We start from the raw sequence: 57,719 nt of genomic DNA, 5'->3' as shown, positions 1-57,719 counted from the left end.
CTCTCCATTCCCATAGGCTAAAGACCTTAAATTCGAAGTAAACATCTCCTTTGGAAATGCATGCGGAGTTTCAAATAGAACAGAAACATCCGTCAGTGTTGTAGGAAAGAGTGTTATAAATGATGCCATCTGAAGAAGGGAGTTTGCATTGGCCATGGAAAAGCTAGTCATTTTATGGAAGACTGTCCAAGGAATCGTGGTGTCACTGATGATGAAAATGTTGATAACAAGCCAAAATACAAGTCAATGACCACCAAAGACATGCATTTATTATACCATACGGAGTTGGGAGTAAAGATGGATTCAAATCGAATTAACTCAAACTCATTGTCAACTCAATACAAACAAGTTTAATATAGAAGAATGTAAATTCAAACTCAAACCTAAAGATTTTATATTATCGAACTCAAGTTTGAGAGGTGTTACATGATAAACAGGAATCTTTGAACCCTTATTATTCAACAATGAATTGAGACAAAATTTTCAAAAAATTTACAAACCAGTGCCAACATCTTTTCTCGTTCTGCACTTCTAAAAGACTAAAACCTACCATGTGCACACTCAAAAACCAAAGAATATTAAACAACCTTCCATAACTCAAAATTCCATCAAGCAGAAGAAATTTGTTTCTCTCTGCCCTCTCCAATAATGTCCTGGAGAAGGCCTTTAGCTTCATTCCCTGGAGAAGCTTTAGCCCTTAAGCTTGTCAAACAAGTGTCACGACTTGTAGAAACACTTGTTTTGGTTGCATTTTCACTGAAAAATATGGTTCCATCATCAAATTTCCAGTCAGTCAAGTAGCCTGGCTTTGAACTTACTGGGCTCACTTCGATGTCTCCACACAGCATTGCGACCACCCTAGACATCGATGGCCTGAGCGAGGGCAGTGTCTGAGTACACAGAAGAGCTACTCCTATCAGACGTCTCACTTCTTCCTCGCTGTATTGTGATAATTTGGAGTCTACCAATTTGAGTTTGCGGTTGTTCTCATACAAGAACCAAGCCTGAGAAGCAAAAAATATCAGAGTTATATGATACAGAATGATATTGAATTGAAAAAGACAATGGTGTGCATAGCAAATCCTGCTTGGGTTTGTCTATTGAGTACACTTAGTATCGCTTTAGTTCTTTAGACGTAGACCTTATGAAAGGGTCACTCCAAGTAAACTGGCAGTATTCAAAACAATCTGAGTAACACTTACAGAAAAAAGGATATGGTCTGATGAGACACACATTATGCCAATCGATACAATGTTTGGTTCAAGTCTGAGTCTCAGGCTTTGCGAAAAAATTTGCAATTTTTATGCCTACATATGTCAACACAGGATCTGGGGCAGTCTGGTTTTTCAAACCATGCCTCAATGCACTAAATCAAGTTCATTTCAGGATTGAAAATCAAAGCCAGAAACCATATAGTGAGCTCAAATATAAGAAAGCATTGATACGAGTTAGAGCAATGAAATGTTGTACATACCCATTCAAGAAGATACATCATCTCTTCGTCCAAGCTTGAATCTGAGTTTGGCCTTCCACTAACAATCTCTAGAGTCACAACTCCGAAGGCAAATACATCAGTCTTCTCTGTTAGATGTCCTCGCATGGCATATTCCGGTGCAAGATATCCTCTACATCATGCAACAGAGCCAAAACTTCATTTCAATAATCCAATGAATGTAAAAGTATGAAAGCCTTAATAAAATTCTGAATCCTGAAGAAAGTATTATTACATTGTTCCTGCAACACGGGTGCTTATGTGCGTCTTCTTGTCATCATAGAGCTTGGCCAAGCCAAAATCTGATATTTTGGGGACGAGATTAGCATCAAGCAAAATGTTACTAGCCTTCACATCTCTGTGAATGATCCGAAGCCTCGACTCCTCATGAAGATAAGCTAGACCTTTTGCTACTCCCAAACAAATATCATAACGTGTTGGCCAGTCAACATTTAAGCTGCTATTTCCTGTTCAAAGAAAGCCATAATAAATATTTGAACTATGATTTCCATGGCAAACAACACTGGAAACCCTTTTGCATGAATGGCATTTTCATACCAAATAATGCTTGATCAAGGCTATTGTTTTCTAGATATTCATAAACAAGGATGCGTTGTGCTCCCTCGTAGCAGCATCCATAAAGTTTGACAAGGTTCCGGTGCTGCACAGCAGATATAGTAGCAATTTCTGCAGCAAACTGGCTCTTCCCTTGGTGGGATGCTACAGATAATTGCTTCACAGCAATTACTCTTCCATCACTTAGTTTTCCCTGAGAAGAAAGTTCAAGTTGAAATGGTGAGAATAGTTAGTGCTTCAAGTTGAATCTGATAAAGAGTGATGCATGCTATCTATGTTTGTAGGGGTCATTTCCAGCCAAGCCGGTTCAAGCTCAAATCCATATTCAATTGAGTTTGAGGGTTTATCAACGATTCACCTCTTCAATGTTACTGTTCACCAACTGGAGTTGGACATTCTTGATCCGAGATGAGCTTGAGTCGGCACTTATTCAAGTTTGGCTCTACTTGAATCCACCCCTATGTGTTTAATTATGGCTAGAAACAACAGTGAATATGTAACAACAAATCAACTAAACCAAATAGAAGAGTAACTTTACCTTAAAAACTGGTCCAAATCCTCCCTCTCCAAGTTTATTTGCAGGACTGAAGCCATCAGTAGCATTCCTTAGTTCAGCATAACTGAAAGTGTATGGTTTCACGTCCATCCCCAGAAGCTCTGAGAAAAAGCCAACAGACATAGTTTACCACTCAAAACCCTAAACACTGGCTCTGCTTCGTTGAATGTAAAAGCATTAATAAAATATTTTGTTTCACCTTCATCATCATTCCGCGGCTTTTTTCTTCTTTTGACAATGAAGAAAACTGCAAGAACTAACAGAAATGCAACCCCAACGCCAACCACAATCCCCACAATCATATCTGTTCTGTTCTTCTCAGTGGTTGGAGCTCTTACAGTAGGTATAAAATCTGCATCAAAACTTATAGTTAATTCGGTAACACCCCAGGCAAATCCTACATCGACAAAACACGGGAGAGATATCGGGTCTATATAAGTATCTCATGTCTCGTTTTAAATTGCAAAAATTAAAAATAAAACTATGATGAAATATTTACATTACATCTCTCAAGTGCTTTTCAATGTGGAATTTATGAAAATCAACCAAACCGATAAAAGGAAATTTTTTATTGTTTTACCTGGGGTGGCGCTGATGGCTGAAATTAAAGGTCCATATGTACCTTGGCTAGGAACACAGCAAGTCCCTTTCCCAGCCCAAAAAAAATGGATTTCCAAGTAGTTTTCCGATACCAGGGCCTTATATTCTCTCTGAAAAACTCTCCTTGGGATCCCACTCGCTAAGCTCTTTATGTTGAAGTCCTTTTCTACACGATTTCCCTGAAGACAAACAGATTCAGGAACTCGAATAAGAACAACTAACACAATTTTGGCCAGTCATCCTTAAAAAATTTTAAAATGTAATGCATACCTGAACATAAATGTCAAAAAGCCGCCTTCCAAGACTTTTCCATCCTGAAGAATCTAAATTAGCTATTTCTGCAAACTGGAGGGTGACAGTGTAGTTCCCATTTTCAAGGCCTAAACCATAGTATCTCAGAGATGAAGCTGAGATCCGAGCTGTCTGGAAAAGCTCTGAATCTAGAGTATTTGTGAATTGAGACTGAGAAAAGATTATATATTGTGGATTATTGCTCCCAGTAAAATATCCAACATTACTAACTCCCCATCTGTTTGAGTCAGTCATATAATACGTAGCTGGGCCAAGAGTCTCATTATCCCTCTCATACACAATATCATCAGAAGATGTAATTTGTGGACCGCCACTCTTCACTGCAAAGCTAGAATCTGCATATCAAACTAAATCATTTCCTTCCCTTCTCTATTATGCTTAGTTATGGTTGACAATCTCACATATGTCAAAAACAAATTGGGTGTGGGTATGTAAGTGCCAAAGAAAGTCTCACCTCTCAGCTAGCATTTATGGAGGTCCTATAATTGGTTAACAGAGTTAAGATTTAAACAATTATGACCCAAATGAGGGAAAGTTTTGTCCATTTACCCCCTAGTTGGCCTAGTTCTGGAAGTGGAGACTCGGACAAGGGGAAGGACTGTAAATCCATGGATTAAACTAGCTTCTAAGGTGAGAGAGACCCAATACCACTGATGGAGATCACTTCAAAACAAAAAAAAAAAAAATGGGGATGTAGCACTTACAAATTGGATAATCTCGATCGCAAGGAAAAGTGCGTTGGAGACAATATAGGCCATACGGCAAAACACTGAGGGAAGAAGAGAAACACAGTTTTATGAGGAGACTGAGTCAGAAAGAAGGGGCAGCCATTCATTTCAGGATTTTTATAGAGAGTTTCAAGCATTTGAATTAAAGAAAGAAACTTGATAATCACCTGCTCTTGAAGTTGTTGGCAACTAGGTTACTGCAAACAGCACCAACCAACAAAATGTGCGTGTAAGTTTCATCATAGCGTAACAAAAGAAAATTTTCAGTGGGATGAATTTATAGACTTACAGTTGTAAATTTTCTTGGTTGATCCAAGAAGGAAAGCTGCCTGATAAATTATTATATGATAGGTCTCTGAAAGCATAGGGGGAGGAGAAGGTTAGCTACGCAATATGACTGCTTTTAAATGTCAAATTCAAGCATTGTACTAATCACATTGATCTTTTACTATAAGCTCTTTGTTCAAGACACTTTTACAGCAAACCAGATTTCCCATAAAAACTTGTCTATATTGGTTGGGAATCAAGTTGGGTGTGAGTATATAAGTGTAAAAGAAATCTTACCCTTTGAGCTAGTTTTTGGGGTGAAAAAGGACTTTTCAATATCCTAATAAATGGTATCAAAGCCCAAGGTTCAAAACAATTTCGCTTCAATTTGAAGTTCCAACCTGGCAAGCTAAAGGCCTTGTTAGAGGGAGGTTACTCCTTACTCGCCGGTTGGCCTACCCTCACCAGTTGACCCGGTTTAGGAGGAGGTTACTCCTTACGGCCCAGTTGGCCTACCTTCACCAATTGGCCTGGTTTCTGAGGCTCAAGCGAAGGGTAGGTTTTATCAGCCTTACTCCCACATTGGCCTACCTGGTTGAGGGTTCCACATTACCAAAGTTCTAGTTGAGGGGGGGTTGATCCTTACACCCCAATCCTCCTTGATTGGCCTGGTTCATGAGGCTCAGGTTAAGGGGAGGTTTCATCAGCCTTACTCCCACATTGGCTTACTCGGCTATGGGTCTCACATTGGCTTGTCTGGTTAAGGGCTCCACATTGCTTAAGAATTAAGATGGGTGTACCAGTGTGGGTACATAAGTGTAAGAAACAATCTCACCTTGAGTTAGCTTTTAGGGTTGGAAAAGAGGAGAGACCCAATAAAACTTTTCAAACCCGCAACAAGATTGAGAAGATGTCAAAAGTACTTACATGTTTAGAAGATCAGTGCTTTTTTCTGCAGGCAGAGTACCATCTAAATTATTGTTTCCAAGAAACCTAAGTACAAACCCAGAAATAATTGTTTCAGTATGATTACTTTTTCAGAGACAAACGATTGTATGATACAACAAGGCAGAGATGATAGATTACAGGTAAGTCAGCAAACTCAAATTGAAAAGCGAGCTTGGAATTTGTCCACTTAAATTATTGAAACTCAGATCCCTGAATAAAAATTATAGCAATTATTCAATCATAAGATCAAGAAGCTTGTTAACAGTTTCACAACTAAGGGAAAGAAAAAGGAATAAACATACAAATTCTGCAGACTCTGGAATTCGCCAATATTGGATGGAATTGTATCAGAAATGTTGTCATTCCTTAGCTCTCTGATGTATATGGAACCAACATAATCAAGATCAATGAAACAAGATGAAGAAATTCAGAAAATAATAATAGAAATTCGGAAGTGTTGCCTTACAAGGTACTTAAAGATTTCATATTCCTTATGAATGCCAAGGACGACGAGCTCCCATTTGACAAATCGCTCATTCTCCTACATTTTCAATTAATATGAGATTTTTTTAGCACAGGATGACAACAGGAGATTATCACCTTTTTTATGTTGAAGGGACTGAGCTTTTTTTTCTATTTAGAAGATTGAACTATCAAATTTTCATATTAAATGAATCAAACTTTCAGATTTTCCTATAGAAGCTTTGATTTCGTCACTTCTCAATGAAAATCTAAAAATTCAATTCATTTAATAAATAAATATAAGATTTTAGTCTATTCAATAGAAAAAAAACTAAGTTTGGTCTCAATATGATAATTTGATACCTTAAAGTGTTGTTATCTCTTTTTTAGCACTGATTATTGCAAAATTCAAATATGATGGGACAAGAACACTCACAACTCTGTCAGTGAAGTCAGAGTGGCAAAGGATGATGGTATTGGCCCAGTAAAAGAGTTTCCTTGTAGCCTCCTGCAATAATGTGTAGAACCAGAAAATTATAAACTAAACTGTACAAATTTCGAAATAGAATGCAGATTTAAGTGTAAAGGAAAAGAAAAATATTAGAGTTTTCTCACAAGACATTAAGCTTTGTCCAATTAGTTCCTATGAAGTCAGGGATCTTTCCTGTAAGTTCAGTGTCTGAAGCCCACCTGAGAACAATAAAAGAACTGTTACGGTTTTGAAATGTGTTATTAGGCCTCTCCCCCTCAACCAGGCAGGTCAACCGGGGAGTAAACTGCCCAAACCTCCCTTCATCTAGCCTCCTGAACCAGGCCCAGTGGGGAGTAATAAAAGGCAACCTCCCGTCAACTGAGCAGGGTCCTTGGTTACCATTTGTTGAGACCTTCAAAAGTATTATTAGGTCTCTCCCACCCCAAAAACTAACTTAATAGGTGAGGTTTTCCTAATAAGAACTTGTTTAGGATGTGATGCTTTTTGTTTTTGGTCAACAAATTAATATAACTGAAAAATTCTTACACTGTAGTCAGGCTTTGTAAATTAGCAAAGCTTGAAGGAATCTCACCACTCACTCCAGAACTGTCAATATATCTGTCAAGGTAAAGAGTATTCGAAAAATCCATCACTGCATACAAACTTTCCTTCAAATTTTGCATTGAAATGAAACTGGAAGTCTATAAGAACTTACAGTTGCTCTAATTTCGTCCAATCACCAAGCTCGGATGGCAGAGGACCGGAGAAATTGTTTGTTCCAATTCCACTGCCAAAATTAAAAGCATAAATGTGTAATGTCAGAAATCTTGGGCCCTCAAATATGGGGTGTGAGATCAACATCTTTATTAATTATATGCTGACTTTAACATGCTTTGGGTTATATTCTAATTGTTAAAATGATTTAAGATAGGATATATAATCTTTTATTTTTATTTTTCGGACTTATAGATTCCAGCACTCATTTTGGCAGTTCGAAATGGGGTGTGACTTTTTTTTGGCTAACCTATCTGAACTTGGTCTGGCTCTCATTGGCTCAACCTAAACGGGGTCCAGCTCTCCTTAACTAAACCTGAAATAGTGTCTTGGCTAGCTCATGGGTACACCTAGGTTTGATCCCTAACATGCTTTGGATTCTAATTACGAAAATGACTTAAACCAATCTAACTTCAATACCAATGACTTAAACCAATCTAACTCTAATAAAATCAAAAAGAAAAACAAGTTGTAAAGTTTAAACTTACAATAAGATTAGTTCAGTAAGCAATCCAAGTTCTTTCGGAAGCTCCCCTGATAATGCATTAATGCCCAGGCTACTGATCATATACGATAAAAACTAAGCATCAGCAAAAGAAAATAAGAATTTAGATGGACTTGCCATCTTCCATATCAATTTAATTAAAAAAAAAAATTCAGAACAGCCTACAGGTATTGCATGGCAGTTAGATTAGCAATTGATGGAGACAATGGACCTGTCAAGAAATTCTGACCCAAGTTCCTGTTTTACAAAAAAAAAAGAGATTACATGGAAAACCCAATACGGGGAAAACCAAGGACAAGCAATGAAGGAAATTTAAGTATGAATGAAGATTACAAGTGTCGAGAGAACACAAAATATACAACAAAAATGATAACAAGAGGTGTCGAATTATCACATGTTCCTATTAAAATGACCAAAAGCAATGAAGAAAATTTTAGTATGAATGAAGATTACAAGTGCGGAGAAAACCACAAAATATATAACAAAAAGGATTAAAAAAGGTATCGAATTATCACATGTTTCCTATTAAAATGATCAAACTTTGTTTTTTGTTTTTTTTAATAGACTTATCTCTTAAATTTTTCTATTGAAGTAATTATACTAATCGTATTATTTTTAAAACAAACAATTTTAATTGTGTTTATTCAGTATTTACTAATAATTTGGTCCCTCTTATAAAAAATTATAAAAATTCAGTTGTTCAATAGAAAATTATAAGATTTAAATCTCTTAAAAAAAGATTAGGGTGATAACTGCACGTGTAGTTATCCCTACATACACACACATACATTATATGCATGCATGCATATGGCGTAAATTGTTGAAATTTTGAAACAAAAGTTTGCAACACACACACACACACACACATATTATATGCATGCATGCATATGGCGTAAATTGTTGAAATTTTGAAACAAACGTTTGTAAATTCCTATCAAGAGTTTATGAAATGAAACATACAGATTGGTGAGGGATGTCAAAGTCCATAGCTCATCTGGGATCGCACCAGAAACGTCCAGTGCGTAAACTTTCCTAAAATTCAAGAAAATGCTCGTAAAAGCGAGCAGCCATCAAAGCAAACAAAGGAAACAAGAAGTCATTTTGTTTGAAATTAAGGATAAAGTTTCATGCTCACAATGCGGTAATGCGGCAGACAGAGTTGTTGTTGAAAGAACAAACACATTTGATAAAAGGGTCGTAAGTCTTGTCATCGATGGTGATGGAATCGTCGATGGCGGCTCCGCTGCACGGCTCTCCACTTATATTCCATTGCTGTTCATTTGCAGATATTCCCCATTTTTCAAATATTGCATTCAATGCGCTCACTGTCACAAAAAATTGTCGACGTTTCTCAGAGAAAATTTATCGTAATTGTCAACATTTTATCAGCTTTTCGACTTTAAGTATCGTGTATTCATTAATGAGTCTGAAATTTCTGCACTACGATAAAATTCTTATTGTTCTCTCTCGGAAAAGAAAAATTGAAAAGGAAAATTGCCTTTCAAGAGTATTAATTCAGTTTGATTTTTCCCACTATATTTTAAGATTAAAGTTTTGAATTAATTAGTATAATGATAATAAAAAATAAGGCCAAACGACTTATTCCCACCAAGTTTTGATGTATTCCTAAACTTTTTTATTTATGAAATTTTAAAAACTCAAACATATACCTATGAACGGTTAAGCTTAACCAAAATCATTATTTATAGAGGAAAAAATTATCATCTTACCACTAAACTTTAAAACTTTAAGAGTTTATATCATTTTCCTCTCGTAGCATGAAAAAGTAACATTTTCTCCTACTCAAAAGTTTAAAATTTTCATTTTTTCTTTAAAGTTTTTTTCTTCATTCTCCAGTGATAGGAATTCTCTTCTTCTCTTCAGTCAAATGAAGACGATTTGTTTTCATTCAATCAATGGATCGGCATTTGATGATCTATAGCTAGACAAAAACGAATCATCTTCGTCCAACAAACCTGCTTTGATGGGAAGGCCAACAGCTAGAGAAAAAAATGTTGGGATAGTCGGCCAACAACGACGGTTAATTCCCATTGCTAGAGAATGAAGAAAAAAAACTTTAGGGGAAAAAGATAAATTTTCAAACTTTTTAGTTGGGGAAAATTGTTTGTTTTTCAAACTATAAAGAAAAAATAATATAAATTCTTATGTTTTAAGGTTTAGTGATAAAATAATAATTTTATTCCTATTTTGGTTAAGGTTAACAACCCATTAATAAATATTTAGATTTTTAAAACCTTATAAATATGATTTTAAAAAACACGTTAAAACTTGAGTGAGATTAAGTCCTCCAGCTTAAATAATAATAATAATAATAATGCACAACAGTTTCCTTGTGTCCTCCGTAAATTTATAATTTGCTATGTTTTTTTTTTACTTTCACTTTGCAGATTAGTTTAGTGATTTAGATTTTTGGACATGATCTTCTAATAGGTTCTTCAAGAAAGCTCAAGACAAATAATTAAGGGGATTTCATCTTATCATTTAAATGGATCTTGAACAAGGTGAGTGAAAAGATAAAAGGGATTTTAGCGCATCGTTCAAGTAATGTTTAAACAAATTGAGTGAAAAATTTAAAATATTATCTCAAATCTTAGCACAACAACTAGGCAATCAGAAAATTAGAAATTTGAGAATTTGTTTTGTAAATAAAGAGTGTTGCTTTATCTGTTTAATTTCTTATACGTAATTGACAATGGATTATATAACTTAGTGATTTGATTTGAGCTAAACTCAAAATTTCTAAAATCTTAGTGTTGTCTTTTCTAATTCTGCATTTTTTTACTAGTTCAATTCGAAAATAAAACGAGCGACTTATTGTCATTCCTCGAACGAACGAATTAATCAAACCCTTGTACAACCTTCAAAGAGGAATTTCATATAGAGTGGTTTTTTTATTAATCTGTGGAAAGTCCTGAGGAAATCCATTTTTTGAGGAGCCCAATAAAAAAACTAAAACTAAAACAGTCAACAAGATTTTAATTTCATTTCTATTGAGAAAAAGGCTTTGTAAAAGTAAAAGAGCAACTTACCTTCATTAGGATCTGTAGCAGCTTGAGTTTGGTTATTCTGAGCTTCACCCACATGAACAAGGCCGAAGAAGCAACAAAATATACACAAACCAATAACAGAAATCGAAGTTGCTCTTGAGGCTGATGGCTTCATCAACATGAGCGAATTCGAATCAAATTCTATATGAACTAAAAAAGCTGTAATATTACACCTGAAAACTGTATGGAATTGAAATGTATGAAGCCTTGACACTATCACGATGAGGATGGCCGAGAGTTGACAGAAAGATGACGGAACTGACAAGAGAGAGAGAGATGGTGACAAGTTCATATAAATATTTTTTAATGGGGTTGAGTCTCATATATATAAAAACTAAATAATGTTATAAACGGTGGATTGTCCACCATGTGAAAGACATTTTGGCCAAAAGATAATGGGAAGACATTAAATGCCTGGGAAAATTGACTTCGAAGATAGACATTTTTGTTGACTGAAGGGCGACATTAAATGCCTTGAAAACTGTATGGAATGAAATGTATGCAGCCTTGAGACTGATCAGGATGAGGGTGGCCGAGAGTTGACAGAAAGATGACGGAACTGACAAGAGAGAGAGAGATGGTGACAAGTTCATATAAATATTTTTTAATGGGGTTGAGTCTCAGATATATAAAAAGTAGATAATGTTATAAATGGCGGATTTTCCACCACGTGAAAGACATTTTGGCCAAAAGATAACGGAAAGCCATTAAATGCCTTGAAAAATTGGTTTTGAAGATAGACATTTTTGTTAATTGAAAGGGCGGCAAAATTCCCCGCCCCTCTCTTCAAGTAAAATGTACACTTTTTCATCCAAGAATTTTTTAGTTTTGCTTCTTGTGTCTTCACTCTTGTTTCTTTCTTCTTCTTTCGTAGCTTTGGTTCAATGAAATTATAATTTTTATTTTACAATTCACTCATTTTGTCATTTATTTTATTATATTTATAATACGTTATCAGTATGATCAACTCAGATATATCATACTCTTTTCATTATGTTGTTATGCTGCTTATATATTATAAATACGAATATCTCAATTATGATATCTCAATTATCTTTTAATTTCTATTATGTTTTTATTTAATGTTTCATTTATAATTGTATCTTATTTATAACCCAAAGTTTGCAAATTGTAAACCTAGACCTGAAGTCTTAAAACTCTTAAATCTAGACATGAAGTCTAGAATATCATAAATCTAGACTCGAAGTCCTGGATATTATTTTAATCTGAAGTTTACAAAATTATGAATCTGGATCTGCAGTCCTGAATATTATGAATCTGGATCTAAAATCTTGAATATCATTTGTACCCCGAAGTTTATAAAATCATAAATTTAAACATGAAATTATAAATATTATTTGTAACCTGAAGTTTACAAAAACTATGAATCTGGACCAGAAATCCTGAATATTATTTGAATATTTATTTTTATTATAGTAATTGTATTCAATTTATTTGAATTTTTATTTTTATTATGATAATTGTATCCGATTTACAACCTGAAATTTGTAAAATTGTAAGAATATATATATATGGGCCGAAATCCCAAGTTTTACGATTTGCAACATAAAGTTTGTAAAATCATAAGAATACATATATTTGGGTCGAAAGTCTCAAGTTTCATCAAAGTCTTTATTTTAGAATAATTATATCACATTTGTAACTTAAAGTTTGCATAAAATGTGAAAAATATGAACTTAAAGTCTAAAATATAATCAGAATACATATTATAATATTCTAAATATTAATTACAAAACTAGAAGTTTTGTAAATATGGGATAATATATGAACCTGAAGTTTCTAAAAATTAGTCTTAATATTTCTCTTACAAAATCATTTATTTTGTAAATATTACAATATTTGAATATGAAGTTCTTAAAATTATATGGATAATATTGAATGGGTTTTTTACACGATTCTCCACCTAGAATTTATGAGCATTAAAAAATTAATTAAATAAAATGTCACAGAAAGACAAATACAAGGCTATTATGTTTCAGTAGCATATCCCTGAAGGATTGTAACCTGAAATATGGATATAATGATAAATCCATTAAATTCGTGGAGAAATTTGAAAGATAGTTTTGAACATCAGATTCAGTAATATTCTCAATGGCTCTGTAATTTAGTATAACTCTGCAATGTTCAGAATCTTTTTTTGAATGTGGAAGATAAAATATTCTCCACATTTTTTTTTTATGCTCCTGTAGTAGCAATATCGGAAAAAAAGATTTTGAATTAATATTTTCTCATTATGTATCGTTCTTTGAAGTAAACGTAACAACCAGAAGTAATTATTATGAGTATGAGTAACTCGCCCCATAAGTATTATATCGTTCCCTGAAGTGAACGCAACTACCAGAAATAGTTATCATGAGTGTGAGAAATAATTTTTAATTCAAATATAGTTATAATAGAAAATATCAGTAATACCACCAAAAGTGGACCAAGACTGAAACGAAATAAATTATAATGCAGAGTAAACCACAAAACAATAAGTGTGGTCATTAAAATCATTGGTGGTGTACCTGTAGTATACACAAATATTGGGTGGATCTATATTAAGCACTCATAAGAATTAAATTTTTGATAAGTTAGATTATGTCGATCTAATAAATTTTGATGTTTCAAATCCTCTTTCAAAAAATAAAAATATGGGTCACTTGAATAGTGACAAGGATGTCCAAGATTTTTATAATTAAAATTCATCATATAATATTTATTATGGAGTCATATTTTGTATTTTATTATCATGTTCCCCTTCCTTTCAATATTTTGTGTATGTTATAACTAACGTAATTTTTAAATAAAAATAAATGGACTCCAAAATTATAGCGTTGACTTCAAAAACTAATGAGAGAGACATGTGTTTGGTGGATAGTGCAACAACGCACACAATTCTCAAGAAAAAAAAAATGTTGGTGAATTTATATCCAAAATTTTTAATGATTATTGCATGTCTATGAGGATTGAGGTTGAACCTTCAGTCCCGCATATCCACATATAAAATGGATTAGTTGAGTCTCTTATCAAATGACTCTAGGTAATTGCACATAATTTACTACTAAAAAGTCAATTACCTACTTTTATGTGGGACATTTTATATTACATATTACAGCGTTAATTCGCTTGCGATCTTCTTCTTATCATCAATATTCTCCCCTACAATTGGTTATTGGTCACCAACTTGATATATCTCATTTGAGAATATTTTGTTGTGTTACATATGTCTCTATTGCATCTCCTCAACACACAAAAATGGGACCCCAACGTCGTTTGAATCGAAGCATAGTAGACCTGTTGAATCGAAGGACATTGTTTCTCAAAAAAGAAAGGCAAATAATCAAACAAATATCATTCCTTAAGTCTCATAGGTTTGATCCTAGAGAAGCTGATCTATTTTCTTATTGAGCGAAGGGTACGAAATCAATCAGATTGATTTTTTAACTGAAAGTACTATATGAAATCTTCAGTTTTTTCCTCTTTCTCTATCTCATAGGTACAACATTTAAATAAATAGATAACCTTCATGATGATCCTAAAATGAATGAAAAATCTACACATTCTAATATTTCTCCAGAAGAAGACATGGTCCATGAAAAGACTCAAACCTCTGAAGTGGTACAAGCCTCTAAAGTGACATAAACCTCTAAAATGGTACAAAATTCTAAAGAATAGGAAAATAAGAATTTTGAAATATCTTTAAATTATGTTCGTACACGAGAAATGTGAAACCTTGAAACAGTTATAATCGATTATATATTCTCATTTACAGTAGCTACTGAAATTCTGAATAATGATAATTTTGAACCACGTACTATAGCTGAGTGCAAACAAAGATATGATTGGTCTAAATAAGAAGAAGTCATTCAAGCAGAATTAGCTTCTCTAACAAAACGTTAAGTGTTTAAATCTGTAGTTCCAACACTTTAAAATGTACAACCCGTTGGATATAAATGGGTATTTATGACAAAAAAATGAGAAAAATAAAATTACAAAATATAAAGTTAGACTTGTAGCCTAAGGTTTTTCTCAAAGGCTCGGTATAGACTTTAATGAAATATATGCACCTATGATGGATATAATCACATTCAAATATTTAATCAATTTAACACTCTCGAAAGGACCAGATATACATTTAATAAATGTAGTTACTGTCTGCTTGTATGAAAACTTGGATACTGAAATTTATATAAAACTCCTTGAAGGATATAAATTGCCTAAAACAGAAATGGTCAATTCAAGAGACATGTACTCAATTAAATTATAAAGATCATTGTATGGATTAAAACAATCCAGACGTATGTGGTACATCACCTCAGTGAATATTTAAAAAAAAAGGATTATGTAAATGACCCTATATGCCTATGTGTCTTTATCAAATTGATAGAATCAAGATTTGTTAATGTAGTAGTTTATGTTGATGACATAAATTTAATGAGAACTCCTTAAGAGCTCTTAAAAACTGTTGAATATCTGAAAAAAGAATTTGAAATGAAGGATTTAGGGAAAACAAAATATTGTCTCAACCTACAGACCGAGCACAATTCAAAATGAATACTTATCCATCAATCAACATATATTGAATAATTATTAAAATGTTTTAATATGGGTAAGACTTATCCTTTGAACAATCCAATGGTTGTTCGATCTCTTGATTTGAAAAATGATCCATTTCGTGTTAAAGAAAAAGATGAAAAGATATTTGGTCCTGAAGTACTGTATCTGAATGTCATTGCAATCTTATTATATTTGACCCAATACACTAGATCGGACATATCCTTCGCAGTTAATTTATTGGCTCGATTTAGTTCTGCACTGATCCGTCGCTACTAGAACGGAATCAAACATATACTCTGTTACCTATATGGAATTAGAGATTTGAGATTATTTTATTCTGTCAAATCCCCTAAAAATCCTAGTTTTGTTGGACATACAGATGTTGGTTATTTTTCTAACCTCCATAAGGCCCGTTCACAAATGGAATATGTTTTCACTTATAATGACACAACAATATCATGGTACTCTACCAAACAGACCTTGGTTACAACTTCTTCAAATCATTCAAAAAATTTAGCTCTTTATAAAGCTAATGAGAATGCATATGATTACAATTTGTCATCCATCATATCTGGAATGCTTGCAATCTTCCTTCTACAATAGACACTTCTTTCATATTATATGAAGATAATGTAACATGTATTATCCAAATTAAAGGTGGATACATCCAAGAAGACAGAACCAAACATATCTCACCGAAGTTCTTTTACATTCATGAGCTCTAGTAGAGTAAAAAGATTGATGTCAAACAAATAAGATCCAGTGAGAATCTTGTAGATTTGTTTACCAAGATACTATCGACATCAATATTTGAGAAGTTAGTGTATAATATCGATATACGACGACTCAACGAGCAACCAAATTAATCTCACTACAAAAAAGGGCAGCATTCATCAGGGAGAGCATTTATCAAGCAAATTTTTGAAGTTTATCACATTTTGGATAAAATGTGCATTGTACTTTTTTTCCTTTATTAGGTTTTGTCCCACTGGGTTTTCCTAATAAGGTTTTTAATGAGATAGTTTAAGCACGTCTACCACCAACTTACAAAACATTAAATAATTATGTTTCTTTGTTTTGGTTTTTATCTCATTAGATTTTTTCTTAACAAAGTTAATGTAACTTTTATTAATTTGACTATACATTGTTTTAATTTTTATTAAATTTATTTTATTTAAGTTTACTAATCAAACCAACTAAGACTTAGATTGATCATTTGAGAAGGCTAATCTCTAATTAAACTTTAAAAGCATTTGACCCATCTTGTATAATCTGTTGTAACTTAACTTAAATCTATTTATATGGTCATCATAATCTGCCATGTGGCCAAACTGGTTTTTCATTGGATTAATCCAGTTTAATATATATATAATTCAAATTTGAAAATATTTTAAGCCTTTCATTAAGTAGTTCTTACCAAGTAAGAGAATAGTTATTCCTAGGCAAAGAATAATGTTGACGATGAAAGGAGTTGACTATGATGGTTCTTTCTAAGGATTCCGATACCATAATTTAATGAGAATAGGTTTCTATTAATTTGGAAATAGAAAATTATTGGGTATTGTAAAGTAACTTGGAGAAGACAAAGGTTTGCATTAATTAAATGTTGACAATGAAAGGAGTTGACTATAATGGCTCTTTCTAAGGATTCAGATACTATTAGGATTGGATTCGAATCGAGTTAAACCGAATCGAGCTCGGCTCGGTTCATATATGGGTGGCTCGAATTCGAGCTCAAACTCGATCGAGCTAGGCTAAGGCTGGCTCGTTTCAGACTCGAATTCGACTCGGTTTGACTCGATTCATTTTTCGTTATCAAAACGACATCGTTTTTAATATATATTGATCAAAACGATGTTATTTTGTATCAAAAATTTTAATTAAAAAATCTGACGAGTAGCTCAAACTCGGCTAAGAGTGACTCGTTTCAGGCTCGATCGAACTGAGCTCAAGCTGGCTCAGCTTGAGTCCAGTCGTAGATACTATAATTTAATGAGAATAGGCTTCTATTAATTTGGAAATAGAAAATTATTAGGTATTGTAAAGTAACTTGGAGAAGACAAAGGTTTGCATTAATCATTAGCTTGGGCCAGTCTAGCAAAGAAATATCGTTTGTTGGGTATGGGAAGTTTATCATCTTGAAGAAATTTTTTCAACTATGACCACTTTTTTTAAAAGTATGCACGGCGGCCCACCCACGGATACCTCAAGTCAAATTTTTAGTTCACTGCCACCCTGCCAATGGTCCATTAATTAAGGGATGAATTCAAGTTAAATTGTTTTAATTTTATTTGTTAACTCAGTTTGAATAAATTTGAAATAAGTTCGTATAAACGAGTTTGAACTCAACATTAATTTACAGTTTAGAGGTGTTAGATTTGTCTAGTTTGCTCATTTACAAAAGTTTAAATCAAATAGATTAAAAAATATTATTTTGATCAATATACGTTAAAATAATATTGATTGATTGATTTTAACATAATTACGAGCTTAAATTAAAACTGTAATCAAATTTGAGTTTAACTTCCTTCAAATTGAGCCAAACTTAACCCTAGAATCGAGCTCAACTTTTTAAACTAAATCAAACTTAAACTGATCTAAATAATTCCTAAGATTATTGAAATGATTTGATATAGAAAAAAAAAAAAACCCTAAAATCAAGTGATTAAACATCTTAAAAGAACATGTATAACACAATACAAGATCACAATTATGATTGATTGAATATTATTGTAATATTTGTTTAATCTATAACTAGTCTAATTGATAGACCGGCCAAGACTCAGACAAAAACTACTCTGAATATGAAAACATTAGTCAAAACATTACTATGAAAATTATTGTTTGTATTCATTCATTTTACAAATTAGTAATTTCATTATTTATTTATACCCTAAGCCAATTCTAGTCTTTTTTAGAAATTCATTATGGATTAAGTGTATTTATCAAAATTTCAAATTTAAAAGGGTATAATTGTAAAGTTTTAAAGGTTGTTGGGATAGATACAAAATATACCCAAAATAAATAAATAAATAAATCAAGGTGGAACAAAAAACTTGGGGCTCGCAAAAAATTGAATTCAAACTCAATCACGTTAGACCAATTCAATAGGTATGACCAATTTAATAGTTGAGATTGTCTTTCACGTATTAGTAATAACTATCATAAAAGTTCATATTCTCAAAACATTCTTGTGACAAGACCTCTACTTATTTGTAGGGTTGGATTCAAGCTCGTTTGAGTTCAAATTCGGTTCGGTTCATATATAGCTGAACTCAAGTTCGAGTTCGAATTCAAACTCGTGAAAGCCAAGTTTGAACTCAGTTTAAATTCAGTTTGACTCGTTTTTCGTTATTAAAACGATGTCATTTTAATATATATTGATCAAAACGATGTCATTTTGGATCAAATTTTTTAATTAAAAAATCTGACAAGTAGCTTGAGCTCGGCCAAAGCTAGCTCGTTTAGGGCTCGTTTGAATCGAGCTTGAATTCGAATTCAAACAAATTCGGTTCAAATCTAACCCTACTTATTTGTTGTAAAGTTTGGTATTTGCTACATTGGCAATGTGAACTAACGTTAAGTTTAATTTTATTTCCACAAATTAGAGAATCAATTTTATTTCATTTACCGTTTATGTTGGATATTGACAGGGTATCATGGATAAAGTTAGATGGTTTAGGGGATTATATTCTATGCATAAGTATAAATAGTTCACGTACGTCTACATGTCTCATACTAAAAATTATGGTATTTTTAGACTCAATGTTGATGGACAAAGAGAAGGTTTTTTTTTTTTTTTTTTTTTAAATCCATGTAAAAAAGATAAAAAGGCCATGCATATGGTTGATGTCAAGAAACAAGACAGATCTATAATATAGAATTTTAGAATAGTTGGAATTACAATTAAGTTCATCATTAACAACTGATTGCATGATGGAATTACAATAAACCAAAGCTTGCATCCAAAATAGTAACTATCTAATCTTCAATGGAGTTTTTTTTTTTTTTTTTTTGGGAAAACTTTTATTAAAAAATTTCTCTATTGTGGACAACCATAAATGAAGTTTGGACTTTGATTGAGATTGAGGCAGCAGCAGCTTAAATGTTCATCTGCATTTTTCAGCCCATAACAAGGACATAGCATAAGATTTTGGCCCATGAATTATTTAACTTCATGGGCTAGGGTTGTTCCCATAGTTTCTTATATTGAATTTATAATATCTCATTGCTAAGTGGATCATAAATTTGCACAATCGAAGATCCTAAAACATGTTTGATATAACTTGTTAAGGTAAGGGCTTGGGGCAGTGTCCCGGCCCGCTCACTCTGGAACAAAACCCTTGTCCATTGATTGAGCAACTAAAAGTAGATACAGATAAAATTGAGTCTAAACATTTATTGGTTTGAGTTTAATTCAAATAAAAAATTTTCTAATTTAAGTTCAATTTGAATTTTTTAAGTTAAAATTAAGAGTGGTTTGAGTTTGATTCAAATAAAAAGTGATTCAATTCGAATAAAAAAATATTTAACTTGAAGCATGATTCATATTTATAACTCAAATTTATAGCTTATTGACAGTAACATTATTTTACCTAATAATAAGTAAAATGACATCATTTTTCTAATAAATCACAAACTTGATTTACAAATTCAAATCAAACTGGAGACAAACCAAGTTAAACTCCCTTTTACATGAATTCAAATCGATTTTAAAAATGAGTTGACCCTTTTGACTCGAACTCAATTTGAATTAGAATTAAGTAAATTCGAATTAAACTGATTTCTAAGACTAAATCATCTCAATTTAGTTCCAACTTTACGAGTAACAAAACTCTATGTGTTGCATCCTATAGATGAAGTGATTGTCAATTTCATTGTAAATTTGTAATTTTCCATTATTAATAAGCAAAATTGCTCTAAAGTCTAAACTATACAACTAAATTATAATAAGTGTTAAGTGATACATAAATAAAATTACAGACGTCTTATATAATAAGATAAGCTATATGTATATAATACATAACACCTAATTAAATTTTCAAAAATATTGTCAAATGTTGAATCACATGTTGTAGAACTTAGACCCAACTTGTCATTTAATTCTAAAAGGACATTGTCACCAAACTATCAAATTCATAAACAAACAATTTCTCTACTTCACTTTCATTCCAACTTCTACTTTTTTTTTTTCTTCCAACCTCACATTCTTTCTACAAAATTTCTACATACTAGAAGATAATTTTGAAAAAAATAAAATTTGTTGACTAGACTTTCTAGAAGATTATAGCTGTAATTTCACCTTTTTTTTTTTTTTTTACCTATAATTTTATATAAGAAATTGAGATATTGTTTAGAAAGTCTATTGATATTATTCATCCAACTGATGAAATAAATCAAAACCAAGAAGTAAAGAGTCCTACCTATTTTGTTGCTGCAACATAAATTGGGCAGCATAGATTGTCTAGAACAAATTCAATGTCACATGGGCTCAACCTTATCAATGATCTTTAAAAATCCAAGTAGCCAACCACGCTCACCAAAATTCAAAGTGTCCATACCCTAAAGTAGAGGGCACCATGCCCAAACTTATTCGGCATTGATGTTGAAAATCGTACCAGCTAGAAGTATACTGGATAGTGAGTATATTTTAATGCAAGTGATTGGAAACAATAAAATTATGATGTATATAGATATTTCGATCCATTATTTAAAAATCTATGTCTATCATTATGTTATTAATAGGGTTGGATTTGAACTGAGTCAGCTCAAACTCGGTTCTGTCGAACCTGAAAAGAGCCAGCCTTAGTGGAGCTCAGTCGAGCTCAAGCTCGAACTGCTCGTCAGATTTTTTAACTAAAATTTTTGATACAAAACGATATCATTTTGACTAATATATATTAAAATGATGTCGTTTTAATAATAAAAAAAGAGCCGAATTAAATTTGAGCTCGAACTCAAATCAAGCATATGTGAACAGAACTGAATTTAAACTCAATTCGATTCAAATCTAACCATAGTTATTAGTTTTTTATTATAATTTTACTATATAATATTATTAATATTACAAATGTCATCTAGATATCTGATATCTTTGTATGATCATTAATATTATGTTATTAGTTTTTAATTTTAATTTTTTAATTTTTCCTTTTACACGTTAGGCTAGAGCCTGAGGCCCCAGCATAGCTCACATAATCAACGAGCTTGACACAATCTGCAAAATCACTTATTTTGTTCCTCGTGAGCCATGCTGTCTTTTTTGGGGGTCAAATCCAGCCATGGGCTTAGCCGACACTCTGAACATGTCTACAACAAAGCAACTGGTCATCTGGACCATATGAATTTGACCAAGTAAAAATCTAACCGCATGACAGGTCGGCATGACAAATGCAAAACCATTCACAATAAATAAATATTTATATTAAAGTCTTGATTTAATACTGAAGGCAACGAACAATTGAACATGTCTTTCCGTAGTGGGGACCTTGCACCTGTACGGTTGGACAATTTTTAATAGGCCAGAAGACTTCTTCCCACCGAAAGGTAGGTAAAAACTCAAAACCCAACCTCCTAAATTTTAAAAATCTAAATTCTCACCTATACACCAAATTTTATTAAAATTTTTAAATAAAATTAAAGATAAAATTATCATTTAATAAAATAATTCTAAAAACTAAAATTTTATCACATTTTTTTCCCTTAGTTTAAAAATTAAATAATTTTTTTTCGTCTAAAGTTTAAAAAGTAATAATTTCCCCCTAAGAATTTAAAATTTGCCATCATCTCCGATCTTATTCGTTCTCCCACTTAGATATCTCTCTCTACTGACTTGTTTCTATCCACCAATTAAAATGATTAACTTCGATAAAAATGAAGTCATCTTTGTCTACGACAAAAACACTTTGATGAAGACAATTTCATCTTCGTCGAAGAAAATCTCCATTGTCCATGGTGGAAAAAAGTGGATAGAAAGAGATAAGTTCAGAGGGAAAGCCAATGCAGAACTTTGCTATCCCTAAAGCTGGTTTTAAAACCTTAAGGGGGCGTTTGGTTTGAGTAATGTTTTATTACCAAAATAGAAAGATTACCTTGAAGATAGATTACTTAAAAGATTATTGGGTATAAATGATTACTATGTTTGATAAAATTTAGTAGGTATAAATAATTATTGTGTTTGGTTAAAGGTAATAAAAGATTACTAGTAAATTATTTTACTTAAATGCACTTGAATATAATTATTTTTAAATATTTTTTATATTATTTGTTATATTAATTAAAAATAAATTTATTTTTATCTCAAAAAATTAATAAATAATAATATAATTATAATAAACTTAAGATTACCTCAGTAATCTTTAAATATCTAAGGTGAAGGTGGTAATCAGATTATCGCTTATATTACTTGTCACGTCAGCATTGGTAATAGAAGATTATTGTAATATTTTATTATTAACAAACCAAACAAGAGAATAAAAAATAGATTACCAAGGTAATCTTAAAAAACTCCAATCAAACGCCCCCTAAGAGTGAAATTGTTATTTTTTAAACTTTGGGTAAAAAAAATTATTTTATTTTTAAACTGAAGGTGAAAATCTAATAAGATTTTAGTTTTTAAAATTTTTTTTTGAATGATGATTTTATTTTTAATATTAACTAAATTTTTAATATAATTTTGTTTATAAATGAGAGTTTGAGTTTTTGAAAGTTAAAAAATAGGAGTTGAAAGTTACACTTAACCCAGGTTGGAACAAGTCTTTTGGACTTTTTATTATCTTCTAATTTTTAATTTTATATTTATTATTCCATCACTTTCATTTCAGTCAAGTTTCTTTGAAATTACGGTAAAATAAATATATAATTATTTTTATATTTAGTTTAAAATTAATAAATAAATGAGGCTTTTTTTTAATTTCCCATAAATTTCCCTACTAATTAGTAAGAAGACAAATATACCCTTGGCTGTGGGTGTGCGAATGGAATTCCAAGTCATGCTTATGTTGTGTCTCGTACGGTCAAGTAAACGGCAAAAACGATGCGGTAGGTCGGTGTTGGTCCCCACCCTTGTAACATTTGACCGTACGGCTAAATCGTAAAGACAATTATACCCTCTTCTCCACCCACCTTTTTCCCTACCTTATTCAGCTGGCTCACCATCTTCGATGCCACCACTAATCTTTTTAGAATATAATCAGATATTATCTTTAGGAATAAAATGATTGGATCTAATTGATAATCGAATTAATTAGTAGATAATCAGATAAGTTAATTTTTCTTAATTTGTGATTAAATATATAGGTTAATTTATTCAATAGTGTGTGTATATATATATATATATATATATGATAAATAATATTTATATTGAAGTTTTTATAATAAGTTTTTAAAAAAATCAATTTTTGTATGTTAATTGACTTAAACCTGATTTTATATGGTTTGATTAACGAATAATAGTTTAATCGATTAAATCAATCAGTCTGATTTGATTTTTAAAATCATGACCACTATTATCATCACCATCGTCTCAACTATTACTATTGTCTCTTCTTTTCATTACATTTGTTAGGTGTTTGTCATTTAAGATATGATTAAATCAATATTTGAATTCAACGCTCTAAAAGTTGGGGAAATTAATAGTGATAAAATTTTTAAGAATAAAATTTAAGTTTAATTCTTTATTATAATTAGTAAAATCTTGATTTATCTGATGTAATCATTATAAATATGATTATTATACTTTATAATTTATTTATCTGGCTAAGAAGGGCAAAGTTTTCCCACTAAAAAAAAGACTGAATCCAATCGAAAATATAGATAATCCTTCAATATACTATCACAGTCGCAAATAGAAACATGATTGATTATCTAATTGCTTAATTAGTGATCAAATTATAAAACTACTGTAAGGTGTTTTATGGGTTCGAACGTGCTATCCTATAGTCGATTAAATAATATTACTTTATATATATATATATATATATATATATATATATATATATATATATATATATATATATATAAAATTAAAATAATAAAATAAATAAGGCAAGATAATTTTAAATGGTCTTATATTCTATTCAAACAATTTTTTAGTTTAAAAAAAATGGTTAGGTAAATATAAGAAAGGAAATATCGCATATTCTCGAAAATTCTACTAATATCCTTATCAAACCTAATGACGTATCTCTTTCAAACTTTTTGAAAGCAGAAGATTACCTCTTTGACCAGGATTTTGGAAATAAGGATCGGAAAGAATATTGTATATAATAAGAGAAATTTGGACATATTCTAAACCTAAATGAAGACTTCATAGTGCAGTTGAGTTGTAAAGAATCTATATACATGCGCGGTCATGGGTTAGTTGGTAGGGATGACAATTCAACCCCCTACTTTGTCTCTTGTTAAATAGCGAGGAAATTTTTTGATAGGAGCGAAAATAGAACAAAAAATATTAAAATCTTTATAATTGGGGATGAGATTGAGATGAAAAGAAATATATCTTGACCCATCCCTTTTTTGGCTCATTTTCTCTCATCTATATTTCTTACACATTTAAATAATAAATTATTCTTAAAAATTTTGAATAATTACAAACATATTTTGATATTTAATAAATATTTTATTATTTTTCTAACGAAAATAAAAAAAAGAAGAAGATGAGAATTTCCCCTGTGAGGATGAGTAAAAAAAGCATAAAGAATTATTTTTTTAAAGAAAGAGGACATAAATTACTCGTTACACCCTTATAAAGGATGGAAAAAGATTTTTCCAACAAGACAATGATGGGAACAAGGATAGAGATTAGATATTTGCCCCTTACGCGACCCATTCTGTTGCCATCCCTATCAAATGGCCCCTTCAAATTTTAATTAACCTCTTTCAATTTATTATTTCTTCGTTAACCTCTACAATTTAAAGTTATTTAAACTTTAATCTATTAAAGTTTTATTTTTGATTTTCTCATTGTCATGTTTTAATCATATTATGTTTGTATCGATATACGACGATAATAAACCTTTATAGACAATTGTATAATCTTGTAAAGATTTTATGAAATATTAAGAGCATAGACTATAAATAAATAAATATATATATATATATATATATATATATATATATATATATATATATATATATATATATATATATATATATATATATATATTTGATCTTGTTACATTGGGTAATAGTATTTTAATTGACATATTTATTTATTTTTCTAGAAATAAATTCTTGACCTAATTGAATTTTTAGTCCTTAGATGGACTTAGAAGCTAATAACATACAAAGGAAAATATGAATTAAAAATAATTTGTATAGTTATATATTCATCGTTATTAGAAAACAAGTTAATTTATTATATTTATCTTGGTTAAGATATTTATTTAGTGTTAGAGTATAAAACTTAAATATGTCTAAAATATATCTTTGTAAGATTGGTAGAGAGTCATTAAAGGGAGATAATGGTTTAGTTGGTAGAAATGACAATTCAATCCTTTAATCTATCTCTTTTTGAACATGGACAAAATTTTTTAATAGAAATGAGGATAAAGATAAAAATAATTAAAGAATGAGATGGTAACGAGGATAAATATATCATGACGCATCCCTTCTCCTGCCCATCCCTTTCATTATATATCCCTTGAACCCATAAATATTGAACTAACTTTTACAAACACACCTTGACAATTAATATATATTTTATTATTTTTCTAGCAGTAACGGGAATAGAAAGGAAAGAAAAAAGAAAATTTATCTACGCGGATGAGATGGGGGAGGGGAGAGAATAGAGATTCCCCACTATCCCCCAATACGAAAATGTTTTTCCTGTAGAGATGAGAACATGAATTAGGGTATCATCCTTTACCCAACCATTGCATTACCATCCCAATTAAGTGGCCTTATTATTGACCTATTTTAATTTATTATTTCTTCATTAACCTCTATATTTTACAGTTATTCATACTATAATCTCTTTTAAGTTTTATTTTTTGTTTTCGAAATGTTAATACATATTTAATTTTTTTAATTAAAAACTTAATAATTAATCATATTGTGTTTGTATTGATTTATGATGATTATAGACCTTTATAAACAGATACATAATTTTATGAAATATTAATATTATATATATATATAATATTTTAATATTATTGATAATATTTGATCCTGTTACATTGGATAGTATTATTTTAATTGACATAGTTATTTATTTATTTGAAAATAAATTCTAGACGTAATTGAATTTTAGTCCTCCTATGGACTTAGAAGCAGTACATACAAAGGAAAATATGAACTAAAAATATCATAGTCATTAGAGAATGAGTCAATTTATCTAGGTTAAGATGTCTATTTAGTAGTAGAATGTAAGATTTGAATATGTCTAAAGTATATTTTTGTAAAATCGGTAGAGAGTTATTAAATTTGAATATGTCAAAAATAAAAATTCCAATGTAAATTAAATTTTGAAAATAACTCTTTATCTACTCCTTAATTTGTATTTAATATGAAACCCTTCCCTTTTAACTTTATTCTAATTATAACTTATTATATATATTTAAAAAAAAAAATGATATAGAGATAGTAAAAACTACCCAACATGATTTTCTCGAGCATAAATTCGACGATAAGTCAAATTTCTCGTTAGACTCAAGTTTTAAACTAAATTTTCAAAATGATGTTGAAAGATTTTTGAATTATAAAAAATAATATCACACTGAGACTTTTTATGTATAAATATAAGATAATAAAAAAGCTAGTAATTATTATTATTATTTAATTATAATAAATTAATTTTGATTTAATTTAAGGCTTACAAGGAAGAAACTCAAGTTGCTTCCATAAATAACCTAACCCTAAATTTTCATTAATTGAAATTATTCATTATTTCTTTTAGGGTAAGCAAGCATGAGCAAACAGCCTCATCCACTAATTAATTATTATAAATATGACCCATTTGAAATTAACCCTATTAAAATCCAAAATTAGCACTTGAAATTGCATTAGAATCCAAACAAGTAATTGATACTTCTTTGAAATTTTAAGCTCTTTCAAGATTAGGTTAGAAATTCTTGAGTCACCAAACTTTTAAACAAATTTAAATGCTTAGTTATACTTAAGTAATACTATATATACCAATATTCTTTTGTTAACGGTAAGAATAGCTTGACTTTTTATTACATAATTAGATAATCTAATTTTGTATTTTCTCTTTAATTTAAAATCATTCAGTCGTATCATAATACGTCGATTTGTTTATACTTATTATTAAGAGAATTTTTGTATATAAAATCTTATTCATTATGATTTGTGCAAAACTACTAAGAATCGTATGATTAATATTTTTAATATTAAATATATAATTAATAAGATATTTTGTACTTTTAAATTATTAAATAAACATAAACACGGCCAATTTTCGAAATCGGTTGTGTAATGGGTACATTTATAAACAAAATTTTAGTCTAATATATTTATTATAAAATTGACAAAAAAAAAGTGTTGAAATATATAAAAATAAAAGTAAAATAAATATTTTAAATGATGTTATACAATAAAAATATAAAAAATGTGCTACATTTATCTAATATAACGTTTTTATTCATTGAAAACTATATTAGTGTAGACGTAGACCTAATTTTATTCAATAAACATGAAAATAATATTATATATATTTCACCTAAAACTTTGTCGTCAAAAAAGGCTCACTCTTAAGAAAATGAATACGATCGATACTCTATCTAAAACATTATTATTATACAGTATTTTACTCGATAAATATGTAAAACATCTATCCCACTAAAGACTTTAGCAATAAATACTCATAATTTTGTATGAGTTGTATTCGTCCACGTAACATGTTTTTCTCTCGATACGGTCGTCTCATCAAAGCTTTTATCAAAATTTATCCATTGTTTGCTTGAAAGCAAATTAATTTGAAAAGAAAAAAATCATGCACGTTCAAGAGGTGCAAAATGTGAAGGGGTAAATTCAGATTGAAAATGGCTTCCACAACATTATTGTTTCTGAATTTAATTCAATTTACCCCCTCATATTTGACTTAATAACAATTCACCCCCTTAAGCATCTAAAATAGTAACTTATCCTTTATTGTCACCACTTCGTTAGGGTTTTCATCACAAAATCTTGACGAACATCTACAGGCTGAAAGGGTGCAATTTTTTATATTCTAAAACTATGAGTAATTATGTTCACATTTTATTGAGGTGTCACCATGATATGTTGTTTGCTAATTTTAATTAATTAATAAATTAAATTCTCACTTGGGATAATGAAATCTATCATTTGTAGAGCATATAATAAAATTGTAATAATGTTTAATCATTTTCTTGTGGACTATATATATATATATATATATAATGGAATATTATTATTGCATAAATGTGATGTAAAGATGATGAGCACAAAAACAATTAAATTCATTTTTCTATCCAAAAAAGTATTTAAAATCCCTAAAGTACTTTAACTTATAATAAATTTTAAAAAAATGACTTGACGTTTTATGATTAAATGACCATTAAATATAAAAAAATTACAATCATATTATTAATTTATATGTTATCTTGTTAGTTTTTACGATCAAATTAATAAAAAATATTTATAGATATAATTTTATTCAATTTTATTATCAATTAAAGTAATTTTATAAAAGGGTTCGGTTTTACACTCGTTTTTGGAAAACTATTTTGAAGAATGTTAAGAATAATTACAAGTATATTAAAAGTAATTAGTTTAATATTGTATATTATGTATCTAAAAATATTATAATTATATTGATAAAAGTAGGGGTAGATTGAAGTTGAGTTTATTCATACTTAAATTTATGTTCAAATCAAATAATTCAAACTTGAGTTTACGTTATAACTTGAAAGCTCGAATAAAGTTTAAAGGCCTTTGAATAATTTTAATTTTTTTTCTCACTCGTCATTTCTTTTAATATTATTATATATCATCTAAATCAATTTAAACTCAAATTAAATTTATTATTTTAAATTTAAATTAACTTTTATTTAAATTTAAATGGATTCCGTTTAGTTAAAATATACTATTAAGAAGGGGGGTTTTTCAAGATGATAGGAGTAGATTCAAGACTTCTAGGCAAGTTAGGGATGACACCAAAGTAGAAACTTTACACGAAACTAAAAAAGGTGAAAGCAAAAGGCCAAAGCCAAATTTCTTGCCAAAAACAAGACGCCGAAAATGGGAAATGGCGTGGGCTTCATTAAAACGACCAGTTGCAGCACAAAGATTCCTTACCTCAAAAATGAGAGGCTTTAAACAACGCAGCGTACTTTTCTTTTTATCCTTCTTTTGCAAAAGAATATACCGCCCCTCACCGCCTCTTCTGGAGCGTGACGAGGATTCCGAGGAATAATATTCCCTAAAAGGGCGCGTGAACTCAGAGGGAGCGTGAGAGCAGTGGTGTGAAAGGCGTAAAGTGACACCCGGGTGAGACAAGTTAAGTAACTGGAAAAGCATTTAAAGGGAACATTCATGGTCACGGAACTGTACGGCGATGGGCTAAGGAAAAAGTGACGTTCCGTTAATCGCGGGTGTGAAATTTTTTATTTATTTATTTTAATAAAAATAATTATTAAAAAATTATATTAATGAAAATTATTTTATTTCACTTTATTTTAAAATTTATGAGTAGTTAACAAGAGTTTCAAACTAAATGCAAAGGGCAAGTGAGAGAAAATAGATAAATATCTATCTATAAAAATGTGTTTTTTATTGATATGTATATATAAATTATAAACATGTTTTATCTTTTTCGTTTACGTCATTGCAAACGTTTATAAATACAGTTAACTAATTATATGTATTACAAATATATTTATTTTCTGAACGGCTAATCACAAGTACAACTAAGAAAAAATAGAAAAAAAATCAAATATGTTTTATCGGAAATTTGTGCAAATTTTTGGTCCCATTGAATAATTGTTTGAAATAATCATGTAAAATTTTCTTTTAAATGCAAATAAATATATAAATTACAAAATTTGGGGGTTTCATCCCCATAATAGAAAAATACAAAATTGGCCCAACTAAACCTTGAGTACGAGTCGTGAGTCGTGACCCAACTTCTAGTCCTGGCTGACTCATACAGAATGCACAAACAAATTTTCAGTTAAAAAAATATTAATATTAATAAATATAAAGACAGAGAAACAATTAATTTAATTATTTATTTTATTTTCTCTCACTAATTGTACCTTCCAAGTACGCCAACCTGTACCTCTCTCTCATCATCACCTTTATGTGTGTGTATCTCTCTTCTTTTTCCCCTTTAAATATGCCTCCCCACTTTTTCTTTTCTCCCAAACTCTTCTTCCGTGTTTTCCTTCGCTTTCTCGCCAGCCAAACACCTCAGAATTCACTTCCCTAACTGTCTTACTATCTTCTTCCAAATGAAGCAGCTCATCCGCCGTCTATCTCGTGTGGCCGACTCCTCTCAGTACAGCCTCCTGCGCTCCGACTCCCGCTGCTCTCGCCGACCGTTTTCCACTGCTGCTGTCACCAAATCCTTGGCGCGCCGATCCACAAACTCCAAGCCTGTTCCCGAAGGCCACGTGCCGGTCTACGTCGGCGACGAGATGGAGCGTTTCGTCGTTAGTGCTGAGTTGCTGAACCACCCGTTTTTCGTCGGTCTTCTCAACAAGTCGGCTCAGGAGTACGGTTACGAACAAAAAGGAGTCCTTCATATTCCGTGTCACGTGCTCGTCTTCGAGCGAGTCTTGGAAGCTCTTCGTCTTGGTTTGGAGTCACGTGACCTCCAGGATCTGATCGGCTGCACCTCCGATGAATTTTTCTAGAGGTTTTTTTTTTTTCAGGGAGATCTTGATACAGATATAATATCTATATGAATATATAAATATAGTGTCAAAACGAGATCGCTGCGGGGGATTTTCCTTGTAAATATATCCTTTTTTGCGGTCTTTCCGAGGAAATTTTCAGGGCTTGTTGTTGAAGGTATGTAAAGGAAAATGCAAACCATGAAAAAGAACTTGACGATTTTGCCCTCGTTTTTTTTTTTCCCAGATGTGTGCACTACTAGCGATGCTGTTTGGCTGCTGAGAAAATTGCGTTAGGTGGCCGAAAGAAAATTCTTAGATTAAATTTAGATTTTAAAGGGAATGGTAATTAATTAAGGGGAATCGGTTCGGTGGTGTCTGTCTGGTAACGTATGGAAGTGGTGCAGGGGTAAAATGGTAATGTTAGGTGAATAGGATTTAAGCGTTATTTGGACTATTGTTGGAGGGTAAAATTGGAAGGCAAACATAATAATGGGATATAACCAGACGATGCCAATCTGCAGAAAGTGAAAAAAAATCCAAGAAAAGTGCATGCCTTCCCATCACTCATTTTAATTTTCGATAAAATTATGTACTTTTATTGCGTGTATTAATTTGATTGGTCATTTAGGATTTAAAAATATTGATCACATAATGATATGTATAATTAATATTTATTATAATTATATATAATAAGAAAATATAGAAAAAATAGATAGATGAATTTTAATGTGGATTGATTGGAAATACCCAGAGACTTTGTCTACAATAATAATATTGTCTGAGTAATGTAAATTGGAAGTTGCAGTACAATTTTAGAACGCTAGTTGTGTGTAGTAGATAGGGCTGGATTTGAGCCGAGTTAGCTCGAGTTTGGGTTTGGTTCGGTTCGAACCCGAAACGAGTTAGGCTCCGCTCAGCTCGATCGAGCTCGAGCTGGCTCGGCTTGGTAGGGCATATTTTTTTTAAAATTTTTAAAATTTTTTTTATACAAAACGACGTCATTTTGATCTATATATATACACAAAACGATATTATTTTGATATGAAAAACTAGCTGAACCGAGCAAAAAATGAGCCGAACTCAAGCCGAGCTGAGTTCAGCTCGAGTCGCCCCTAAATAAAGCGAGCCGAGCCCGAGCTGGCTGTGAACCGAGCTTGACTCGGCTCGAATCTACCCATAGTAGTAGAATCATCTCTATTATGGTTCTTTTACTGTTAAAAAAAAATTATACTAGAAAGATTAGAGTTATATGTAACATTGTTTTGTGAAGTACGGATGTATATGACTTATAAATATTGTCATGATTCTAATATAACAAGAGAATAATTATAGTTTAATTGAGACCGATAAAATTGTGAAATGTGTTTTTAATACAATAAAAAAATTATTTAATGTTAAACAAATTTTGGAAGTTGTAATAGATATCGAGGGATGATAATGGAAAAGCGTGGGGTCGAATTCTTTATTTCCATTCCTATTAGAAGGGTGATAGTAGTTTATTGTTTCTTACTTAACGGATAAAAATCTTCTCTCTATCTCTTATTTGTGAGAAAAAGTCTACTCTTTATTTTTGTATCTATTGAAAAAAATCTCTTCTTCATATTTTTAAATATAATATAAATATATTTAATAATAAAATTAATTTATTATTTTAAATATTATAAATTATTTATATTAATTATAAAAATATAAATAATATAAAATTATAAAAATACGTTAACACTTGAAACAAATATGAAGGGATAATAACATGGAGCTTCTAGATGGTTATAGAGTCTTATCCAAATCTTTCTCTTCAGCCTATGGGCTTGTGTGATAATATGATTGAGCTTTGAGAGTGGTAAAGAATAAGATCAAAAGGTGCCTGATTAGACAGAGGCTAATTATTCCCTTATCTAAAACAGCGTATTTTCAAAGGTGAAGAAGGAAAAGAAACAAAAAAGGAGCGGAAAATCCGGCAATTAACCAGCCTATCACAAAATTTTCAAGCTTAATTGGAGTTGTGATTAGTGATTAGAGAATCTTTAAACAAGATTACATGCTTAATTCAGGGTTTAGTTCCACCTAATTATTCATTAATAATCCCTTAAACATCCCCTAACAAATTTCATTAGGTAAGTTCTTGGTGCTTATATCTTTGATTTTTATACTGTCTTTTATCAATTTGATACTGAGTTTTAGATGATGAGGTTCATAATAATAATAATAATAAATAATAATAATAATAATAATAATAATAATACCCAAAATATTTGTTATAAACAATGTTTTTATATTTAGATAAGGTCTTAACTCAATTAAAGTGTTACTTCGAATATGTTTATTTATAACAAATTAAATAATGTATAATCAAGCAGAATTGTAATATAATAATGTGTAAAGTTGTAATCAAATTGAATTAAATATCATTAGGCATGAGCTTGACTTGATTATATTTTAGAAAAGTTCAAGCTTGAGCTTGAAATAGGAACTACAGGTTCTAGCGTATCTTTAAAAATTACCGTCGTAACTTATAAAATTTTCAATTATTTTTATGTTTAAAGTTTAAAAGTAAAATTTTAGTAATATAAGTGTAATATTTTAAACTTTTAAAGGTTTTTCAATATTATGCTCAAGTTGAGACATGAACTCACCAAGCTAAAAAACAACAAACTTGAGCTGCTCAAGCTTCGTATATTACTTTGTATACATTACAGCTTCTGTAATGTATTTCATTAAAAAAAAAAAAACAACATAAAAAAGTGGAAATGTTACATGGAATCACACTAAAATAAAACTGAATTGTCTTTTATAGAGCACTACCCATATCACTTTGTATAGATATGATTCCAATATTTGTGGGAGACATACAAAATTTATTCTGATTTAGCTTAAATAGTGAAGCTATGATGACAAATTGGTGATTAATTAAGAATAAGATTAGCATGTGAATAATTAGTTAGGGTGTCATAAAATTAGAAGTTAAAAGAAGTGGGTTAGTAGATACAAATAAATTGACATATCATTATATATTTTAATATACTTAATCATATGATAATATATTAAATTATTCATATTTTTTAGTACGTATCTATCGCACATGTAAGAATGAGTTTGCCATTAATAGAGTTGCCATCAATGATATATTATTATTAATGACATTTTCAATCAACTTGAATAAACTTGAGCTCATCATTATGAATTTTAGTTGAAGCTACTCATGTTTGGGTTGAATTCGACTTGAATATGCCTAGTCATTAATCAAGAAATTTAGTTTAATTATTGAATTAATTACGGAATTTTTATGGACCCCTTATTCCATTACCATACGAGATAGGGTAATTGATTAGACAAATAGGAAAAGAGAATTTTGATTTGGCTTTAAATAAGCAATCTTTGTGGTCACATAAATGTATCAGTTTTTTATTTTTCAGGATGCTCTTAATCCAACTTAATTTAATTTATCAACCCTTTTGAATATTCTGATTAATTGATAATTCAATAAAATTATACCTACCATATATATTTATATATATATATATATATATATATGACGAAATCAAAGCAAATGAAAGAAGAAAAAACTGATACAGGAAATTATTTATACTAGTTGGATGATCAGATTAATTACCTACCTCTACTTTGAGAGATAATAAAATAAATTTACAATACAAGAAAAATTATTACAAAAGAGTGTTAGCACAAATTTTGTTTTCAGATAATAGCTCGTACACTTGAACCCCTACTTGTTGATTCTTTTCTCAATTTCTCTCTGATTGCACACACAACAACGATTTTTATCATAACTTTTAGATGTGTCGTCTTTGTCTTTCAGATTAAGACAATCGGTCTTCGTTTGAGACAAAAATGAAATCGTCTCAATCAGAGAGACAAGGGAGAAAGATCAGAGAGAGAGAGATAAAGCCGAAGAGAGAACGATTGATGGTCGAAGACCACCAATTGATGTTGGAGAAGAGAGAAACAAACTTAAAAAGGTATGTATCACTTTTCAAACTTTATATTAAAAAAATTGTGAGTTTTTTAAATATGAGGATAAAAGTATAATAAAATTTAAAATTTTTATTAAATACCAGTTTTACCTTTAATTCTAATTGAAAATTTTAATAAAAATTTATTTATAAGTTAGTATTTAAAATTTAATTCTAAATTCTAACTGACACACACACACACACACACACATATATATATATATATATATATATATATATATATATATATATATATACACACACACACACACACACAGTGCCCGCACCTGTTTTCGCCTTACTAGAATTTCTTTTGCCACACCAACCTCTACTGTAATTCCACAGACATCGGATTCTGTTCAACTAAAATAAACCGCTATATTTACTTAAAGTGTAGTGTAATAAAGTATTTGTCTCCATAATTTATAGACAAGAAAATTTGCCTTAGTCAATAACATCAATGATGTGATAAATTCGCTTTGATTTATTATTCGATTTTTAAAAGAAAATTATGTAGTCATATTCAAAAGCAAATTTGACTAGAATTTTATACTCTTTGAAGTATGAAAAAAGAAAATGACAAAAATTAGCAATCGAATATAATAAGTTAACTATAGACTGAAATTCAACTAGTCAACACGAAACTCTACCGAAATTTGAGACTAAATATTTCAAAGACTTGACTAAATTGTAGGGGTGGATTCTTGCTTGCTGGCTGGCAATTTTCGAAATCATCGTTCATTTAAACTAATTAAATTATATTGATTACCTTTCTATTAACATTGTTTATTCTCTCTATGGCCTCCAATGATACTACCGTATATCTGTTTAAACAAATTCAAATTAAATATTATGGTTTTAAGTAATATTATTTATGTATATATTTTTCATATACACTTTGAATATACATATAATATATCATCATATAATTAAATTTTTTTAAATTTTTTACTCAAAATCATCTAATCACATAATAAAATGTATGTGTATTATATATATATATATATATATATATAATTTTATTGTTACAAGGAGAGAACAAGTCTTGATAATGACAGAGCGTTTCATCTAGTTTATGTCGATGTATCTTTAATTAGAATATTCAATTATATATATTGTATTAGACTATTTTTTAATTTCTATCAATGGGTTGGTGAAAGATTAAAAAAATAATTAATTAATTCTTACAAATATATGAAGAGTCAAGATCTAATAAAAATAATTAAATGTTTAATTATGGACTTATAGTAACACTTTCAAAATTTTTTTTATTAAAAATTCGATTCTTTTTATAAAAAAAAAAGAAAAAAGTGAAGGTTTAATTATTCAAGAGGAAATTTTGACAGTTCAACACTTCAATTAAAAATTTAGTTCCTTTAGTAGAAAAAACTGAATCAAGCTATTATTAGATTCACAATTCAAACTAAAACAAACTCTCTCTCTCTCTCTCTCTCTTTCTATTCGATTTTAAAAATGAATTGATTCAACCAATTTAAGTTTAACTTAAATGAATTTAAAAATAAGATAAATTGATCAAAACCAAATTTCGAATCTGAGTTAGCTTGGTGATCCAACCATATACTATATATGTCTATTATATAATAAGAGATCATATTACATGTTAAACAGGTATAAATAAAATAACAAAAGGGGTGCAGAAGAGAATAGTTAGGCTAGCTGTTTACAGCATATAAATCATAAGCCAACCATATAGCTAAGTCAGCATACATTAAATTTCAGAGATTTTGACGCGGCTTCCATTAAATTGTGGGATTCCAGGAATCAAATTTATTAACTTAATTAATATTTAATTCAATATAATTAATTTTTCAATCAAGTAACTAGTTATGTTTTTTCTTCTATATATTCAAATATTAATGTATGTGCTTTTTGTAATTTTCTAATCCAAATTAGAAAACCTTCCATTCCCAACATTAGAGCTCGAAGACCCAATTTCGACTCTATACACATGTAAATAAACTTGAGTAAATATAATAATACCTCATAATATATCTATATTAAAATAAGATGTCCTAATGATATGTTACTAGACTATTTTCCTTGGAATTTACCAACTGCACAGTCGTTGGACTTTGAGTGATTCATCGTTAAAAAAAAAATTACGAAGGATTAGACAATCTTTACGCAATGGGAGTCGGAGTTACTTTCCTATTGAGTCCAAGTTAGGGACGAAACCAGTGACACTAAACCTACAAAAGTGTGTATGTAAAGTTAAACTCCAAGGGTGGGTGCATTTGGAGTGCAACACAAACAGTTCCGCCATGGCAGACCTCTAACCCTAAATTCAATTAGAATGATGGACGATCTGAAAGAAGCATGTGAATGTGGGATATCAGTCACATGCAAGCCATAGAGTTATAAATAAACTGACATCAATCAATACAGCTATTCAGATTCTATAAGTCCATGAATATGAAACATCAATTAATACAGCTATTCTCAGTAAACAATCAAAATTTTATGGGTAGAAGAAACATAAGCAGTAAACTATCATCAAATTTTCTTTCTCTTGATTTTTGTTTTTCCTGCCTTCTTTTTCTTCTTATATTCTTCATATAAATTAAGGGATAAAGTAACTTGATCTAACTCACCTCTTAATTGCTCGTTTTCTTTGATGTCACGGAGAACTGTGAAGTGCTTACCAAGTTTCTTGTTCACCTCATCTTCGTTGATTGAATTTGATGCATCTGAAGTTGAGTTGGTATCAGCCAATATGGAAGACTCTTTTGCTCTTTTCCTCTTGTTATTTGATTTTCGGATGTCACTTTTTGGGTTAAACGACTCCCGTTCAAGTGAAAATTCTGTAAAAGCTTGTTGAGGAGAGAGTGTTTGATATATCTGGTTTGGGGCAGTGTTCATGTTTGAAATGCCTGAAGCCATGGTTGATATAGCTGGATGGTAATGTTTTGACAGAAGGTTGAGCTCCCAGAGGACCGAAGCAAGAGCACCGCTTAAATTTGGGTCTGTGGCATAGGGCTGATATTTCTGAACATCAAAAACAGCTATATGTTAAATCTGCAGTACATTAGCAGGAGTGGCATCCACAAGCAGTACTTCGAAAAAAGCAAAAGTCCACAGGTTAGAATGAGAGCTTACTGCAATAGAACCTGAAACTGAGCCACCTCCGGCATCATTTTCCAGTAGGTTCCGGCATTTTACATTCTTCTGAAGAAGATTCTTCAAAGTAACCAAGGCTGCATCAGTCTCAGAAAGTTAGCCACATAATGAAGTACCTGAAAAATTAGTAAATATTGCAAATAAAGAGCGTACCGGCCATGGCTTCTGCTGAGCCAATGCTTAACGAGAAAGTTGCCAATCGTTTTACAAATGCAGCAGCTTTTTGCATGTCATGTTGTCTATCATCACATAACATAATCTTCAACGCTTCAGCTAACACTTCGCCTTGATCTCTGATAAACAAACACATTAAAAAATACTGAAATTTATTGACTATAAAACCACAATTCTATGACCTTGCCAACAAAACTATGAGGGAAAAACACAACAGTCACTAACAACTACAATGAAAACAATGATAATTGAACAACTTAGAAGTATTAACATTTCTGTAACTTCAATTTATATACAAAATGGTAGAACTAACCTTCCAGGTCTGTAATGAAGAACTAGATTGTAAAGCTGCACAAAGAAGTCCTGTAAATCAACATTTAGGGCATAAAGATTATTTCTCATTACTTTAAAAGCAACAATGCAGCATCGCAGGCGTTCAGACACAGTCAAATTTTCCAAGCATTTTTGGGATGAATTGTCTTGGCTGCTACCTCCACCAGCAAGCTTTTTCAGATAGTTCATAAGATCACCAATATAGTCTAAATCAATTAGATGAGAGAACTTTCCTAATCCATTCAGACATGGAGCAAGCAGTGGGTGGGCCCCAGATGCACTGGTGGGTGAATTAGCATTTGTGTCAGAACTGGGCAATAACAAGAGATAATTAATCGACCAGATACACACAATTATGAATTTTTGGAAAAGGTAAAGTATTCAAGTAAAAAATGAATGCCTAAAACTGTTCTGATAATCATACAATTAACAAACAAGCTCAAATTCTTCAACACTCTATTTCTATCATCTTAAGAATCTTCTAGGCTTCTTTTAAACTCTCCAAAACATAAAAGAAACGTTACAATCATGAATCATCCAGCCTTGCACACCCCAGTATTAGAATCTTTTCTTACTATTCCGATGCCACTTTAAAACAAACTAGTTACTATTAACAAACCATTACTTTCATAACGTGTAATATGCTTGATTTCATGTCTAAATCTCACCAGATTAGTTTTCATTCACACACAAAGAAAATGCTAAGTTGCCACACTATCTACAGGACTACTGGAAGAAGCCAACAAGAAAGCTTATAAAGAACAACTCACACCAAACAATTAACTGCAACAAATATCAATGATAAAAAAAATCAGATGTAACACCCAAAGACAATGTATAAGAAAAAATATATTCAGACTCCTAAAGAAGAATTTTTAATCCTAGACCATATGCAAGATACACAAAAATACCAAATAATTACAGAAATAATGTTCAAGAGAGATTTTGGAATCTATCCACAACAGACTATAAACTGAATAAAACAAGATATTAAATGACTAAAGAACATAAAAAATCATATGAGCTACAAGCCAAGTGAATGATTCTGTGAACAAGCATCTGCTAACACCCCATCCAACCAGATTGCAAGATGGTGCATCTTTATTAGAGTTCGAAACATCCCTGACCCAACCCTGCTATTCATTTTATATCTTGGAAACACACCTGGCTGCAGTGGAGTTCATGGTATGTTTCAAAATACGAAAATATGTCTCAAACACAGCAGAGAGTGTCTCTGATTGCATCTTTATCTTTTCCATAACATCTGGGGCGAGAGAAGCAGACTTATAATCAGCAGAAACCTGTGTGGAGGATTAAGAACATTAATACCACAACTATAATGAACAAAATAGGTAACAACAAGCAATTGATGTTCTAGAAAGAATAATTACCTCCTCTCTTGTCTTGGCCATCAATTCTTTCTTACTTTTCTTTCTATCATTTTCTGGTAATTTACTTGGCTCTTCAACATTCTTTCTTTTTTTATTTTTCTTGTGTTTAGCTTTATTATCCCTGTCTTGTACTTCCGCCCTCCGAAGATCTTCATCAAATGATAAAGACATAAGCACCTGAAGAAGAATTGAAAAGGAAACATGCAGATTAATGGAAGGGAGTGAAAGAGAAAGTTAAAAGAGGAATTTTTTTCCTTCCAAAAAAAATTAGCTGTAAAATATAAACTTCTAATATTGCAAATTAATTGGACTAACACAAATCAGGAAATTATCCATATCAAATCAATGCTGTACCAGCAGACTGCCCAAGAACAACACAATGTAATAAATAGTGATTAATTTTTATAAGTGTATTCTAAAACAACATAACCTAGTTATAAACCAAGCTGAGTGAAAAATTTGAATCCACTACGTACAAATAAATTGAGAAAAACACAAAAACACAAAAACCTCATACCTCAACGAAATCAGGATGCAATTGACAATTATTAACTTTCACATGGTCTGCAATCAATCGAACAGCCTCCACAGTAGCTTCACCACCATGCTTTCCCTCATTAGCAAAAAGTGACTTGATTGTAGCATAACAAAGTGTCCTGAAAACAAGAAACAGAGAATTAAATATGAAAAGTACTCAGGATTTTTAAAGCTAAAAAAATTTACAGTCAACCATACATTGTATTTGAGATGCATCCATAAGGTAACACTAAGAACCAATTACTGCTGAGTGATCAAAGAGATAGGTGATTACTACGTAATAGATATTTGAGTGATGAACAGAGGCCAATACAGAATTATCAACAAAGATTGGTAGTAGGCAAACTTTAGAACACGTTTGACTATAAAAAGGATAGGAAATAATGATTAAAATGAGTCATAAGCTCGTTGAAGAAATATCATTACGGAAAGAGAATAATATAGGTTTTGTACCACAAGATGATTTTATTTAGACCACAATTAAATTATAACATTCTTTCAATTTCCAATTCAAGGCTTTCTTTCAAATCCAAAATTGGATTATCCGAAAAGATTTCGAAAATGTAAGAGCAAGAGCATAAATGTAGCAGAACCTCACAACATCATCATGGGAGGCCAGGTTTCTGACAACAACCTCCAACAAGCTTTCACGACAGTTAAAGTGTGGAACTGAATCAAGCAAATTGCAAATACAGCGAACAACCACATGGTGAAACACCGATTGCTTCTCTGATGCAATTAACTTCTGCAGATATCCCTGAAATGGGAATCCAATATATAAAACTTTAATCCACACTTGACCATATTGACCTCACAGCATAATCTACCAAAATGGTCATAGCAGCAAGAAAAAGAATAAGATGCAGGGCAAACAATCTGATCTCATCATTGGAGGTGCATATTTTATCAACTGCTTTTTAGTGTCTGTATGAGATGGGTATAACAAACAGAAAAAATTGAGACAAGCCTATCAATTTGCACTAAGATATCTTTACTACTCAAAATAAAAGAGAAAATTTAGGCTGCAACATACTGATCCAGGAATCATCAGTTTCAGATTAAAAAGGTAAGTGAAACAAGCTAAACCAACTCACAGGCCTCTACATTTACTGTATTCATACAAATCACTTACATTAAAAATGAAATAAAATCCAAATTTTGCATAAGCTTCCTACTCTCCTCACATACCATTGTTATACAACACTCAACTTTTACTTTTGCTTACAAATTTATCTATATATGAGCATGTGCGTGCCTAGGATGCAAAAAAGTATGTTTTTTTTAAACTTTCTTATACTCTTAAGCAGCTAAATAGAGAAATGCTAGAGCTTACACTGACTAAACTTACAGTTCATTCAGGAGAACAATCTCATATAGCATAGTATGAATCACACATAAGTGGATCAGATGTACAAAACAAATGCCACGTCAAGTATCAAAATAAGAACTGCCATTGAGACTCCTAACAAAAATAACAATTTTCACTATAAGCCACAACTACTCAGACCTTGTACACAGATAGAAGTGTTGATTCATACAACCTCATCTTCTTAACATCCTTGGAAATCTTCATCTCTAGCTCCTTTTCAGTAGGAAGCCTAATCCGGTAGCTGTCATACAAATGAAGAAGAGTAAAAGACATAAACTACAGCAAAGAGACAAAAATGATTGGTCATAGAAGTATCAAAGGAGCATTGCAAAATCAAATAGGAGTCCTACCCAGGAATAATGTCTTTAAAAACAGCCAACAATGAAAGAAATCCAAGTTTGGCAATAGAAGGATTATCATCTCTAGCAATTTGTAACATCTCTTTCAACGATTTAATATTGGACTCTGGATCTGCAAGCAGAGCAATTCCAAGCTCTGCAAGTTTGTGCTTCTTACTTTCAAACGCTTCTTCAGCCGTGAGATCTTTTTTCACTTCAGCCTAAACAGACAAAAAGGTTCTGTTATTAGAACACAGAATACAAGAGTGAAAGATAACATGGTCTTATCCACCACAAAGAAAATAGTTTGAGTTTAATATTCCCAAAAACAACAATATTAACAAAATAAAAAACTTCAGACAAAAGATACACGTCCAGATGAGAAGTAAGAGAACACTGATAGTAAATGATGAAGCAGACAACTTCTGAATGACAATATTAAGGATACAAGATATTAAAGGGATTGAAAACCTTCTATCATATGAAAAAGTGCCCAGGTCACTAGAAAAAAATATAGAATAATAGTTATACACCCTCGACAAATAAAAAATCAGCATGAAAAAGTTATAAACAAACACTCACATCAAAATACAGTGATGTATAATATAGTCCAAAATTCTCAGTTAGATCAACTTATAAAGAAAATTAGTAACATTTCAAAGTACCAGCACAGCAGCTTGGGGGGCTTCCTCTGCTTCTTTGGTTTCAGTCAACTCCTTCCCTTGTTTCTTCGCCTCTTTCCTAATTTTTTTAAGCTTAGCTCTCCTTTCAGCTTTTGTCAGCTTAACTATTCCTTTATCCGCACCATCATCCTTTTCATCCTCCTCAGCTTCCTTTTCAACTTCACCATTCGTCGTCTTAGGTACTGCATCACATTATCAATAACACAAACCATTCATTATTTCCACAATCAATACACGTGATCAAACTGTGAAAACAGCCAACCTGGCAAAAGGGAGCAATGAAAAGTTCAATACATGTTCGATAGTAGAGTTTTCCATCCAAAGTCTTGACCGGAAGGGCATCAACAGGATCAATTTTAACCCCGCTATCCTCTTTTTCCTTCTCCACTGACTTCTTTCGTAAACGCTTCTCATATATAGCCTCTAAAGCATCTTCCTTCACATCCGCAACACGTGTCACATGCCTAATCACCCATAAACACAACATTATAACTCTAAAAACACAATCTTACAATAGCATGACCGATCCAACAACTTATAAACAAATGCATAGAACAACATCACATTAGTAACATTTAACGTCGATTAAAAACAAATATTCATACTAATATAGCAGGACTGATCCAGTAATATCATCAATCGACATAACCAATTACACAAAGCACAAAACGTAATTCGACATTAAACATTTCAATAATAAACAGTAATCACTAGATAAAACGACAACGTATAATGTTAAGAATGAATTGCAAAGAAGCAACGAATCGATGAAATAAGTACTTGGTGATGGACTGAGTGTCTAAGCGCGAAACGAAGCCAGCGTAGTCACGATTTTCGTTAACGAATTCTAAGTCTTCATCGGAAATCTCAATTTCGTCCTCCGATACCTCAGGCGGGAGGTCTGGTGGAAGCACGACCTTCTGCTTCTTCTTCCCCATTAGACTCCTCCGCGTTCCAGTACAAAGCAAGGGCTTCATTTCTAGGTTTAGGGTTTTAAGATGAAGCAGAATTTGGGAGATTCTTTTGGGCCCAAATGGATGAGGCCCAACAAAAGAACACAAATGGGCATGATTTACTAAGTAGCCCTACTGACTGTAACTAGCATATCTTTCAAAATGGGCCATTTCGTCTGGCCTCAACCATGTCTTCTATTAAATTGTGAAAAATCCGCTTTAGCCCCTCTTTCTTCGATGTTTGTATAATTTGAATAAAATTATATGTACAAATAATAAAATTAATCTATATATAAATGGTAATATATTATTATATAATTAAATTTTACTTTATTTATAATTTAAAATCACTCAATCACATAATAATATATCATTATTTATACTCATAAAAGAATTCATCTAATAGAAACAGAACTTATAAATAAAAGTTTACATAATACAATCAGCTTTTAAGTATAAATATGTATACAATACATGTCTCGCCAATTTAAATTTGGGTTAACTCAAGTTTTGATCAGCTTGAAAATGAGTTTGAACTCATCCGACCCCCCCCAAAACTAGTTTGAGTTCGATTAAACTTTAGAGTAGTTAAACTCGAGTTTAGTATCAAATCAAACTCGAATTGAGCTCAGCTCAATATTGTAAACTAACTAAAATCAAATTTAAACGATATTATTTTGATATTTATTAGTTAAAATAATATTATTTTAATCAATTCAAATCAAACATTTATTGGCTAGTGTGTCATACATCCTCAAGCTTGAAAATACAAAATTCATAGGCTCCAACTCAAGTTTCCGAATGTTAAGCTAGTCTGAATTAAGTTAACAAATAAGCTCAACCCAATCCTACATTAGACTAATAATATCAACATTAACAGAATTAATATTTTAAAACTAATCTTTTATCATATGATATTCACATGATAAATGAATTGATTTGATCCAATTGAACTACAATTCGACACAATTTATCATTCAATATTGAATAAATTCACACCCATAATTGAAAAGAGTTTTAGCCGTAACCAATACCAGATTTCATGCTACATTTATGGATACATACCTATCAAGTATCTAATGAATGAATCTATCGTCAACACATAAGCTGCCCAACCAAACCCTAATTTCTATTTTACATAATTAATGCACGGGCACTCGTACAGTAATTAATTAACTAATTTATTATTTGACCCCCTAATTAACAAGAAAAGTAATTGAATACCCACAAAATTAAGTTGACCTTAATTAAAGCCTTTATAATCACATTACCAATCCCTTTCATAATTCCAATGGGCTATACATACACTTCCCTGGTTTCCACCTTTATCAAATTTTATTCGTTATTTGTCTATTTCTAATATTTAATATCACCGGGGGTATCGAGTTATATTGGATCAACTACATTTGAATCTGGTGAATCACATCTAGTTAAATTATTTTGATAACGTTAGTATGTTGTGATTGATGGAACTCAATTAAAGCAATTCTTAAGTTTGGCTTGATCCTTAAGCTTAGTTTGAAGTTGTGACTCAAAATTTTTTACTCGAGTTTATAGTTTAATGATAAAACGATATCATTTTATCTAATAATAAACAAAATAATATTATTTTAATAATTATTTGATATAATTTGAATTGAATCATGAGTTAAACTTGAACAAAATTGAGTTATCGCTCAACTTGTAATTTAATCTGAATTAAACTCTCTCTTATTTGAGTTTAATTTGGTTTTAAATGTTAATTAATTTTTTCAACTTGAATTTAATTTAAATATATTCGAATTAAATTAAATCAAACTAAATTGAGTCAATTTTTGAGAGTAAGTGAACTCGATTTAGATTCAATTCTAATGATATCGTGTGATGGATGCTGAAAACAAGAGTATATATATTATAAATATATGCATGCATGGATGGGACCATGAAGATGTACATGGATAAATAATTTAATGCAATGTTTAACATTCAACTTCTAAATAGAACAGTTGATTGTGATGGAAGCATAAGATATATTGATTTATTGCGCCATTAATGCTGGAGGTTTTTTGTGGTTGAACTAATTTTGATGATGACGATGGTGACCAGTCAAACTTCTATTGGGCTTTCGTTAGGTCCTGATTTTAATTCCCTCCTAACTCAACTCTCTCGCATCTCCCTGTATTATTATTTATAGGGGTAATTGGACATGGATGTGAGTTGCAGCAAATATATAATATTCGGTTTAAACTTATTTGAGCTAGTATTTAATATTATTAAAGGATTATCGATTGATACGAAACAACATACTTTGATACGAACACCAATACAATCTGTTTTGTGTTTTTGATATGAAACAATATATTTTATGTGGCTTTCACTTAACTAATTGACTTGACATTATCTGTTTCGATCCGAAGCAATGAGACAATTATATACAACTCATGTTTGGGTTATGAAGCTTCAGACCGAACATGATCCTTTTTCATAATCAAGTTGACATAAACATATATGACATGTTTACTATTTATACCAAAATACTCAATTTGAACCGACTTCTTAAATCTAGATTGACAAGCTAAAAGTAGAGCTTGAGCTGATTGGAATGGTAAACAATGACATCAAAAAGGATGATGAGCCACTAGAGAAAGAGAAGAAGAAAAATAAACTTTGGAGAAGAAGCTAGATGTGAAGAAGAATTGTTAAAAAAAAAAAAAAGAGCTACAAGAGAAAATTACCAATAGACCCTTAAACTCAAATCAAACATAAATTCAAGTTCAAATTAGTTCGATTCGAAATCACCCTTACCACTAATTTTCTTCTCTACTTCACCTCCTTACATTTCAATGTTGTTATTCTATCTTTATCGCCTACATTTGTGTATGGTCATGTTCCATATGACATTATTGAGTGCACTAGGTAATTATTATAAAATAAATTGAATTAAATATTTAATACATAGTTTCATTATCCGTACTGCATAAATAATGAATAAGCAAGTAAATTGCGATCATGGTGAATGGTTTCAAGATACATTTATTTACCATGATCACAATTCATTAATTTGTAAATAATTCAATTATATTAATAACCTAATTAATACAATTGAATCATGTATATTTATTCTTAATTAAATGTAAACAATACAACTATATGCACCCATTTGAGTATCCACTCCATAGTTTTAAAAATTAGATTGAATCGATCGATCAAACCAGTTGAATTGGGATTCATTAAGCAAAATAGTTTTAATTCGTTTAAAAACTGTTCTTAAAATTAAATCATTTTAGACCAAATTAAACTTTTTGAATCACTCAGTTAGACTGGGTTAACTTAGTCAAAATAAAAAATAATTTTTTTTTATAAAAATTTCATTATTAATTTAACCCAATGCCTTACCTATTGATTTTGAACATATATAACATCAAACTAAGTTTATTTTAAAATCAAAATATTTCAAATTATATATTTAATAATAAATTATACATAATTATTTTAAATAGTTAACTAATTTAATCACTAATTAACCAGTTTGACTATCGATTAAATTAGACTGTCCACTCTATCGGTTCGATTCTGAAAACATTAACCCGATTTATTAATTATCTAAATAATGTATCATCATCTAATTAGAGAATTTTAAATTAAGAATAAAATAACACTTAATTACATAATATTATATCATTGATATCTTCTTTTCAGCTACTCGTTGAAGAAGTTCAATGAATAATTCTTGGAAGTCTTAGTTTTCATGTAATTAACGAATTGAATTGACTAAATCTCTCAAGAAATTACTTTTTTGAACCATTTATTTAACTATAATACATAGTGCAAAGCGTGCATGGACTATGGATAGGATATAGTTTTCAACTTATTTAATATACTTGGTTTACATTACAAGGAACCGTAGCAAAGTCTAACCACCAAACCAACCAAACCAACTAACTGGTGAGATCCATTCACTTCATTAAGAGTATATAGGAAGATATTAATGAATATATTCAAGTCTATTTGTAAGAGTGTAGAGTGGTACCTAAGTCTTTAAACTCTATGCTTGAGATTTATGACTTAAATTGGGATGACAATTTGACTCTTGTGATGGGATTTTCTGATAGGAACGAAAAGAACTAAGATCTTTGTGATTTGAGATGAGGCGGGAATAGAGATTGAAATATTCCTAACTTGTTCCTATCTCAATTTCTCCCTTTTTTCATATATCTTTTACATTCTTAAATCATGAGTTACCATTAAAAATTTTGAACTATTATGAATACACTTTATTATTCTATTATTTTTCCGTCGGATAGATAGGAAAAGGGAAAGGGATTTTTCCTGTGGGAATAAGGAGGGGAAGAAAGGGGGAAATTTTCCATTAAAAAAGGAAGAAAATTCCTCTTCATCTTCATATAAAAGATAAGATGCAAATGAAAATAGATCTCTCATATAAAGACAAGAACAAAGATTAGAGTATTCAATCTTATCTCGGTTTGTGATCATCCTCAGACTTAACTAGTTATTCTATCCGTGATGGGATAAGACACTGGTTCTATGCCATATGTGGTTGAGTTGAAATTGCAATTCTCTATCAATCGGCTCATATGTAATAACTTTACAATTTCAATAAATAAAAACCCAAAAATTAATTTAACAAGAAAGCTATTTCCATGATAGATCCATCTAAAAATAATCAAATAATAATAATTTGACCCAATCACATACTATTTCAACAAGTAATAATCATTTTCTCGGGAAAAAAGAAAGAAAGAAAATTTAAATGCATGATGGTGATATTGAAGATAAAATAATATGAAGGTTGGTAAACAACTTTAAAGACAAAAATTAAAAAAAAAAATTGGCATTAATGAAGGTTAGGTATACAAATTCAATGCCAATTTAAATGCGTTAATAAGGTATAAGAATTAGCAGCAGATAAACATCTGCTTCAACAAAATGTAGGTAAGTGCTCTTTTCATTCATTTATGGACAAAACTCAACTATAATTTAATACATATAATGTCTTTATCTTTATATATTCATTCAATGCCCAACATAAATAATAAATACATTACTTCAACAATTTTGTTTATTATACAGTTTCATTTGTGCTAGGTTGGATTGGATTAGGGTTAACCCAGAGAAAGTCTAATTTGATATCGACTCAAATTTAGAAGAACTAGTTCAAAATTGACAAGATAAAATTCAAAATCGATTCAAATATAATTTAATTTTGGTTAGGGATAGATTTGAGCTAAATTAAGTCCAAGTAAAGGGTTTATTCGAATTCATAATATATAATCTAAGCTTGTTCAAGTTAGCACACAATATCATTAGAGGGCTATCGATAAGGTGAATAGTATCACCAGTGGCAAAGAATTGAACTCGAGATGAATTATTGAGTTAAAGCTCTGACTCCACTTTAGCTTGAGCTAAAGGTGGTTTTAAGCCTAAGTTAAATCAACTTAAATCCACCCTACTTTGGATTCAATCTGAGCCGACTTAGTTTTTGATTTAAAATGAGTCAAACTCAAGCTAGAATAACTCTAATTTAAGTTTGGTTTGATTTGAATTCAATAATGATAAAACTTCTATTTTATCATTTCCAATAACTCTTTTTCTTTTCTGACATTTTCCAATAACTTCTCCAATGACAAATTCTTACTTGAGTTTAAGATCAAACTTAATAACTCAATTCAAATCTGCCCATGTCAATACCCCTCACATTTATGCAGTTTCATTTGCTAGATTGATTTAAAACTTCTGATGATTTTAATTCAATTTATTTGTCGAATTCCAATGCCAGCTTATGTTTTGCGTTCAATTAGAATATTTATGATCTCTTCATATATATAAATATGGATTTTTATTTGTTTCTTTTCAAGAAAAAGAAATTAAAGTCATTAAATGAAGAGAAATCACAATAAGAAATGAATTAAGAGGTAAGCCTTAATGATCAGAACTCCATAACTGGTTGAGATGTAGATATAACTCCACCATTAATGATCCAAAATCTAGCTGGGAAGTTTGCGCAGAAAACAATTGCTACCTTCTTCATTAATTTTTTTTATTGCCATGATCAGTAAGCTATTAAGACATAAGAGCTTTAGGTACTGTTAATAACTGATAAAGATTTTCATTATTTATTTATTTTTTACACTTTTAGAATACACAATGGTCAGTTGGTGGACCATGAACATATTTAGTTAATTATCCTTTTCTCAAGAAGCTTATGAAATTCACAAACCTTCTTTTTTTTGGTTTAAAATAAATTGAAGTCACAGAAATCATTGAAGTATGTGTAGTTTAAAATATATAGTGCCCTTTTGAAGCACTTCAAAATTAACTTGAATGAATGCCTTTTTGGATATGGAAGTGCTTTTTATATCTGGAGACAAGAAGACTAAGAAAAAACACTTAGAAAATTTTAGTTAAATAATTCAGCTTGAACCTTCCTTTGATAATACTATTTATCTTATTGGTAATACTACTCATCTTGTCGATGACGTTTTGACAATATCTTTGACCCACTTGAATATGGTTCAAGCTACTTATAATAAATTTAAACTAAACTCGAGTCAGTCTTATTGGCAAGAGCTTGTGACATAAACCAATAAAACCATGTATGTGTACAAACAATAATAATTATACACTTGAGTAAAATAACGATGTATTATTATGTAATTGATTAATTTTAAACTAAAGAAATGTTTAGCGTTTACAAGGGATAAAATGAGAGATAGAGAGAGAAACATTGAATTTCAAAATGAAGTTGATGCATTAATGTCTTTTGAATATTCTTGTGGCGTCAATAACATTGCTAATTCAATTTAATGTTAGGCAATTGTTGAATATCAATGCATAGAGACACTCTTAATAATTTTCACGTATCTATTTTTGACCATCAAAAGTCCATGAATGCATGTCTCCTTATGTAAAATTAGAAGAAAAGTGAAGATCAATTAAATGCTTGGTCCCAAAACTCAAAACTCTTTGATAATTATGGCTCACCCACCTTATTAATGAAGATAACTATTAATGTTTAGAAAGCTAATTCAATAATCAATGCACTATATTAAGGAAAGATTGATATCATAATTAATGAAATGGGGTTAATTTGTAAAACTTAAAACCAATTTGAGAAGGAAAGGTGGTTGAGAAGCTTTAAATTGTGACCATGATGAAATTAATTTCTCATTTACTAAGAGTTAGGTCATTTTAATTAATGAATAGGGCATATTAATTAGCTTCATGGAGAAACCATAAAGCTCTACGTTTGACAACAAAAAAAAAAAATTATTTGTACACAATTTTGAGTATATAAATAATATATTATTATATGATTAAATAATTACGAATTAAAAATAAAATAACATTCAATTATATGGTGATATATTATCTGTATATTCAATTATATATATACAAAACAGTATATACATAATATTGCTCATTTGAGAAAGTGTAGGTGAAAGCAGTTTTCAAACATTTATAGGACACAACCATATTCAGGTCCATCACTATCTCTTTTAAGAGCAATTTGGGGAGATTGAATTTTAAAAGAACACTAAGTACTTGGAAGGATTTAATTATGAAAGATGGCTGAATTGTTGAGCAATTTAATGTTCATGGATGCATGTCACATTCTCAAATTTATTACTTTCCTTCATTAGCATACATTTCTTAGCATTTCCCAATTTTGTTCTCCATTTTTGGTTGGATATTTTGGAATATGTAATTACAATCAATTGATCATCAACACAAATTCATCTAGCTCAATCTGTCTTACCTCTCATAATTTTACCCTAATAAAACCTAATTCAAAAAAATCGTAAATTAGACATGCGTATTATATTATTTATGCATAAAGTAACAATTTTTTATCGAATAATTAATAAAAGATAATATATTGGTCTCATGTAGGTTTTTGCTTCAACTAATGCACACAATGCTACTCTCGTAATTCATTTGTCCTTGATCTCAATAGAAAAACCCGTAAAAGTAGATAGATGTGTCACATTATTTATATGAAAATCAACAATATTCAACCTTATAAGAAATTGTTATCCTCAAAAAAAAAAAAAAATCATTGAAAAATAAGAATAATTATTAGAGAAGAAGAATTATCATCATCGGCAAATAACTTTTTCAATGCAACAACGCCAACACAAATAAAGGTTTTGAGCCAAATTAAACATTGATATGAGATCAAACAACTTGAATAAAATCCACCTTTACTCTCTAGAATTGATCATAATACAGAGTTGATACCTAAAGTAAGGTGTTTTCATTGAACTCCATACATGATGCATCTGCCTCATGTAATTTCTTTCCTCACAAGAGTTAAAGATTTTACTTTTAGAGTTTTTACTTTTAGAGTTCCAATGCAACAAATAAGATGATACATGTCTCCCACGTAAGTATTAAAATAGTTTTGACTGAAGTGTTGTATTATAATAATAAATACAAATAAACTATTATATGCCAACATTTGGTATGATTTTGATAACTTCTATCAGGCTACTACCAACTACCAAATACCAACTATCTTATTTGTTATTGACATTATTGACTACACAAAATGTATGTTGAAATAGAGGCTGAATTTGGCATCACAGCTGAAAAAAAAAATAGTAAACTCAACCATCTCCCATATCTTCTAAGCTTCAAGAAATTGCAGAAGTGTCAATCAATGAATAAGCTAGCTTCAACATTCATAAAAAGAGCATTCAATGCAATATTGAATTGAAGAGACAAAGAAAAAAATAAAATAAAAACCATTTCTTCTCATTTTTAGATCATTCAATTTACACATACATACTTAAAATTCTCTTTGGCTAATAATTTTTTTCTATTTTTTCAAAATTAAAATTAATTAATCTATCATATACAAAATCAAAAACATTAATTGAATAAATTCAAACCTTTCTTCAGCCTATCTCACATAGATAGTAGAATCATCCTTCAGTTGAATCTAAGAAACAGGTGAAAACTCTAGGTTTAACTGTGAGAGATTCAAACTTATGTCCTATTAGGTGATACATCTTTACTATTCAAGCTACTAGTTGGAGGCCTCACATAGATATATTGAGATCAATTTTAGGCTTCTTCATGGCAGGCAGTGGAACAATTGAATTGCATCTTGGGCATTTAGGGTTGTTCTTCATTATCAACACATAACATAGGCAACCGGGGCAGCCGACTGCCACCGGGGAAGATATCGAACAAGCTAAAAACTTATTTTCTTCCATTATTAAATCTTCTTCTTTGTCTTTTGAATCTCTGATGGATGATGAAGATGATGAATATGAAGGCGATAAGGGCAACGGCGGATTCCGCATGGAGGATAATCGCTTCTTTTGAGGCTCCTTCTTCGCTCTTTCTAAAGCGGATTTTACTTTGTCGAGTGTGCAGACGCTCTGGTAAATATTATTGGTTGATGATGAAGATTGCGAGGAAGATGACACCAGTTTCAACTCCAATGAGGACTCGTCGAAAAAATTTAACAAGGGTTTTGACGACGGCGACGGCGGGAAGTTTAAATCTTGAAGCTTTGGAACTGTTTGATTGGATTGCTGATGCTTGTAATCTGATGATGATGACGATGATGGTGAATTGCATCTTTGTAAATACACCTTTCCTGACTGAATAAATACAGAATTTAAAGATGATCAGAATTTCACAGCTAATTTTCCTGTAGTTTCTCTTCAACCAAACAGAAAATTCAGGAACAAAACATTTGAAAAGAATACCCTTTAATGAATATTTTTTTTTCCGCCAAACACATTAAATCTGGGGTATAGTGATTAAAACCGTATCGATAATTTAAGGTTTCGAGGTTTTCACAGAAAGATTATCCTAATCGAACCTAACCTTTTACAAGATGTCGTTTTGCTTAACCACTCAAAATAAGTTTCTTCAAAAGGAACCCTGTTTTCTTTTCATTTCCAATGAAATTTCTAAAGAAACAAACAGACCCAGATGAGAAAATGAATTTACCTTCAAGTCTAAACGCTTTTCCCAGCCACTGGGGACCTGCAAGTCGAGGTCCAATTCTTGAAACTCGTTGTTTATAGAGTGATCACTTGCAGAGCCGCCGCTACCACCAAGCAAGTCCTGGGTGATCAGCGACGACATCGTTGTCTTTGAGTCGTTTCCAGCCGTCCGATCACCCTTGTAGCGGTTGAGTACTCGAACCAGAGAGCTAACATCAGCAGCCATAACAAAAAGCTTCTTCTTCTTCTTCTTCTTCGTTAAGACAGAGAGAAACAAAGAGTTCGATTGCATAATAAATAGAGTGATAAATATATGTAGTCCGTTATAAATTGAAAAGATATAATTAATATTTCTTTTTAATTTAATTGATAAATAAAATTGTTTAATTTGGATTTTTATTAATGGTTTCATTAATTATTGGTTATTTATTTATGGTAATTAAGTATAATAGTTTAGAGAAAATTTTGGGGAAAGGGAATGGTGGCATTAATTGCTTGGAAATACAAGTAGACTTCTTTACCCCTTCATTTATTTAATTTTTTAAATTAATTTACGTTATATATTTCTCTCTTTTTCGAAAATTTTATAAGGTAAAATAATAATAATTATTATAATTATGAAATATTTGGTAAAATGGATGCCTCTTTCAAGGCAATTCATCTTCACGATCGTTAGGTCATTTTCCAATTAAGTTTGCATAAGAAATTTTTTTTTTTTTTTTTGTAGATTCTTCATTTTTTCAACATCATTGAACCGATCAACTTAAATTAATTAAGTCAATTTGAACATAAACCAATTGTTTTGAAGTTAAAATAAAATTCGATCTTATCTGAATTTGAATTATACAAAATAGATTATCCTATTATTTTATACATGAAATAAGTTTATTATATCGGAGATTCTCACTCTATGAAAACATTAAATAATGTACAAGGCTATAAGGTTGAGGTGTTTTTCTTCTTTTTTTTTCTACTATTTAATTTTAATGAAACAGCTTCATATTTAATAAATGAAGCCAAAACTCAACCTAATACAAGTACAAGACTCCTAGTATTTATACTGATTCTAAATGCACTTGGGGGAACTTTTCCACTGTGAAATGTTCCTTTTGATCAATTATAGGGTTTTCTCGAACCTTGAGATACTTTTTAATTATTTAAGATTTTTAATGATAATCAAATTCAGGATAAATCACTCTTATTCTTTTTATTTTTTGTTATGTGTTTGTATTTTAATGGGTATTTTTATAATCAATAACAATTTGAATGCTAATAATTATTTGTTTTTTAGTTAAAATATTTATGTCAGTCAATCTTAAATATGTGGAAAAGATGATCTAACAAAAAACGAGAAAAGTGAGACTTATTAGTTATAAATATTTACATGATTTTTTCAACATTTCATTCAGGTTTATGATATCATGGGACTATTTTTCATCTTTATTCCCTATTTTAATATGATTGCACCGTTATTTCTTATTTAAGTGGAATAATGTGATCAAGTACTATCATACGAAGATTATGTGATTACATATTCAATCATTTACTTTAAATTGTATTAATTCAGAATTGTATAAAGAGAATGAGATGTCGATTTGTAATCATTATTATAATTATGTTAAATTTATACTAAAATATTAACAACATAATAATAGACGATTTCCGAATGACGGACCAACCCACTTAAAAAAAATCCTAATCTCATTATATTTTTGCACTAAATTACACTTCAGAATTTGATGTATATGGTTTTTTGACTTCAAAGTTATAAATCAACAAAAAATCCAAAATTTAATTAGGAATTTATACATTTTTTTTAGATTAAAAAATACAAAACATATTAATCAAATAATTTAGATGCATTAAATTACAATGAGAAAATTTAAAAAAAAAAAAAGTTGTCTCTATGTCATTACACTACTACTCAAAGGAAGGTGAAGCATTTAAGATGGATCATGAAGCTTTGAATACCACATTTAATAAGGTGAAATATCTAAAGATGACGATACCATGATGATATTAAATTTAATTTTAATTTTCTAAAATTTGAGAATTAATTAATAATCACAACCCAATTAATTATTTTCCCAAACTAATATATAGATTTATATGCAAATTTAATGCCTACCTTATTGTCTTTGGTAGGCATTTATTATAAAAATTCAATGCCATTTCTTCCATTTATTCATTTCATTTAATTATCAAGAAACTAAATTTATTTATTTATTTATTCAGTGATACAACATGTTCAAAACCTGATACAAATAAACTAATAATAAAATTATGTGTATTTATTTTAGATACGTAAATATATATATATATACTTATATTTATCATCATGTGATTAAATAATTTTGAATTAAAGATAAAACAATACTTAATTATATGATAATATGTGTAAGTATATATATATTTATATATCCAAAATGGGTATATATGATTTATTTGTTTAATTTATTTATAATATAAAATCAATCAATCATATTCTGATATATTAGTTTGTTTGTATCAGTTAATAACTATCTTACGTCGATAAAATATAAAAGAGATATTATGTATATATCATTTCGCATTTATTAAGTATTATAGGAACAAATTAATTAAATAATATGAAAACTTTTAAATTATTAAGACTCGTTTTAAGTTACAAATAATCAAAAATAAAATCGTGATGTATTGAATATCGGAAAAGGACAATATCCAACTGTTTATAAATGAGATATTATTGTTATTTATTTCCTTCGGAAGGCAAAGGGGGAGGTGTAAGTATTTATGTTCACAATAAAGTTTTGCATGCAACATTTAATGCTATTTAATCTCTTAAAGAGATAAAAGTCCCACATTTTTTTTTAAATTTATTATTATTATTAAAATTAAAAAATAATTTTTGCTAACTATTCTATATACCATAAAATTGTTGAATTTTAATTCAATTTAGGGAATGAGAAAAATGACAAAAAGCTGTCTCAAGTCATTGCACTGAGAAAAGCCCAACAAAAAAGCTTCTGGGCTTTCTGGAAAAAAAAGCCCAAAATAGCCATATTTTTCAGGCCGATTTGAACCAAAAAATAATTAATAAATTTATTTTAATAATTACATATAAGAAAAAATTTCATAAAAATTGACTTAATTTCACCATAATTTATCTATTTACACCCACCATAGAGGTCCAATTGTTATGGGCTAAATGAGAATGAAAATTCCTAAAAAGTTTCCATGGAAAATTAATTTAATTATGCGCATTAAAGATACATTCCATATTCAGCGAGTCAATATTACTAATACTTCATGTCGAAATGATGGGTAACAACTGGTAAAAATAAATTTACGTATCATAATATAATTAAGTGATTATAAATTAGAGATAAATTAAATAATTAGATCACTTAATCAAAAATAATATATCAATTTATGTATACTCGTTAATAATTATTATTTGTACTAGGTCTAAAAGCAAGCCGAATTGCTCAAGAGCTACTTGTGACTCGAGTATTATACTTGAGCCGAGCTTGAACTTATTGCTTGGCTCAGTGAATTTGTAAGCTTGCGGTTTGGCTCAAGCATTATAAAATAAACTTATAAAAATTTTAAATATTGCACTTACACTCTTAAAAACCTTACTTGCTAACTTTGAATATAAAAAAATAATTAATATATATTTAAGTTATGAGTTTTAACTGTAATTTTTTAGTCAAACTTGAGTCAATAATTTCTATCTTGTTGAGCTTTGAGCTT

At 30.3% G+C, this 57,719-nt stretch overlaps 4 protein-coding genes across 5 annotated transcripts; 1 reads left to right on the top strand and 3 right to left on the bottom strand.

Moving 5' to 3' along the window:
• Nucleotides 1-430: 430 nt before the first annotated feature.
• LOC123197737 (probable LRR receptor-like serine/threonine-protein kinase At1g56140) lies at nt 431-11,053 on the bottom strand. Of its 2 annotated transcripts, XM_044612093.1 has the most exons (24): nt 10,743-11,053; nt 8,828-9,017; nt 8,653-8,724; nt 7,858-7,929; nt 7,676-7,747; nt 7,129-7,200; nt 6,960-7,031; nt 6,557-6,631; nt 6,378-6,449; nt 5,946-6,020; nt 5,782-5,853; nt 5,618-5,689; nt 5,459-5,524; nt 4,554-4,619; nt 4,432-4,461; nt 4,241-4,305; nt 3,495-3,871; nt 3,205-3,403; nt 2,824-2,976; nt 2,607-2,725; nt 2,051-2,261; nt 1,728-1,959; nt 1,475-1,625; nt 431-1,004 (listed from the first exon to the last, which is right to left on the bottom strand). In XM_044612093.1, the coding sequence occupies exons 1-24, from the start codon at nt 11,050-11,052 to the stop codon at nt 609-611; spliced, it is 3,291 nt and encodes a 1,096-aa protein (XP_044468028.1). In that variant the 5' UTR covers nt 11,053; the 3' UTR covers nt 431-608. The 2 variants fall into 2 exon arrangements, with proteins under 2 accessions (XP_044468028.1, XP_044468029.1); XM_044612094.1 differs by lacking the exon at nt 5,782-5,853.
• Nucleotides 11,054-30,632: 19,579 nt separating this feature from the next.
• Nucleotides 30,633-31,364, top strand: LOC123197758 (auxin-responsive protein SAUR71-like). Its single transcript, XM_044612136.1, has one exon. It carries the CDS (start codon nt 30,752-30,754, stop codon nt 31,154-31,156), a length of 405 nt encoding a protein of 134 aa, XP_044468071.1. The 5' UTR covers nt 30,633-30,751; the 3' UTR covers nt 31,157-31,364.
• Nucleotides 31,365-37,433: 6,069 nt separating this feature from the next.
• LOC123197757 (nucleolar complex protein 3 homolog) lies at nt 37,434-44,052 on the bottom strand. Its single transcript, XM_044612135.1, has 13 exons — nt 43,850-44,052; nt 43,364-43,533; nt 43,052-43,251; nt 42,399-42,607; nt 42,187-42,289; nt 41,273-41,436; nt 40,660-40,798; nt 40,143-40,319; nt 39,916-40,052; nt 38,732-39,061; nt 38,398-38,537; nt 38,224-38,321; nt 37,434-38,112 (listed from the first exon to the last, which is right to left on the bottom strand). Exons 1-13 carry the CDS (start codon nt 44,044-44,046, stop codon nt 37,621-37,623), a joined length of 2,556 nt encoding a protein of 851 aa, XP_044468070.1. The 5' UTR covers nt 44,047-44,052; the 3' UTR covers nt 37,434-37,620.
• An 8,703-nt stretch (nt 44,053-52,755) lies between these two features.
• LOC123198164 lies at nt 52,756-54,290 on the bottom strand. Its single transcript, XM_044612799.1, has 2 exons — nt 53,989-54,290; nt 52,756-53,633 (listed from the first exon to the last, which is right to left on the bottom strand). The coding sequence occupies exons 1-2, from the start codon at nt 54,274-54,276 to the stop codon at nt 53,064-53,066; spliced, it is 858 nt and encodes a 285-aa protein (XP_044468734.1). The 5' UTR covers nt 54,277-54,290; the 3' UTR covers nt 52,756-53,063.
• Nucleotides 54,291-57,719: the final 3,429 nt, after the last annotated feature.

This window comes from Mangifera indica, chromosome 15 (genome assembly GCF_011075055.1).
Source record: "Mangifera indica cultivar Alphonso chromosome 15, CATAS_Mindica_2.1, whole genome shotgun sequence".
In the NCBI taxonomy this organism is placed as follows: Eukaryota; Viridiplantae; Streptophyta; class Magnoliopsida; order Sapindales; family Anacardiaceae; genus Mangifera; species Mangifera indica.
The sequence above is the reverse complement of the archived record's forward strand: the minus strand, read 5'-3'. Positions and strand labels throughout refer to the sequence as shown.

Bases quoted from the DNA above. Each gene is read 5' to 3' on its own strand.
- LOC123197757 (XM_044612135.1), bottom strand. From the start codon at position 44,046: ATGAAGCCCTTGCTTTGTACTGGAACGCGGAGGAGTCTAATGGGGAAG. The intron at 40,053-40,142 runs GTAATTATTCTT...TCCTCCACACAG, and splicing joins TGGCCAAGACAAGAGAGGAG to GTTTCTGCTGATTATAAGTC. The intron at 38,322-38,397 runs GTACGCTCTTTA...AGACTGATGCAG, and splicing joins CTCAGCAGAAGCCATGGCCG to CCTTGGTTACTTTGAAGAAT.
- LOC123198164 (XM_044612799.1), bottom strand. From the start codon at position 54,276: ATGCAATCGAACTCTTTGTTTCTCTCTGTCTTAACGAAGAAGAAGAAG. The intron at 53,634-53,988 runs GTAAATTCATTT...GTATTTATTCAG, and splicing joins AAAAGCGTTTAGACTTGAAG to TCAGGAAAGGTGTATTTACA.
- LOC123197737 (XM_044612093.1), bottom strand. From the start codon at position 11,052: ATGAACTTGTCACCATCTCTCTCTCTCTTGTCAGTTCCGTCATCTTTC. The intron at 4,462-4,553 runs GTAAGTCTATAA...TGCTGTTTGCAG, and splicing joins AACCAAGAAAATTTACAACT to TAACCTAGTTGCCAACAACT. The intron at 4,306-4,431 runs GTGATTATCAAG...TTCTTCCCTCAG, and splicing joins GCCAACAACTTCAAGAGCAG to TGTTTTGCCGTATGGCCTAT.
- LOC123197758 (XM_044612136.1), top strand. From the start codon at position 30,752: ATGAAGCAGCTCATCCGCCGTCTATCTCGTGTGGCCGACTCCTCTCAG.